This window comes from Cannabis sativa, chromosome 2 (assembly GCF_029168945.1).
Source record: "Cannabis sativa cultivar Pink pepper isolate KNU-18-1 chromosome 2, ASM2916894v1, whole genome shotgun sequence".
Taxonomy (NCBI): Eukaryota; Viridiplantae; Streptophyta; class Magnoliopsida; order Rosales; family Cannabaceae; genus Cannabis; species Cannabis sativa.
Window position 1 is genome coordinate 88,255,449 of NC_083602.1, and position 72,089 is coordinate 88,327,537.

Genomic DNA, 72,089 nt, shown 5'->3' on the forward strand with positions numbered 1-72,089 from the left:
GATCCCCACCAGAATTTAGAGATTAGGGATTCAATTTTCTTACAAATCTTAGTGGGAATACGAAAACAGGCCATGGCATATGAGGGGATAGCTTAAAGGACAACCTTAATAAGTATTTCCTTACTCGCCCTAGAAAACCATTTATGATTCCAGGAGTGAATGATAGTGGCAATTTTATATTTAAGGAAGTTGAAAGCAGGGTATTTCACACGAGAAAGACATTGAGGTAAACCCAGATACTTAGTGATAAAAGGCCAATTTTGAAGCTGAAAGGTATGAAAGAACAGATCCCTAACTTCAGTATGAGTGTTAGGAGAGAACAAAATAGAAGACTTAGCAAAATTAACCATTTGTCCCGAGGCTTTGAAATAAACAGTAAGCGCATGATGTAAGGCCTCACAAGACTGTTGATCAGCTAAGCAAAACAAAATGTTATCATAAGTAAAAAAAAAGGTGAGATATAGGTGGAGCATTTCGAGAAATGGCAATGCCCCGAAGGAGCCCCTACCCTAATGTCCTAAAAATAGTATAAAGGCCTTGAGAACAAAGAATGAAAAGATAAGGGGACAAGGGATCTCCTTGCCCAAGGCCACTGGTGGGCCTGATGGTCCCACGAACCTCACCATTTACAGAGAAAGAGATTGAAGCAGTGATCATGCATTTAAAGATAAGGGAGACAAAGTGGACATGGAAATTAAAATGGAACATACCATTTTGAAGAATATCCTATTCGACCTAATTAAAGCTTTAGCCATGTCAAGCTTGAGAGCAGCCCACCCCCACTTACATACTTTCCTATTAGTGATAGCATGCAAGCTCATTAGCTATAAGAATACTATTATGAATGACACGACCCGAAACAAAAGTACTTTGACAGGGGGAGATAATCTTATCTAAAACCAGCTTAAGCCTGTTGGCAAGAGTTTTGGATATGACTTTGTAAAGAGTAGTGCAAAGACTAGGCCTAAAGTCTTTCAACGTATTGACATGTTGTTTTTTAGAAATTAGGCCAATAAGGGTAGAATTAATATCAGTGAAATCCACACCCTTATTAAGGCAATCAAGGACAGCATTGGTGAAATCATCACCAAAACAGACCAATTAATCTAATAGAAAAACACATTGAGACCATCTAGACCTACAACCTTATCCCATGAAAGTTGGAAAATAACTTTTCTCACTTTATCAACAGTCAAATCTTGAGCAAAAAACTCAATTTATTGGTCCTCAAGGTGAGGCCCCAAAGAAGCAAAAATTGAAGCAACAACTTCAATATCACTTCCCTAAGAGGAGAAAAGGTCAGAAAAATAAGAGGTTATCAAAAGTGCAATACCATCCTGGGTGTTGATAACAGTTTCATCCTCAATTTTAAAATACTTAATATGATTGGACTTTGTACGAGAAGAGACATATTTATAAAAGAATTTAGTATTTTTATCACCGCATTTGTTTTGCTATATACATGGATTATTTTTTTGATGGTAATTTTTAAAAAATAACTATAATTAAATGTTAATTTTAAAAATATTAATTTATATATACATATAAGGTATTGATAACTTAAGACCTCATAAGACCTCCAATATTAAGTGCAATAATTTATTGGCCAGCAGAAGACCTCATAATTAATTTCATGGAATAATGTTTCCTCTGTATTCTGTAATATAGATTTATGTAAACCACTGACTCTTTGGACTTTTTCATAGACGCGGTGAAATTAAAACCATAACCATATTAATTACATTAATGAAATGAAATGTATATTTATAGTTTTGATCACCAACCTGACCTGTACTAATTAATTATGTTTCTGAATTTCTTAAGTACTAATTAAGTACTAATTAATTATTAATTGAAACGGCAAATACAAAGACATATATTTTCATGGTTATATATGTTTATATATTCTCATTTTTGCTTTTTTTATTAACAAAAAAACATTATTTCATGTTAAAAATAAAATTAATAGAGCAATTTGCGGCGAAACTCCTTTATGTTTTGATTTTTATACACTTAACCCCCTTATCTTTATTTTTGGTGGCAAAACCCCTTTATGTTTTAATTTTTATACACTTAACCCCCTTATCTTTTTTTTTGTGGCAAAACCCCCTTATGTTTTAATTTTTATACACTTAACCCCCTTATCTTTTTTTTGGTGGCAAAACCCCCTTATGTTTATTTTTCTTTGCAAATTTGACACGCCAGTTAAATATTACCGTTAAATATCAACTGGATGACCATTGTATACACCTTTGTATATGTAACGGTAAAACCTCGAAGTCAATACAGTAGTAATCCAGTTAGTATCTAACGGTAATATTTAACTAAAACTTTAAATTTGCAAAGAAAAGTAAACTGAAGGGTTTTGCCACCAAAACAAAAGATAGAGGGGTTAAGTGTATAAAAATTAAAACATAAGGGGGTTTTGCCACCAAAAAAAAAAGATAAGGGGGTTAAATGTATAAAAATTAAAACATAAGGGGGTTTTGCCACCAAAAATAAAGATAAGGGGGTTAAGTGTATAAAAATCAAAACATAAGGGGGTTTCGCCGCAAATTGCTCAAATTAATACTAAGATGACACCTCATATTTTGTTATTGGTTTTGTTTTCTTGGCTCGGAAGGATTGAAGTGCATACAAGTTGTTTTGTGTCAAAGCTCTTATATAAAAAGTCAACAAATTATACTTAAGAAAGTGTCAATATATATGTAATCTGACAAAAGGAAAAGTCTACATATATGTAGCTCATAATATACACAACCTTAACTATGGCAAAAGCAAAGACAAAATTTCAGAGGAAAAAGTCTTAACATGTTAATTTGTCATATATTTGTAATTGTGCACGTATTTGCCAATGTTAATTCAGATGTAAAAATAATTAATTTAATTTAATCTATATATTTATGTGTTTGAAAAAATTATAAATAAAATTCATATTTTAATATAAAAAATAATAATTAAAATCTAATACATATGTTAAAAATACATTTCAAATTTCAAAGTATAATAGATTAAATATATATTTTATTTTTATATGTAAAATAAAATTAAATATTTTTTTATACATATAATATTTTTTTCTTTTTGGTATAAATTTGTTATTTTTTGTTTTATTTATTTTTAATTTATTGTTGGATACATAAAACAACACTAATTTGTTTTATTTTTTGTTAGTTATGTAAAAAAAAATACTTTTTTTAATAAATATTAAATAATTATATTAAAAAGTAATTAATCCAAAATACCATTCCAATCAATATTTTTGCGAATTAAATTAAATTTGAGTTACTATGTAGATTTGATTGGATTCAAAATATGAAATCCACACTAAATATGAATTAGATGTACCATAAGTAAAATAGTGAAGATTAAATCGGGATCTCCTAAAAAATATTGATTCCTACATGGGTGAAGAACATATTACAAGATGCTAAAACTGATTAATTAACTAACCCTAACAACTACCTTTTTACGTAGTCATTGATTAATATATAGCTCCATGCATGCAATACATTTCATAATAGAATAATTTTGTCTCATTCTTCAGAAATTCATTACATTTCATGTTATAATAAATCATGTATAAATATTGGAGATATCTACTCTACGTCATTTAGTTTTGATTCCATAGTATAAGGTAGTAAAGTAAACCAATGAGAAGTTAAATATTGAAAGTCTTCTTTAGTTACAGTGGACTGTTCTATATTATAATTGAATTTATTTATTATTTTATATAACTAAAATTACTTTATATAAAGAATAGGCATACTTGAGTGTTTTATAAGAGCGTGGGAAAATGGAACCAGCCTAGATTTTAATTTTTCTTTATGCTTTTTTTAGTTTTTTTAGTTTATTATTACTAAAACTTAATATTTTTTTTATTTTATCTCAAATTTTTATATTCTACCATATTACCATACATCAACTTCTTTGAAATACAAAATTTATTTTATTTTTCAAATTTTAATATATTTTATTCATTTCAAACATATAATATTAATATTTACACATATCCTCATATGAAAAGTAAAATTAAAACCCCAAATAATTAATCAAATATATTTAGAGTAATAAATAATAATATTCTATAAATATAGAGCATGAATATTGAATTTCAAAAAAGCTTTAAAATAGAGAAGGGGTTTAGAGCATCTAATATAGCGTGTTTTCAGTTTAAATCTTTAAATATTTTAAAAATTCTCTATTTTAAAGCATCTAATCTGAGTGTTCTTAGGCCTCTTTTTAGCAATTTTTTTGGTTAATGTTCTATTTTTAGTAGTTCAATGTTATAAGAAAATTCTACTAATATTTATCACTCTTTTAATTAAAAAATAAATAAACTACTAATATTTGTTGCACAAACACATCCAAAGTTTTATTATTATCATTTTACAAAAGCTTTGAATCAAAATTAATTTATGGCTGCAAAAAAAAATTATTTTATCATAAAAAATTATAAAGAACATATACATACATATGTCCAATATCTCCACTACTGCAAGCACGTAAAATTAACAAATAAAAGAATAGATATAATGGGTAATTTTCCTGTAAGACCCTTAGTTTGTACCTCATAACATGGTATAGTTTTTTGGCCAATAAAATTAAAGTCGAATAAAGGTTACATGGTATGGTAGTGTGTATGTATACTTGATTTCTTTTTTGTTAAAAAAAGCGACTGACTGTATAAAAAAATTTGTTAAAAAAACAAAAAAAAAAAGACTGCTTTATATATGTCTTGTGTATGTATACATTAATGGACTTTTTTTCTCGGCTTTAAGTTAATAAACTTTGTTATTTTAATTTTTTTTCGTTATTGAGAAAAAATGTTTTAAAAAAAATACATATATAATTTAAAAAAAAAAAAAATTAGAATGTGTCATAAAAATTATATTATGTTCATAAGAATGTGTTAGCGGGTGCAATTTATGACATTTGGCTAAACTGAAATCTGTGTATAAATAAAAAAACAACATTGCTATTGGGGACTAGTGGTGCCAAGTACCTTCTATAGGTGGCGCCCCACGATTGATTATTGATATTCCCTAAAAGCTATTGTCTTAAATTATATTGGACTTGATACTTAATTACACCAATAGCGGTATGATACCGAGGAGAGTTCTAGACATCAGTGGTGCCTTTTAACAATTCTCATAAGAAAAAAAATATATGAATCTGAGTTGTATAGATAGTAGCATTAAAGAGAGCCTCAAAAATAGATTTAATCCTGTACAGGGAAGGAAATTGTCTAGTATAGATAAAAATTTTCTTAAAAATGTAAAAGAACTGTAAGTTTCTCTTTTGAAGGAGAATTTCTTTGTGGATGTAATGGACTCGGTTTTGATTAATAGAAATTATCTTTCTTGATAAAAAAAATTAATAAAGCAAATTAATTTATATGGTCAAACTATGTATGTAAATAAATTAGTGGCGAAAGTATTTAAGTAATCAATTTTGTTACATTCAACTATTAGTGTAAAAAAAAATTAATAGCAAAATTGGTAAGTAAAATTATTTTTTAAAAATAAATACCTGTTTAAAAATAATTCAAATTAACTTAAAAATAATAATAATTCAAATTAAAAATTAAAATTAAAAATTAATAAATTTTTAATTATTAATATTATTTTTTTTAAAAAATAAATTATAATTAAATATTATTATAATATGTATAAATTTTTAATTGTATACAAGCAGTCCTATAGTAAGAGTATGCACCTTACATCATAATAACCACAGAATCTAAAATCAATGGTTAAGAAAAGTTCTCTACCGGTAGGAAACTTTTACTAGGTCCTACCATAGTAATATAAATAAAATTAACGTTTCCTTTTCCAATTTTCCAAATATATATAAAAATAAAAAGAAAAATAGACTTCGTCTTTTGTAGCTAGAATGGTATATATATATATATATATATATATATAAACCAGTCATATAATTATAAGTATATATGACTATACTCCCAAACATTAATTGAGCACGACTACAGAACGGTTTCTTAAGAGAATTTGTCAAAAGGATATTTAAAACTCGACAGAATCAAATTGAAATTTATAATAATTTGACTGATCTATCTATATATAATAACAACGACTAAATGATAATAATATAAATGCTGGATTAATCGAATGTAAAATACACGTAATGATATATTATTCATTGGTATAGAACTGGTCATAAAAAAGCATCAATAATTATGCCTATATATAGCTATAATACATTATTATGTGCTTGACTCTTTTGCCTATATATAGCTAATATATATGAAGTCAAATTCAGCTTTTGCTGTTGTATTGTTTCTTAGTAAAATAATATAAAAACTAGCTTACTTGACGTATTAAGTTAAGTAATATATATTCCAATCAAACCAATAAAAGTAAAAGAAAATGAAAATGATGAATATGATTTATATATGTAATAATAATAATCAGTTATTATATAGCATCACATTATCACATGATGTAAGAGAATAATGAAAGGTTGTATTTGTTTTTAAACTATTACTTCACGCTATTTTTATAATATTTTGTTTCATAATTTATATATATTAAAAAACCATATATATAAGAGCACTTACATCATACACTTTTAAAATACAATAACTAAATTTAATTTAATTTTACTTTTTCTATTATTTTATTTTGCATTACCATAATATATATGTACTAGTTTGATTATATTTTTATTTCAATATAATTCAAATATTATATATATTATAAATTAATTATTATAATTTTTTACTTATTTTTTAAAAAAATTGAGAGAAAAATATAATATAAGAAAGAGATAAGAGATAAATTTAAAATATATATTTTAAAAAAACTAAACCTACAAGTATTTTTTTTATTAATATGCATTTTTGTACCCTCAGATTTTTCGTTCAATAAATAAGACACTTGATGAAGTGAAGAATATATATAAATACTTATAATATAATAGGATGAACATAGAATTTAACTTGTGGTTCCATAATTAAATCTACCTACTTTACAAGTTAATAAATTAAATTTAACACAACTTTTAGCATCTGACAAATTTAGTACACTTTTTAAAACATAATTAGAGTAATAATTTTTCTTAGTGTGCTAAAATATAATAATGTACCATCTTTTTAGTATTTCATTGGAGATGCTCTAATAATACAGATGTAGGGTAAGAGTATCTCCAACCATTCTCTCTAAACACACTACTTAACTAAAATAGAAAGTGAGACTTGAAAAAATAAACTTTAACCATACAAAAAATGTCTTTCTATAATATAGAATGGATAGGTAGCTCTTTAAATGTAAAAAGCTCCCTACTTTTTTTGCTATTTTTTTTTAAATAGTATATTAATTAAAAGCACTATTACTTTTCATTATTTTATAAAATTAATTTATATAAAAAAAAAATAAATTATAAAATATTATTAAAATAATCAAATATTAACTATAGTAGAAAGTATGATTAGATCAACAACAATAAAAAATAGCTTCATATTCTAACTTTAAGTAATTTACAGCATAAATATCTGAATTTAACTTTTAGTTGTAAATAAATACTTAAGTTTAATTTTTAGCAGTATCTGAGTTTAACTCTCAGTTGTAAATAAATACTTAAATTTAATTTTTAGCAGTAATAATACTTACGTTATAATTTAAAGCTTCTATAAGTATCTGGATATTAAGTGTTAAGTAAATTGTCACGTGGTAATTCCTGATTAGTTCAATTATTAAATTTTTATATTTTTTAAGAAAATAGTTTAAATACTAATAAGAAAATAACATGTAGATAATGACTTAACATTTAATGATCAGATACTTACAAAATTCTCGAAATATAACTTGGGTATTATTACCACTAACATTTAAATTAAGTATTTATTTACAACCGTAAACTTTGACATATACAAAATCATGCCCCTAAACTTTAAAAATCGTTAAAAATTTCCCTTGAACTATTAAGATTATTGTATTTAACTTTTATATAAATGAAAGTTGAAAATGTATGATTTGACACATGTCAAAGTTCTAGAACATAATTTGGTAGATATTAAAGTTTGGAGAATATTATTTAGTAAATGGACAATCACCGAATTATGAATAAAATTGGACAAAAATCCTTAAATCTAAGAATCTCAATAGTTCAGAAAGAATTTTTAATGGTTAAAAAAATTCAGAGGTATAATTTTGTATATATCAAAAAGTTGAGGGAATAAAAATCTAAATTAAACCTATTTTTTTTTTTTTTGAATGGCATTAAACCTATTTTAAATTTTCATCATTTATTCATATCTCCATTCGAGATGTTCTGTCCATTTTTGTTAATAGAATCAGCAATGAAATTTCACAAAGGTAGCCGTTTTATTTTTATTTTTATTTTGATGTTTTTGGATTTTATCTTTTTTATTTTGCATGTGAATTAATTCCTGTGTTCTAATTGAGTGGTCACTGTTCACTCGGATAAAACGACAGGCCATTTAAGCGTGGACGTTAACTCCGTCTCTAAAAAAAAATAACGCGTAAAAAAATCTTCAGAGGTCAAATAGTTACCGGTCAAATTTCTGCCACGGCCCTATTCACTCTATAAATACCCCTTACCCCCTTTCCTCCTCTCATAACTCAAAACTCAAATTCAAAACAAACTCCTCACTTAACTAAATAACCTCATTTCTCTCTCACTCTAAACACAAATCTCTTTATTACATACCAAAAGCTCAAACTTAGGGTTTAACATGTTTTTCAGATCTAGATCACCATCTCCGGCCAATTCTCCGTTAAGGACTAGGCCTGGTACTACTCCAACTTCTTCTCCTCACCGGACTTTTAACGACTCGTTGATGGACGAGAACATTGAGATAGCTCAGTCCCTAATCGACAGTTGGGAATCAAACGAGACCGTTTCTCTTTTTAACGGCGACCGTCAAGAAGCCAGGCAGTACCTTCACGCCGTTAAGGATTTACAGTCGGCCATGCACCATTTTATCTCTCAGAGTTCTGCTTCTGATAAGCTCATCAAGGCTCAGAATCTGATGGAAACTGCTATGAAGAGATTGCAGAAAGAGTTTTATCAGATTCTTTCTTCGAATCGACAGTACTTGGATCCGGAATCGGTTTCGAGCCACTCGTCTCGGGCTTCTACAATTTCGAGCTACTCGGATTTCGAGGATGAGTTGGAAGACGAGTTGAGAGCCACGACTGAGTCGATTTCTGAAGTTGAGCGAGTTTCCATGGCGGCTATGACGGATTTGAAATCTATTGCGGATTGTATGATCTCCGCTGGCTACGCGAAGGAGTGTGTGAAGGTTTACATTACGGTACGGAAATCTATTGTGGATGAGGGATTGTACCATCTCGGAGTTGAGAGGATGACATTTTCTCAGATCCAGAAAATGGATTGGGATGTTATGGAGATCAAAATCAAAAGCTGGCTTAACGCCGTGAAAGTCGCCGTTAAGACATTATTCTACGGCGAGAGAATACTCTCCGACCACGTCTTCTCCCCTTCCGAAACAATCAGAGAATCCTGCTTTTCCGAAATTTGCGGAGAAGGAGCCACAATGCTTTTCGGCTTCCCAGAAATGGTAGCCAAATGCAAAAAATCATTGGAAAAAATGTTTCGAACTCTCGATATGTACCAATCCATCTCCGATTTATGGCCAGAAATCGATTCAATCTTCTCCTACCATTCAACCTCAACCGTCCGATCTCTCGCGATGAACTCACTCCTCAGATTAGGCGAAGCCGTACGAACGATGCTTACAGATTTCGAATCAGCAATACAAAAAGACTCATCAAAGACTCCAGTCCCCTCAGGCGGAATCCATCCTCTAACTCGTTACGTCATGAACTACATCTCATTCCTCGGCGATTACAGCGAGATCTTATCAGACATCGTCGCCGATTGGCCCTTATCAGTACACACACCATTACCTGAATCTTACTTCGGAAGCTTAGATACCGATCCAGAAGGAACATCATCAATCTCCGTGAGATTCGCTTGGCTCATTCTAGTCCTTCTCTGCAAACTCGACGGTAAAGCCGAGCTCTACAAAGACGTTTCTCTCTCCTACATTTTTCTAGCGAACAATCTCCAATACGTCGTCGTAAAGGTCCGAAGCTCAAACCTAAAGTTTCTACTCGGCGAAGATTGGGTAGCCAATCACGAAGCAAAGGTGAAACAATACGTGTCGAATTACGAGCGCGTGGGTTGGAGCAAGGTTTTCACCGCTTTACCCGAAGATCCAACGGCTGATCTTACGCCAGAACAAGCTAATGTAATCTTCCACAAATTAATCTTCAGTTTCGAAGAAGCTTACCGTAAACAAACATCGTGGGTCGTACCCGACCCGAAACTCAGAGACGAAATCAAAGTTGCGTTGGCTAAGAAGTTAGTTACGCCTTACCGGAAGTATTACGAGAAACATCGGGGCGGGTTAATGAGTCTTTGCGGGTCGGATTCTTTGGTCAGATATGCCCCTGAGAATATTGATAATTTCTTGTCTGATTTGTTTTTTGGAGTTGGAAATGTAGGGAGTTTACCGTCATCTTCCACTACTTCATCGCCGGCTTCTTCGACCCACTCACGTGTTAGGCGATAGAGCACGTGTGAGAATTGAGATGAAGAAGATGAGTCGTTTTTGGGGATTGTGATTTTTTTTTTGTCGTTTGTGAAAAATATCGTATATAAGAGCACGCCTGCGCCTGTTGTATAGAATATATATTATCACACGTGTGGATTGAAATTTCATACGTGTAAAGTGATTAGAGAGGATAAGAAGAATATTAGTTGAAAGAAAAAAAAATGAAGAAAGAGAAAAATTCTTTGATTTGTTTATATATAAGATTTTTTTTAAATAATATTTGAATGGTACTTTATTATCTCAATAATTGGTGAAGCTGTTGAGCACTTTCTATATGTGGTTGAAAATTTACGAATAAGATAAGAGGAATAATTTATAACAACTATATTATATATATTCTGGTGAGAAGAATAATTAACAACCACATAAGAAGATAATATTTAAAGAAGAAAACAACAAAAGTTTAGCTGATACTTTGTTTTCGATAACGAACAATGAAAAAATATGGCTGGAGTAGCTATATACTGTTGAGAGTAGCAACCAGGCCCTTAATAATTCTCTTGGAAATATCAATCATATAGTATAAGACTATCTCAAATGTAAAAATAAGTTATAATTGTGCTTCAATAAAGTAAATAAATTTTAAAATTAATGATGGTCATATTAAGAGCGAGCTTAGATTAAGGCGAATTAGACTTATGCCTAAAGCCAATAATTTTTATTTTCTGAAGGTATATGTAAGCCAGCTTTGTTGAGAATATACAAAAAAAAAATTATAGTTCATTATTTTTATATTTTAAGTAATGATAATATAATAAATAAAGAATGTAAAGTTTTGTAAAATTGAATTAATTATAATAATTAGTGGTATTATAATAAATAAAAGTAATATTTATTATGAGTAAAATTTAACACAATAATATATTTAGTACAATTTTTAATTTATGTCAAATTTGACACACTTTTATAAATACTATTAGTTAGAGTGTATTTTTTCCTTTAAACGTGCTAAAATATTACAATACAACATTTTTTTAGCACTTAATTGTGGGGATGCTATTCTTTGGATGTTACTATGTAGTCGTATCATAAATTATATTAAGGCTAAATAATTAACATGTCTTTTTCGTGAGCTGGATTTGGGTGTGTAGGTAGTATATCATAGTTGGAAAATCATTATTAACAAAGCTAATAATATGTCATTTTCATCATGAACTGGATTTTGGATTTTACGTAGTGTAAAGTATAGAAATTGCCTAATGAAGTAAAATCAGCATATACCACTATGTTTGTAAAACTAATGACATTATTTTTTTAATATATGCATACTAGTTTGGAGATATTAGAACTAATTGTGTATATAAAATTAATTTAATTAAATACTTTTATAGTTTTGTTTGGAAAATTTCAATTGAAAATATTTATTTATTTTAATTTATGTTATTTTCAGATTTGAGTTGGTAAACTAATGGCATTTTATTGGCCCAAGTTTATCTACTTCGTTCCATGCCATTTTCTACAAGAGTAAGTTGAAAAATACCCCTTTTATTAATCAATTAATCAAATTTACCTCTAATTTTATATTTATTTGAAACATACCTCTTTTTATATGTATTGTACCCAAAATACCCTAACATAAGAGAGTCACATGGAGAGTATCTTGAAGTAACAGGGGTAAAATTGGTACAATGTTTAAAAAAAGAAGTAAAAATGATAGACTTTAAAAAAGAAGGTAAAAATAAAAGAGGACAATATAAAAAAGGTATAAAGTGTAATTTCTTCTTTCTAAAATGAATCATAATGGGAAGTTGGTGAATCACGTCCAAAGCTATCAAGGGCCCTTTCGAAACTTTACTCTTCAATGGGCCAAGTCAAGACTCTTTTCATAGCCCAACACATTTGTCTAAGTAATTGGACTCAAATGTCACAAACTATGAACTTATGAATGTCTTCATCAAATGAGTTTTTTTTTTTACTGATAAACCCACTCAAATATTGTTTTATTTGTATTTAATCTTTCTAAGTTTAAATTTTGGTATTAAAACTCTCCAAACGAATGAACTAATAGCAAATTTAAAATGACATTCAGTTAACTGTCATTGTGGGTTGCTTATATGTACACTCTTGTACGCATGATTTATTTATATTAGTATACTTAATATTATTATTTAAAAATTATTTTTAAAATTATATAAAATGATAAAAATAAAATAACATATTTAAAAAAATAAAAAATATTATAAAATTTGAAATAATTTTTATATTTTTAAAATAATAATATTAAGTGTACCAATATAAATTTGACACATGCATAAAAGTGTACACATAAACAGTTTATATTGGAAATTAACTGTAAAAATTGGATGACACCATAATTTGCAAGCAAGAGGAGTGCTAGGGAAACTCTCTTTTGCACTCTCTTTTACACTCTCTTCCTATTTGAGTGACATGTGTAACTTTCTAAAATATGTTTAAGTATAGTTACAATTATACCCTTTTTACTTTCATTAATAATTAAAATGTGTTATCTCATTTACTTGTTTATTTTTTGGACTATTTTATTAATTTCTCATATTTTTTTTACTAAATAATATATACTACTATGCATCTTTTTTTTATAATAAATATGTAATATTTTATTTTATTAAAAATAAAAAACACTAACTCTTTTTTTTTCAATAAATTTTACATCAGTTTTTTTTTTTTTTCATATTGTATCATTCTTTAAATTATTTTATTTCATATTTGTTATATATATATATATAAAGAAATAATAAAAGAAAAGATTTCAAAAAAAAACAAAATAATAAAAGAAAAAAAATAAACTAATATAATTATGCCTAGTCAATAGTATATGTTAGATCAATTTACTTTTGTTTTATTTTTTTAAGTATAAAAAATTATTTTCATGAATAGGCAAAAAAAAAAACTAATTGATTTAACATATATATACATATTTGATTAGAGAGAAATTTGATAACTATTTAAGGAAATGTAAAAAAAACAAAAAACAAGAATTTTTTTGTGTAAAAGAATGATACGAAGCAAAAAAAAATTGGTGTAAAATTTATGAAAAGAAATATTTTTCCATTTCTTATGAAGTAAATATCCAATATTTATTATAAAAGAAATTAAAAGAATAATTTATTGTGGTACATATTATCTATTAAAAAAATGAAATTTTAATAAAAAAAATTGTATAATTTAATTAAGTTTTTTTATTGTCTAAAAAACAAACAAACAAGTAAATAGAATCACACATTTTAATTATCAGTAAAAATAAAGGGTAAATACCATTTTGGACCCTGTGTTTTGCAAAAGTTACCAATTGGACCCTATATTTTGTTAAATGATAAAATGGACCCTGTATTTTCTAAAATAGTACAAATAGGACCCTGAATTGATTTTTTAAGTTTAATTATAATTCAATCTAAAAGTGCTACGACAAAACTGTTTACATTTTTTGTATCTGTTCGTATTAGGAATTATCTTCAAGTTGGTTGTATTAAAAAAAAAAGTTGTCTAAAATTAAGCTCAGGGTCCTATTTTTACCATTTTAGAAAATATAGGGTCCGTTTTGTCATTTAACAAAACACGGGGTCCAATCTGTAACTTTTGCAAAACACGGGGTCCAAAATAGTATTTACCCAAAAATAAATAGATTAATTATTAATTTTAAAAAAAATAAAAAATAAATAAATGAGATGACTCATTTTAATTATCATTAATAAAAACTAAATAAGGACATAATTGTAACTATTTTTAAACATAATTTAGATTGTTACACATGTCACTCAATTAGGAAGAGAGTGTAAAAGAGAGTTTGCTTAGCACTGCAATTCAATAGTTTGGAGGGTTTTACCTTCAAAATTTGAGCATAGAGGGTTACGTGCAAGTTGAGTAATAGTTGAGAGAGTTTAGCCGTTATTTTCCATCATCAAGAATAATTAAGTTTAGTTGTGGTCCCACGATAGTATTTGTCCACGGCTTCAACAACCGGAAGTAATATTGGCAGTTAAACCACATAAATTTTAAATTTTTTAACACTTAACCATAAAAATTAAAATTTTGACGGTAAAAACCTACTGAACCCAGGTTTCGTTTTGCTTTTCATACTTTCATCTAAAAATCTCAGTTAAGTACTACATTAGATTGTCTACGTATAAACAAGTGTACACATGACATATTTTTACTTAGTGATCCATATAACATTAATTACTTAAATATTATAAAAAATAAATTATAAATTATAAAAAATTAAACAATGAAAAAAATATTTTTAAATTTATTTTACTCTTTCTTTTTATTTTCTTTTTCCTTTTTGTTTTTTTTTTTCTTCTTTTCTTTGAAACCCTAACACCCTAACATATCTTCTTAATTTATCCTTCTTCTTCTTCTTAATTCAAATACCACATGCTATGAAAACCCAAATCTTATAAAATCAAATACCCAATCAAAAGATAGTCGTTGGTGACCTAATCGCATTGGCTGATGATGAACACAATGTCGCGTATCTTCTAAAACTAATTGTAGATCCATCAGTGACCTAATCGCACATCTTCGATTCATGACTAGCCAAAGCAAAACAAAAAAAAGTAGGATTTTTAGTTTCGAGACCTAAGGAACACGATCCCATGGTCCTGTTAGACCACCCATGACACTACAAGAAAAATGAGCATTACTGAGGACAAATTTCGTTGGTAAAAACCCATGTTTTCGTCAGTATTGCGCATTAATGAGGACATTTCGTTGGTAAAAAGTCGTTGGAATACTTCGTTGGGAAAAACGATTATTAACAACGACTTTTTAAGTCGTTGGGAATAAAAATTAATCCCAACGACAATGTCCTTGGGAATAATATTTGTTTTTTTTTTTTTTTAATTCTGAGTGCATCAACAACGACATTGTCGTTATTGATAATAATATCAATAACGACAATGTCGTTATTGAAGATCTTCTACGAAAAAAAATAAAAATTTATATTAAATTATTTGTAATTAATTATTTTTATATATTATTATATTAAAATTATTAATTTTAATTTTAATTATTTTTTAATTATTTAATTAATTAATATATAAAATTATTGAATTAATTAAGATATAAAATCATTTAACAAAAAGAAAATATTTAAAGTCACTAATATTACAATAAGAGTAAGTCATAAACATTATAGTACTGCCGACCTAAATATAAATTAGTGTTCATAAAATATTAACAAACATATTAGACCGATAGTTCGTAAAATTAAAATAGATATTCTAAAAGAAGTTTGTAGTAGCATCGTCCTCATCACTAGCATCTCGAGGAACATCCGACCCAGGAACATCCGGCATCTGTGGGTAGTATGGCGGCATTTGCGAGCTGGTCATCATGTGAGATGTCTGCTGCCCATGTAGTGTCGGCATCATTTGAGGAAAATATTTTAATTATTTTTTTTTTTGAAAAAAAAAATTGAAAAGCTTTCCCAACGACATTCAAATGTCGTTATTGATACCTTCATTTTTAATGAGGACTTTTAGGCGTTGGTAATAGTGGCGTTGGTATTGACCATAATTCTTGTAGTGTGACCGTGGACGGCTGTAGGGTTGTCATTGTAGCGGGGAAATGGAAGAGAGGGAGAGAGGGAAAGATTCTGAGGAGGAAAGAGGGGTCAAGTTCTTGGATTTTTGGAATCAAAGAGCGGTTTATTATATAGACCATTAAAAATGTGATACGTGTACGTTTTTATACATAGGGCAGCACTAAATTAAATTTTTTGGATGAAAGTGTGAACGGCAAAACCTAACCGTGGTCAATCTTTCAATCATTCTTTAACAAATACTGCCAAACCATTTAGCATAATTTCGGTCAATCTTTGAATTTGAGGATCTTCATATTACGATGACCATTTCTGAAGTAAAATAAAATGAAATAGGAGTCATTTCATTCATGGAAAGCTCTATCATAATATATGTAAAATATACGAAGAAAAATAATTTTATAATTTACAATGATATCCCTAAATATAATTATATTAAATTATATGATATCTAATATTTAATTGGATAATGCTTGAGGTATTAAAAAAGACTTTATGGTAGAGTCATTTTTTTTATAGTTTTTTTTTTTTTTTTAAGAAAATAATAGTATTTTAACAAATAATTATATATGTAAAAAAATTAAATAAAGAAATAATATTTAATAAAAATAAAATAAAATAATGACTCCACATAAATTCGTTTTTATACAATTAATAATAATATAACAACAAAAAAAAAATATATTAATAGTAGCAATAATAGCTTTCAGCATTTCTCTATCATAATATATTATTAAGTACTGCTTTATATAAGCATATTAATCCTCAAACACGCCAAACTAATAGCAAGCCATTGTTTTACTCAGACATAAATCTTATTAAGTGATCACCATGAAACTATATATATAAAGATTTCTATATATAATAATTTCCTATTATATATTTCTACTTTTCCAGGTAGTACTTCTAGTATGTTTATTATCTGAATTCACGTACATATTTGGCATAAAAAACAATCAATTATTCAACAATATATCTTCTTAATTTGGAAAAATATGGAAATTTTGACAGGAACAACAGTATAAAAAGACTTGTAGAGTTGTTAATTTTCTATATATATAAAATAATTGAATAGTGTTAATTATGAAATCAAAGTAATAATAACCATATTCTCACTTTGTTTTTAGTAAGTACAAATATTTATTTCTAGTAAAGACATGTTTTTATTCCTTTTCTTAACTTTATTCAACAATCATGAAATAATAAAAATTAATATCTTCGTTGTCAAAGAAATTAAACAATTAATTATGATCTGTATATCAAAAATAAATAATGAAAAATAAAATAAAATAATGGAATAGTAAAATTCAGATGAGATTAACACTATGGTCAAAGGCCATCTCATACTACGTTGACCACTTTTTACAAGAGGTTTAGCGCATAATTCGCTCTACTCTTTTTACGTATATAAATATTTATTCATATGAATTCCTCTGCATGAAACTACGTTAAGCTTAAGCTTATTTTGATTTTGTTTTTTCATTACAATCTTGGCTGAGGGAATAAAACTTTCTCCCTCAGCCTTTTTAAATCTGAATTTTGATTTTAGCTTTTCTTCTATTTTTTCATAAATTAATTTTTTACTTTATTGAGTTTCTGAATATCTATTTTTTTTAATTAATTATTAATGGACGACAACAAGAGCGTAGAATTGGCTCAGTCACAAATCAACAAATGGGAAGCAAACGACACCGTTTCAATATTTAACGGCGACCGTGAAAATGCAAAACAGTACCTTAACGCCGTTAAGGGGTTACAGTCAGCCATGCAGAATTTCATTTCTCAGAAATCTGCAACGGAGAAACTAATCAGAGCACAATTTCTTATGGAAACCGCCATGAGAAGACTTCAGAGAGAGTTTTACCATATCTTGTCCTCTAATCGAGAGTGTTTGGATCCTGAATCGGTTTCGAGTCACTCTTCGTCAAGAACTTCCACGATTTCGAGTTTCTCTGATTTCGAAGATGAGTTGGAAGACGAGTTGAGAGTCACAACCGAATCGATTTCGGAAGTTGAGCGGGTATCGATTGCGGCCATGGCGGATTTGAAGTCGATTGCGGATTGTATGATTTCGGCTGGTTACGCCAAAGAGTGTGTGAAGATTTATACGAATGTACGGAAATATATTATCGATCAGGGTTTGTACCGTTTGGGAGTGGAGAAGATGAGTTTCTCTCAGATCCAGAAACTTGAATGGAATATTATGGAGATTAAAATCAAGAGCTGGCTTAAAGCTGTAAAAGTCGCCGTGAAAACATTGTTTTACGGTGAGAGAATTCTCTGCGATCAAGTTTTTGCTTCTTCTGAATCGATCAGAGAATTGTGGTTCAACGAGATCTGCGGTGAAGGTGCCACGTTGCTCTTCAGTTTCCCTGAATTAGTAGCGAAATCGAAGAAATCTCCAGAGAAAATGTTTCGAACACTCGATTTGTACGAAGCGATTACAGATTTATGGCCAGAGATCAACTCAATCTTCTCCTATAAATCAACCTCCGCCGTTAGATCTCAAGCTTCTAACTCACTCATCAAATTAAACGAATCCGTACGAACAATGATGACAGATTTCGAATCGGCAATACTTAAAGACTCATCGAAGAAGAAACCCGTTCCCGGCGGCGGAATCCATCCTTTGACTCGTTACGTAATGAACTACATCTCATTCTTAGCCGATTACAGCGAGGTTCTTTCAATCATCGTCGCCGATTGGCCGTTACCAGTCCACGCGCCGTTGCCGGAATCTTACTTCGGAAGCTCGAACAACAACAAGAACGATCACGAAACCTCGTCGTCATCGTCGCCGGGATTGTCCGTACGGATCGCTTGGCTTATTTTAGTTCTTCTCTGCAAATTAGACGGTAAAGCAACATTGTTCAAAGACGTTTCTCTCCCTTATATATTTTTAGCTAACAATCTTCAATACGTCGTCGTAAAGGTCCGAAACTCAAACCTAAAATTCATACTTGGTGACGTTTGGATTTCCAAGCACGAAGCCAAGTTGAAACAATACGTGTCGAGTTTCGAGGCCGTTGGATGGAGCACGGTGTTCTCATCAATACCAGATGATCCAACGGCTGATATTACTCCTGAACAAGCTAAGAAGATATTCAAGAAATTCATATCGAGTTTCGAAGAGGCTTATTGTAAACAGATTAGTTGGGTCGCACCCGACCCGAAACTCCGATACTTGATTAAAGCCTCTGTTGCGGATAAAATTGTGGGTCCGTACAAGGTTTTTTATGAGAGGAATCGAATCGGGTTGGTAACAGCTTGCGGGTCGGATTCTGTGGTGAGATATACGCCCGAGAATTTAGATAGTTTTTTGTGTGATCATTTTTCTTTGGGACTGGAAATGTAGAGAATTTTCCTTCCTCTAATTAATTAGGTTTGGTTTTATGTTTTATTTGGGAGGAGAATTTTCGTTTGTTGAGAGCTCTCTTTGTATTTGTTTTTTTAATTTTCTTTTTGTGAGGAAATGGAATATTGTAAAGCTAAAAGCTTAGATCATATAGTGTAAAGATATACATATTATTCACTATACTTGATTTCATTAAGCCATTTTCAGAAAGCCATGAAGAAAATTTGAATTGGGTGAGCATGTTGTTGCTTTAACCATTCATTCCTTTGAACATGAAAAGTATATATATATCTCAATGACAATAATACACATAAAAGAAATATATATATACAAATACAAATAGTAGAAACCTAAAGTCGATATCCATTTTGCCCATCTTTGGCTGCATACGTTCTCGTTGCTTTTGCTTCAACTTCTTACTATCCTCTTTTTCTATGTAAGCTGTTGAAAATAGTTGGTGCAAAAAATAGAAATGAACTAATTTATCGAATTAAAACTTGGGTTGAATCGCGGACTAGATCACTCCTTTTAAGACATTTGTGGTACTGTTCATAATTGTGCAAGTAGACTGTTAGTCTCGTCATCTCAGGATAAAACAACACAGTCAAATACACGGTCGGTCGGATAGAAGGCGGTGGCGGCGTGTGCGTGTGGTGTTCCAATGTATGAGTCCTCACCCATACGCATTATCTACACTTTCAATAAACTATTTTTATTTCATATGAGAATCCATTCACTTACACACTTTACTTCTTATTTTTATAAAATTTTACAAAGTTCAAACATAAGCTTATAAGCGACAATCATAAACAATGCAGCAGGCTATTAGTGGCTTTTAATTGTTTGTTATACCGTAAATTGTTTTTTTTCAAAAAGACTAAAAAAATTGCTGCAGAAAATAATTTTTTTCGAAAATGATTAGACCCAAACTCAAGCCCAATTACAAAACTTTTATTCTCTAGCCCGTCAAGGTCAAAATAACAGGCCAACTAATGAACAAACCCTGGGCTACAGCCCATTAGATACAGGCATCGTTTTCTATTTTGGTCCTTTGTTTATAGTCATTATTATAATTTTTTTTTGGGGGTTTTACAAAAATATTAGGTTTTGGGCAAAAATTTATAATTTTACTGTCAGACATTTTTTTTTACAAAAATACTGTATTTTATAAAACAACCGCAAAACAATAAAACAGAACAATTAAAAATAAAAGTGGAACAACTAAAAAACAACCGTGAAACAACAATGAAAACTTAACACAGTAAATAGTATTTTTGAAAAAAATTCTGCCCCACAATAATAAAGAAAAAAGTTAAAAATTTCAGTATATGGTGTAAAAAACCCTAATTTTTTTGAGTTATTTACTATATATATACCTTATGTTTTTTATTTCATACACTTAAATATTACATCTTTTTTTTTTCCGATAGATTAAATACTAAATGTTAATTTCTATCAAATCCCATAACTACTATTCTGTTAAAATATTGATTGTATTTATTAAAATGTTACATGTCATATTTTCATTAATCCATTTTATATTAATTTTGAAAAACAATTAAATTAGTATTTAAATAAATAGTAATTATTAAAAAATTATATTTTAAAATTAAAAAACTGAAAAATATATTTAATTAGTTTTTTAATTATACTGAGACACTTAATCAAAATTAAACCAAAGAATGATTTATTTTTCCTTTCAAGTTTTCTTATAAAAGAAATCATTTTTTTCCCTAAACTAGATTGCAAGAATAAATATTATAGAAAATTATTCATACTGCCAATTCATAATTGAACTATCTACAAAATTAAATTACTTAAACTTTCAAACTCAAATTTAAGCTACAAAAATAATTAGAATCAAACCAATATTACACAATAACAACTAATTAGTTAAATCACATTCATAAAATCATTTAGCAAAATATATATATTTTCACAAAATGATTTGACAATATACAAAGACTTCCGTAGGAGGCATACTTGATTGGGATTGCTGCTTTTGAACCCCTATCGTTCAATAATAAAGATTTTCTCCTTAAGCCTTCAATGCAAGATTTTCTATTATCACTCGAATGGATGTTTGTTTCATAACTGGTGAGAAAATGCCTGTAAAATTGTACCTTCTCTTTGGTTCAAACTCTTGAAAACTGATCTTGCCTTGTATCTGATTTGTTCACCTCATAAATCTTTTTTGTGCCTGAAAATCTATTTGCAACTTATCAATTTTTATGGTGGCTTTCTTGGATAAAGGTTCTACTCTAACAACTATTTTAGTCACAGTATATATGATAAAATCACTTTTGATGAAGTTTCACTTCTATTAATTCTTGTAGTTTTGGGACTTATATATAAACCTCACGATAGGTTAACATCAATAATATAAATACATATACATTATATTATACATATATCCCATATAATATATATATATATTATATGATATATAAATGTACACATTCTCTATATTAACTTGGAGTGTTTGGAGTTTTCTTCCATTTTTTTTGGTTTTTGGAAAGAGATCGATCGAGCTCTAATATTTATTGAGTTAATATATATAGATATATATATATATATATATATAATGATGATATATATGTCCACTACTACAAAAACACCCTTTAGAGGCGGTTTTTAAGCCCTTTAGGCGTCGGTTTTCGCGAAATTCGCTACCGACGCCTATCAGGGCGACGCTAAAGGGTTTATTTGAACCGACGCCATATATACCCCTATGGCGTCGGTTCTTAGCTAGGAACCGACGCCATAGGGGTCCCTATGGCGTCGGTTCTATCAAAACCGACGCCATAGGGGGCGTAGCAACCGACGGTAAAGGTTCTCGCGCATTTCAGTTTTTCGATTTTTTTTTTAATTTAATTATATTATTTTAATTTTATATTTATTAATTTATATACATATTTATTTAATTTAAATTACATATTTATTTAAATTTTAAATTACATATTTATTTAATTTAATTATAATAGTAATTAAATTTGGGTAAAAACATAATTTGATTTCATAAAAATAATTAAATATTACACAAACATGTAAAATTAGTTAAAAATATTAATAAGTTAATAAATCTAATTACAAGTTAATCTATAAAAATTACATAATGAAGAAAAATTCTTCGACCTTTGAACCTCAATCGTCACCGTGAATCACCGCCATCAATTGTTCGATCCACTTTCGCTGTAGTGGTAAAATTTCTGTTTTTGGATCGTATTGCTTCTTACCCCCAAACTGTTAAAAAAATTAAAAATTTATATTAGTTTATGTATATGTATATTATATATTTGTTATTATAAAATTTATATACTATGATCAATAATTAAAACTTACAGCTTTTTGATCTTCTATGTAACGGTTGGGGTTGGCACGTGCGACGATGTCAGTCATATATTTCAAAACATAAAAACCGCATTCTTGGCTTTTAGGTTGTCTTGGACGGTTGCTTGTGCAATTCCTTGCCACGGGCCAAGATACTGATGTGCGTCCCCTATATACATGAATGCCCTGTTTGGAAAAATTATATTAGCATTTCAATTCGTTAGTTAATTTAAATTCGTTACATAAGAAGTCATTAAATAATTACCTTCCGATCATTTGTTCTATTTCTTCGGGAATTGGGCGGCCTTTTAGAGGGTTTAAATGGATAATTTTCTTTGGCGCAACCACCACTAGCGTCCAATGCATCCTAGAAAATTATATTGGAATATAAGTAAGATAGTATAAAAATAATTTGAAGACATAATATAGAAATGAACAATTAGCACTAAAGAATTTAATAAAGTTTACCCGATATTCCAAGGAATAAAGAACATTTGGTGGTTGCTGTTCATTAATGATAACCAATTAGCCAATCGTCTTGCCGCATCGTCAAAAGACTGACTCTGTTCTTCATCGCTGATCCCATGCACTGTGAGAAGCTCTGGGTCGTAAAACTTGAAAATTTTTCTCAGACCGTTGATGCTCTCCCATATGTGCCTGCCAAAAAAAAGTGTTAGTGCCTTATAATAATTTAACTATAATTTGATATAAGGTTAATTAGATTAAAGAAGAGTATACATCATTCCAAACAGCATTCCCTGGTTGCCGATGTAGTTACACGTAGCAACCTGCTGCAAATCCTCTCCAGATAAAATGATCTGGGTACGCGGTGCAATGAATCCTCGGGGGACAGAAATTGTGATTATATCACGTTTATCTTTGAGCCTTAGGAATTCATGAATCATCCATTTCAGCGAATTAGGGATCAACGCCATCTTCTCTTCCGTGAACAACTCATCTTCCCGTGCACCACGGCTTTCTGGAGAAAGCATCGGAGCTTTCCCCTTTGACGCATCACGTCTTGAGGGCGGTTGAGCGAGTGGACCCTAAACAAAACAGAACATAATATATATATATCAAATTTTATCTAATTTCTACCGAAATTTCGGCAGCATAACGGTTGTAATTGAATGATCCCAAAAATTTAGAACATGGCTGTATAACGACAAATAACACATATACAACAGTAGTTTGTTCATCCATCCCACCGCAGCACATATATTCGCAGAACCTACTTCACTACGGATGAATATTTAAGATATTCAAACTCCACTAATCATTAATAATTAATTTCAGTTGAGAAGTTACCTCGGTTGTTAAAATTAAGTGTTTAGGCCAAGGAAGGAACATCTGGTACACGTCCCTAACATATCTGAACTCTTCAAGTGGGACTGGGATTTCAGCGTCCTCTTGCAGGATTTCCGTAACCATGATCCGAGCATGTGAATCATCGTAATCCTGGCAGTGAACTTTGATCACACCCACATGCTCGTACAAATACCCTCGGGCCACAATATTGTCGATGTTGTCAGAGCAGAGATGTACTTGCTGAGTAAGGGCCGCTTGGTCATCAAAATTGTATAGGATACCTTGGTCGTTGAGGGAAATGAACTCCTCAGCATAAATTTGTGGTTGTACCTCATCCTGAGGAGCGTATGGTTGTGGAACATACGCCTCACCAGCCACCTCTCCTTCTTCCTCTTGTTCGGCAGCGTTCCTCTCGTCGCTTAAGGGATTGGACTTCGGCTTTTAATTGTTCAATCTCCTTCGCTTGCCGAGCCACAACATCAGACACTTCCCTTTTCTTCCTGCCGAACAGTTGAGATGCCCTGGTCAGGAACCTACAAATCATAAAATGCAAATTAGCAACGATTTCATTTGTGTAACTAAATAAATAACATTTGAAGTAATAGCATACCCGGCGGCCACGACACGTCCGGGATGCTGCGGTGTCCCGAGCGCCCGCGTGAGGATATCGTTTTGGCCCTGGACCTGAATTTGTCCCTGACTAAGCTTCTCCTCTAATTGAGCCTAATGCACGCATATATTCAAGCAATTAGTATATGAATTATATACACTAACTCTAATTGAATTATATATTCAAGCAATTAGTATATGAATTAATATATACTTACTATCTTCTCGGCAATTTCCTTGTCGTAATCAGTGACAAGTTTTCTACTCTTGGTGCGAGATTTAATCCAAACACGGTGGCGGGGAGGATCTGCAACTTCGAGGTCCTTTTTCTACATAACGTTATAACAATGAAATGAGTACCAATTAAATTGTATAGCACATTATAGCACATTAAATTTTTAGTATTACTTACCACAGCTTCCCGTACGTTCACCATCCCACTCCGACCACTTCGATGTCTGGATTGAATTTTTGAGGAACGTTCACGTTGCACCTTACTCAATTCCTACAATGCCAAAAAAATACATTAGATACATGTACTTGTATTTAAGAGTTTATCTTAGTGTTAATATAATTAGCGTACCAGAAATTCAGGAGTTAGTCTACTTTCAACAAATTTGCACCAATCAGCAGCGTCGATCTCCGGGTGCTTTTCAGGGACTTGTGCCAGTCGTCCCAGATCATTCTCTTTCAACGCGGGCATTATGATGTCTTTTGTCATCCTATTCTTGAAGTCTTTCATTAACTTCCCAGCTAGGATGAGACAATCATGTTTGAAGGTGTCCGGCACAATGAACCCCGTCTATTTTGAAGGAAAACAAACACCTGCTAGAGTCAACATTTGGAGTAATAGAAAAACAAATCAAAATTCTAACAAATAATAGCTTACCTGAATGTCTTTCCAAACTTGATTTTTCAGAGTCTGGTTGACTTCTTTCCAATTTTTATAAGCCAACCCTATTGTCTGCCGACATCTGACTCCCAGAGTGGATACGAGCTTCGCGTAGCTTTTTCCACAGTATTGACCTTTATCATTAACTTCGAGGGCCACTCTTTTGCCCTGATCCATTAGTTTGGATATTTCATTCATTTGCGTCGGCCCTCGTGTAGGTATTGTGGTTGGACACTCATTTTCTGCTCCCGAATCAGATCCTGATTCCGAGTTCGCCATGTCTACACCATTAACAAACAAACTTCAAAGTTAGCTATATATATAACAAGTAGTGTATATGAAATATTAAAAGCATAAACAATATGTTAATGATTTAGGAGCATTCACAACCACAATATAAAGTAAGCTATATGTCAATGATTTAAGCATAAGAAATGTGTTTTTTGCTTTAATTTACTTTTATTATTTTTATCTGTTATTGCATTTGTATTCTTCTTCCATAATTAAGTAACTTTTTTTTTTATTACTATTATTATGTGTAATGATGAATGACTTTTAGCTTAAGGATTGTGATTTTAGTAAAGTGTTAAACATGTTGTGGACCATGTAGCTAATCATTACAATGGTCATCAATTATACCCAAAAAGAAGATGATTGAAATGATATTGGGATTTATTTTTATTTTTTTTATTAGTTATGGCAAAGATGAATTTTTGGGCATGTTTGATTCCAATTTTGAAAGAAATTTTAAAATTAAGGTCACCATTTTCACTAGATTAGTAAGCTAACATAACAAATGGTTAGATTATTTTTTAGTGACCTAACATCTTATTACTATGTTATAGCTAATTAGTTCTTTGGGTGATGTAAATATTAATATTTTTTTAGTAAGATTTATCCTAATTCTACCGAAATTTCTAAGAAGACAACTATGTAATTGGACGTTCCCAAAAATTTTAAAAGTGCCTAAAATAACAAACAAAACAGATAACCAATACAAAATTTATCCACCCACCCGACCGCAGTACATGTATTCGCAGAACCTACTTCACTACGGATGAATATTTAAGATATTCAAACTCAACTAACATGCATTGATAATTAATTATATAATAAGAAAAAGTTAGTTAAAGTATATACCTATCAATGCAAGCTCAAATACACTACACACAAAATTATACCGAACCTACAATATAAACAAATATAACGAAATTGCAAAAATAATTATTTCATTACTTATAACTAGTTATTAAAAATAGTAACAAGTTACTTAGTTACTAAATTATACATACATATATATATAATCAATTATATCTCACACTATTATCTCAAAAAAAAATTATTTCCCACACTAATTTAATTTTAAAATTTTTATTTCTAAACTATACACACACTAATATACACACATTATATACACACATATTCAATAAAATATAAAATTACATATATATACTATATGTTGAGCTTTAAATTTTTACCTAATAACCGCAATCCGACGAGCAATTCCGTAAAAAATCCGTGCACTATACACATACAACACAACAATATTACCATTAAAATTAAAAAACCCAAAAAATAATTTACAAAAACTAAAAATAAAACAATGTACATTATAAAAATGAATAGAAACTATATTTATACCTTAAAAGAGGTTGAGATTCAATGTTTTCTCAACAAAAAATGGTGGCCGGAGTTATACCCACTATTTTTGTATAGGTTCGGATGACAGAGAAATAGGGAAAAAAATTAAAACTTTTTGGGTGTATAGGATTAAGTATCGAAAATAGAAGATTTTGCAACAAAAATGGGCTCAAATGGTTGAGAAATGGGGGAGAAATGGGTGGTGGAGGCGGTGGTCGGCGAGAGTTTTTCGTCTCTGCTGGGTGCTGGTTCTTTGGTGCTTTGGCTGGGTTTGGTCGAGTGAGGAAGAAAGCTGAGGGAGGGGTTTGTTTTATAACCCTATGCCGTCGGTTCCTTTATAGGAACCGACGGCATAGGGTACACGTGTCAGCAAACACGTGTACTATGCCGTTCTGGCTCCTATAGAGGAACCGACGCATGTGGCTTAACATAAAAAAAAAAAAAAAAATTATTTCCCAACCGCCTCTAAATGGTATAATGCAATTTTATACCTACGGTTTTTATCAAAAAACCGCCTCTAAATGTCAATTTCGAAAAAAACGGGTATTTTCACACCCTTTAGCTTCCCTTTTTATAAGTGGGAGTGAAAAAACAGCCTCTAAAGGCCAAGATTGTAGTAGTGGTCAATTTGATCATTTCATGTGATACTTGTGAACATGTTTGTCGTAAACCTAATTTTAGGGCTTGATTTTGAGAGGTTTAAATGGTTGTAAAGTGATAATGTTGGTAACACAAAACTACTTTTTTTTTTTCTTTATGGAGTAAACTATATATATATATATAATCAAATTCTAATATTAATTAATCCATCGAATTGAACCACCACGACGGCTTTAATGAAACAACTATACATATTATTATATTATTATATGCATGTGTCATTAATTCTTAATTATATATTTTATATATACATCTATATATATATAGATATATACTAATTATATCATGAAATGAAACTGGGTTAGTTTGACGTAGACGTTCATGATTTTGATTAATTAATTAGTTGACTATAATATTTTTATATATATATAAATATTGGTCATGCATGAGGAAGTAAGAGACGATATTTTTTCTTCTTTTGAATAATATTTAAAAGTAAAAGACATTAATATTAATTAGGAACACTTTATATGCAAATTAATCTTGTCCAGCTGCCATGCATGCCCATAATAAATGAAGATCGTATGTTGTTTTCGGTATATTAATTAATGAATTATCTTAAACTTTTTTTTTATTATTGAAAAATTTAATAAATACGATTTTTTATCTTAAACAGTACATGTTAATTGAAAAATATTAAATTTTCAACTATTATATATAATATATATTTATAATAAGCTCCTGAATGAATATATATATATCTATCTATATATATATATATATTACAGCCAGCCCAAAATTTCTTAATTGTAATATATTTACATTAAAAAAATATATAAATAATTATAATCTTGGGGTTTTTTTTTAATTATTTTATTATATAATTATTTAATCAAAAGGATAGTATAAATTTTTTAATTGTAGTTTTTTATTGGAGCAGCCCCCACACCACAACAAGTGTGTCCATCTCTAATTACAGCTATATTTCCAATATTTACTAGTTGTTTGGTTATTTTTGTGGAGAATTTTCGAAAAATACTTAAGATAATAAAATTATAAAATATGAATATATATATATTGAAATTCCGTATTTTAATATTCCCAGATTGATTATTTAATTAAATGATTAATTAAATGCGGAATAATAAAACCGAGTATCGAAAATGTTTTACGTAGTTACAGAATGCAACTTCCGTAACCTGCAGAAACCTTAAAAACAAACAGTGCATAAAAGTAAAAACACACAAGATTTTTGTACGTGGTTTCAACAATCCTTTCAGATTGTTACTAGTCCACGGGGCCACGCCCAGAGATAAGATTCATTAAATCGGTATCAAAAATACAAAGTAATTGACTTATGCATAAATAGACTCCCTCTTATTGTATGCCGCAAGCTTGATGTATTCCACCTACCAACCGAATCTTGATAAAACTCCAAGAGCTCGAACTCCCTTCGATCACCTTGAAGAGTGCTTGAATCCTCCCGATTCAAGGCTTAAAAGCTATCTCCCGAAAGCCTATACAACCATCTCCCGAAGGTTGTGTGCTTGTATCATCCCGATGCAAGACTTCAAAAGCAATCTCCCGAAAGCTTGTAAATACCCTTCTCCCGAAGGTGCACTGATGTTCTTCTTCGTTGTAGACTTGAATACAGACTCAAGACAATACAAACAACAAATAAACAGAGTAAGAGTAGAACAACTCTTCTCTACAAAACAAAGACTCTCTTTTCTAAAGATATGAATGGAATTCAAAGATACAAGAGAGGTACCAAGAGAGGTACTAAACAAAGACACTCTTTCCTTAAGATATGAAAGCAATTCTAAGTGTATGAAAGAGATGCAAAACCTAGCAGCTATAAGATGTATTTATAATGAATATACATCTCATAGACAGCTTACATTCGGTCTGAACAAGACCTCAACCCACTAGAAACTTCCCTAAAATAATTCTTCAATCAGTCCAGGAATTTCCGTTTCTGTACCTACAGAATCGTGGGCAGTAACAACAACTTTCTTTTTATAGAAAAGGAAAGTTTAGCTCCGGTTTTCTCTTCAAGAAACCTGATCTTAGAAAATGGGAAACTCAACACAAGATCAGAATAACAGCTGGTTAGCAAAGAATCAATGTGTAATCAAAACTTACCATTTTTACCTCAATTTCCATAAATAGGAAAGCTAGTCAACTTTCCTTCCAAGTTTAGATTTACACAAATATGGAAACCATATCAATAAATGCCAGCCGAAATATACATTAAATAATAAAATATTTTTGTCAATTAAATATGCCAAAAATGGAATTAACATATATAAATAAATATAAATGCAAAGGAGCATAATCATATATAAATATAAAATTTAATTTTATGTAAATAAAATTTACAAATTAATAAAAGGAAATTGTAACTAAAGTTGTTAAGTTCGTAACCATATGTTACAATTTTGTAAATAATATTTAGAAACTAAATAAAATTTGTTGTAAATTGTTATTATTTTTATAATTTTTATAAAATTCCATGTTTTTCAATTTTTTTTTTTTAATTTACAATGCAATGTTATGTAATTTTTGCTATTTATAAGTATATATTTAAAATATAAAGTTTAACAAATACCTTAACCAATCTTAATTACAATAGTATATAATATTATATGTCATGATCAATAAATACATGAATTCTAAATTATTATGTCTAACGGAAATGATCTTGAAATTCTATTTTCTCATTAATTTTTGTAGGTTTTTAAAGTATTTTTATTATTTATGTTACTTACGATGTCAATAAGATATCAAATTAACTAATGTTTCATTAAAAACAAAAAAAAAAATCATGCTTTTATTATAGTATTTACCATATTTATTAGTACTTACCTCTAACACTTGTTTGTCAATATCTTAATATGCTAAGAAGTAACTATATTACCAGTCCAGTCCAAGCACCTCTCTCTCTCTCTCTCTCTCTCTCTCTCTCTCTCTCTCTCTCTCTCTCTCTCTCTCTCTCTCTCTCTCTCTCGTTGAAGCCTAGTCGTAAAGGATCTCTTCTTTGATCTCTCAGTCCGGCCTGGCCCGCGCGCCAGCCCCTCCTAGGCTTAGGTGTAGCTTTGGTCAGGCATTTCGATTGGTACCTTGGGGCAGCCTTCATGAATTGATTTTCCTCTTGCTATCTTCCTTCACTCATAGTCTTCCTCTGGTTTCTTGGTGGTTTGGGTATGATCTCTGATCCTGTATGGATTCGTTCGGCAGAAGGTGGCTTCGCTCCAGTTTGGTGTGGTGGAGGTGGCGCGGTGGTTGTGGGCTAGGGTGGTTCTGGATTCCGGTAGGGGTTTGGCTAGTATTGGGTCCTGAGAGTTATCCATATTTTTTTAAGGGGGATACGTGACATTCCCCAATTCAAAATTAATCATCTAAAGTCTGGTCAGAAGGCTTTAACAAGATAACAGGCTCAATTTGTACGAAAGGATGGGCCTAAAACCTATATGAGACCCAAGATATTTACATCCAAGACCATATCTCTCCAGATTTAGAAGGGTGTCCCGCCTTAATAAGAAGGAGTAGCTACGAGACCCTTCGAATAAGCATTTGGGATATACATCCGGAAGGGCATTCCAAGAGGTGTCCCGCAAACCTAGTCTAGGATGATGTGGCGGCCTTTAACACCAAATCCCACCGAATGGGGCTTCTCTGCAAAATTAAAACAAAATAAAGTTAGGGACATACACAAAGTGGTTGACGCAAAGTTAGTAAAAATACAAAGAAGACTGATTTGGGAACAACTATTGACTCTGCTATACTTTGGTTTTCTCTGAGTAAATAAAGCTACATTCTCTCGGCTTAAGAATCTACCATATTGCAATGATTGAAGCCAAGATATGCATAAGAGTAAAAGGATCTACCCTAATGGACTCAGGTGGTGGAAGAAAATGTCCTAGACTCCTTACAATTTTGTCTACCCTATCGTAATAATCTATCATAGCTAGGTACCTATGGAGATCTATTTCTAAAAAGTAAGGGTTGAAGCCCCCTTGATTGATTTGAGCCATAGTTGGTCATTTGATTATTTCCCTTATTTCGTGTGTAAATAATGAGGTTGATATGTCCTAATTTTTATTGGATGATTATTGGCTGATAGCCATTGATAGGTGAACTTTGTCAGATGTTCATTTGGGTTAAAAACCTAGTTTGCTTTACACTTTTTTATGCTTGATCATTGGTGGCTTATTGCATCGGATCTATCGTTGAGGATGTTGATATTAGGGTTTTCTTCATTTTTATTGTAAACGGCTTGTTATGCTTATTATTATTGTTGATTTTGCTTTATAAGCTATATCTTCATGTAATGGACTTTGTCTGATTTTCTTAATTAATGAAAAAATTTGATTTTCTCTCCAAAAAAAAATGCTAAGAAGTTATTTTTTTAAGTTAGGTTAAACTATTTTGAACCTTATATTTTGTAATAGTTACTTAGTAGAATATTTATTTATTAAATAATAACTTAGACCTTGAATATTAATTATAGAATGACATATATAAAATAATATACAATGTATGGGATGTAAGGAATACTTTTTTTAGATGCAAAAATTGTATAGTGTTCATATAATTATAAATAGAATTAAAAAAGATATTTGTGAAAAGTTTTCTCATTTTATAGAGAAAACTTATAAAGAGAAGATATTTGTGATCTCAGCTAAATTGTAATTGTAAAGGTTTTTTGGGCAATAAATTTTCTCATTTACCAAAAAAAAAAAATAGTACTACCTTAATTTTCATCAATTTTTTTAATATAATAACAAACTTAAAGAAAATTTTTAGTATGAACATATGTAAAAAGGAAATATAACTAGTCTAGTCCTAATATTTTCTTATCGAATTATTATTAAGTTTTATTTTGATAAAAAATTTGTTAAAGTTTGGAATAAGATGAATGGGGTTCCATCTCAAAACCAATTGGCAATGGGAAGAGTAGCCCATTCATCTTATATCTCACACAATTTATTTCCACATATTAGCAATGTGGGACTAACTCTTAATACACCCTCCTCACGTTTGTGCCTGAAAAAGTGTTGGTATAACGAACGACCTTTAAGAGACCACAGGACTGAACGTGATATTTGAAATAATTCCACAAGGCCAAATATTAAGAAATTTGAAGGTGTGTACACGTCTGGAAATTAGTGGATTTTGAAATAAGTCAAAGACCCAACCACTATAAGAAATGTCACTTTTACCAGCACATTTTTGTGCTGGCAAAAGTTAGAATTACGCTGGTAAAATAGAATTTACTTGTCCTGCGTTGGCAAAAAGGGGTTGGCAAATCAGTGTTGGTATTAGAACTTTTGCCAGCATAAAATGAAAAGCACTGGCAAAGATGACTTTTCCCAGCACGTAAATGCGTTGGTAAAAGTTAGATTTTAGCCACTGCAAATGTATGCTGGTAAAACTTTGACCTCTTTGCCAGCTCAGTTTGCGAAATGCGCTGGTAAAAGTTACTTTTACCAGATCAGTAGCGAACTGTGCTGGTAAAAGTGATATTTCTTGTAGTGAACACTGAAAACTGGCACATTGGCCGAAATGTCCCAAATGGAGGTTAACGGGGAGACAGCGGAAGTATCTGTTTGGACCGGCAACACTTTGGTGGTTTTGATACCATGTTAGAAGTTGAGAATAAGATGAATGAGGATCCATCTCAAAACCAATTGGCAATGGGAGGAGTAGCCTATTCATCTTATATATCACAATTTATTTCCACACATTAATAATGTGCGATACTCATATATTTTGACAAAAAATTAACTCAGAAATGTGCATCTTTATAGTTTTAGAGAAAAATTTGCAACAAATAAAAATTTAGATAAAAAACTCTATAAATGTCATAATTAAGGAGAAATGATCTTGTTTATTTTTAAAACTATATATATTTATTAATTTCGTTTATGAAACTATCACTTTTAACACTTTTTTTTAACTAATTTCTTAGAAAATATTATGCATAAAAAATTATTTTTAAGTAAATTTAAGAATGCAATAATTTAAAAAGATTTAAAAAAAAAAAAAAGAGTAAAGAAAATAGTAGTGCCATGCAGCGATTCTAAGTCACCATGTCACCATTCAATTAAGTTTTATATATCTTAGAATGTAATATAAAATTAATTTTAAGTAAATAAGTAGTAAATAAAAAAGAGCAAAAAAAAGTGAGAAAATTGATTAGTGATTAATTTACAGTGATTCTAGACCTTTACTACTTCATTTCTTAATTATCATATATAAATTAATGATAATATTCTTACAATATATACATATTGTATATATAAATTATTAAATTTGCCAACATATATATTTGAAGTGGGGGTGGTGAATTATATATATATTTGTCCCAACCAATCTAGAATATAGTTTGACAAATAGCTTTTATTAATTATTATGACATTACGTATAGTGTAGGGGCTATGAAAATGAGATGTAACTTCCACCTTTCTTCCTCCTTCTTACATAAATATATATTATATATACATATATATATTTCTTCATATTAATTCTTTATTATTCATGGTCAATTTATGTATGAGAGTTTTGTTATCATATATCTTATTAACATATAAATAATTTTAGGGAGAAATATTATATATTAAGAGGATAATCTAATTAATTAAAAAAAATTATGCATGCATGGTTAGTTTGGCGCTACAAAACAAATCATGCATGTATACGTACAATAATGCAAATTAAAATTCAATAGTATTTTGTAGTTAGATAATAAGGGTACCCATATAATTAATATTCATATATATATATATATTATCTTATAATAATTAAGGATATAGTTAAAGCATTATAATATACAAGAAGTCAAAATTAGAACGAGACAAAGAAAGAGTATACAATATGGAGAACTATATATAGATGGGGCAATATATATAAATATATATATATATATATATATATATATATATATATATAAGACTTGACATTTCACTTCAATTTAATTATGAACTGATCAATTTCATGTATTTGGCAACCCTATAACCTCCATATTATTATATAAGTTCTTCATGATCATGATATGATGATAGTGACGTATATAGAAAGACCATTGCATATGGATCATGATCATTTAAAAATATTGTTAATATCAATAATGTGAAATTTTGACTTTTAGACAAATACTAGATGATATACTTTTTTTCCTTTTTATTTCAATACGAAATTGTTAATTAATTATAAAATGTCAATATATATAGTGTGTACTATAGGCACCTTAATTAATATGCCAAATAAAAATGATCTTCTATAAATTATATGGAATAATCAATCTCATTGAAATTTGAAATAAATAATTAAGATAAAGAATTATATATGAGAACTAATTTAGAATTAATTTAACACTTATAATCAAAGTTAAACCAAACATGGTCTAATATAACTCAAGTTATAGAAATTTTTTTATTACTTGCTAAAAAAAATATAATTTTTAAATTTTAGAAGATAAGATTTCGAGTTTCTAAGATAAACCTTTGTTATGATCCAAATTGTGGAATCTCAAATTATAAGTGAAGCACTAATAGCTTCACTTTAATAAGTTAGTGTATATTAAGAACTACAAGGCCAATAGTTTGTATATATTATTATAGAGCTACTAATAGCTCTAGGTGAGTTATTAGGCATAGGTGGGTGAAGCCTCCAAATGAGATTATTAACATAAATTTATGTGATACTATAGTTTGGATATTTTAATTATGCTAAAGTTAGTTTTGAGGGTGTTGTGGGATTCTTTCGGTAGTGTTTTAGCTATGCTCATGTTAAGTTGGAATCAAATTGTTTCAATGTCATTAATGCTCTCAAAAATTATTTGGTGGATCATTCAAATTTAGGTTGTATTATTAGAAAAATTTTGGCTTATTGAATACCACTCTAGTGATTTCTCATGATTGCTAATAATATTGCTCACTTATTGGACCTTTGTTGTATTAGTGTCTCTTTACAAGCCTGTTCTTATTGATTAATGATATTGTCTTGGTATTCTTTTTCAAAAGTTTTTTTTTTTTTTTTTGTATTTTTATTGGAATTCGTATTCGACATAGAAATTTCTATTGCAACTAGCAGAGCAACTTAAATCTCAACTAAAAATCGTATAGCAACCCACATAGAAATTACGTGCACTTTAGAAACTCAAACCATAATTTTTTTTAAAAAAAAAATAGTAAATGGAGCAATTCTCCAAGAAAAAATGAGATTTCAAAACTTAAATCTTTTATCTTAATATTATTTATGTGTGCCGATATCATTACTCATTATATATAATACCATTTTTAATTATTTTATAAATTAAAATGGACAAGGACCAACAATAATTTTCTTTAAAGTATTATATATACATACTAGATAATGTTTTGTGCAAGGCACGAATGTTTAATTTTATATTAAGTTATATATATATATGTTTTCAAATATTACAATAATTAAATAATGTTGTAAATACATAAGTTAAAATAAAAGGTTGCATCACAATTTACATGTCGAAGTATATTAAGGCTACTATATATGATAAAATACTAACATCACTTCGTAATTATTATTATTTGGGTCACAAACTAATCCACCTTTTAATGGTAGAAAATCTCAAACTTTTGACTAAATTTGTTTTGATAATATCAATTCAAAAAAAATTATTTTAACTAAATTTTAAAAAGAATAATATTATTTAAATTAATTAAAATTAAATAATAAATTTATTAAAGAGCAAAGTAAGAACTCCAAACTATATCTATTTGGTTATGTATAATGAAATCGAATTAAAATATTGATTTTATATAATTCATACTAACAATTCGTTAAATTTAACGGAATATTCTTTTATTTTTAAAGTATATTTTGTTAAATTAACAAAAATGATTAAATAGTCACTTTTTATATTTAAAGATTTCGTATTATATAGATAACTAAATCACATAGTCAATGTTAAATGACAACTTGCCAACAAAGAAAATCTTAATTTAATAATAGCAATAAATATATTGTTCAAGGGGCGCTATTTTTTTAAGGGTTCTCAATTACTAAAATATTTGAATAGGGGTGTTTATAAAATCACCGATTCAATTCAATTTGTACGATTCAATCTAATATATCAGCACTTTGCAGACTGGATTGGATTGAAAAATTCAAAATTCTCATTTGTGCATATTAGATGTTGATTAACATGTAAAAGTAACTTATCCAATCTAACACAATTATTTAATATTTTAATGTAAAAAAAATAGTAATTTAAAAGTCTAATACATATAGTACAATTATATTTCAAAACTTAATACATCAAATATATATTCCATTCTTATATATAATTTTTCTTTTCTACATACTATTTAAAATAAAATTAAACATTTATTTATACATATATATTTTTTCTTACTTTGAATTTGTTATTTGTTATTTTATTTATTTTAATTTGTTGTTAGAGAAATAAAATAACAACAATTTATTTTATTTTATTGCTACATATGTGAAAAAATATATTTTTTCATAAATATTAAATAATTTAATATTAAAAAGTAATCAATCTAAAATAACTGATCTAATCCTCACTTTTACGGATTGGATTGGATTTGAGTTATTGTGCGAATTTGATTGGATCTAAAATATGAAATCCATACTTAGTGTGGATCGGATGCACTATGAGTAAAATAGTACAGATTGGATTAGATGAACAACCCTGCATTTGAAATTAAACCTTGACTAATTAATTATTTTAATGAGATGTTTTTATTATTTTTTTAAGGGTAAATACCATTTTGGACCCTGTGTTTTGCAAAAGTTACCAATTGGACCCTCTGTTTTGTTAAATGACAAAATGGACCTTATATTTTCCAAAATGGTAAAAATGGGACCCTGAGCTCAATTTTTAACAAATTTATTTTTAATATAACTAACTTTAAACAATTTCTAACGCGAATGTAACCAGTTTTGTCATAACATCTCTAGATCAAATTATTATTAAGTTTTATTTTGACAAAAAATCAATTCAGAGTCTTAATTGTATTATTTTAGAAAATACATGGTCCATTTTATAATTTAACAAAATAAAGGGTCTAATTAGTAACTTTTACAAAATACATGATCCAAAATGATATTACCCCTTTTTAAATGTAGTTTTATTAGATGTTTACTTTGTATAAAATATTCTATAATATTTTTCTTTGCAAAAAGTCAAGCATATATTATTTAATTATTTTATTTATTTATTAACAAGAAAAAGTCCAGCTTCATTAAATTTAGTCATCAATTTAGAGTGCTTCCTTCCTTCCCATAAATAAATAAATATAATAAATGTAACGTGTTGACTTTAATAGTTTCCAAAATGTCATTTCTATTGGGTAGAGTTTTCAAATAATTGGATAAATACTATGTTTAGGATCAGTTTGGGATAGTTGTGCTGTGGAAAAAAACCGTTATAGTTATACTGTGAGAAAAAGCAGCTGCAGCAGAACTGTGGAAAAAAACTGAAATGGGTGTTTGTAAATTATAAATTTTAAAGTATTGTGAGTTGTTGAGATCTATTATAATGATAATGATAATGTTATAATCTAGTTTAGTATAATCACAAATATGTAAAAACTTATTTTATATAATATTTTATTTTCTATATATTTAAAAAAAAATTCAAATATAAATGTACATCCATTTGATAAATATAATTTATAGTATTTTTATATTATGTTTTATTAAATGTAAAAAAAAATAGAAACTCAAGTATACAAAAAAAATTTTAGGTTGATGTTGTTTGTTAATATTAAAATAAAATATAATTTTTTTTTAAAAAAAATAAGTGATTTAATAATTATTTATTTTATTATAATTAATTTATTTGAAATATGTTTTATTTTTTTTAATATTTAATAAATAAGCAAATATAGTTTTAGTACAAAAGTTTTTATTATAGTCTTTTAATCAAAACAACTTTTTTAAAAAGTTGGGTTGGAGCAGTTTTAGCTTTTAGCTGTAACTTTTCCAAAAATTCTTAAAATTTTTTTTTTTTATTGCTTACCAAACACATTTTTATCACAGTATTTTCAAAAAGCAGTTTTTAGCTTTTCTAAAAATTCTGCAAAACGGACTCTTAGTGTGATTTTATATTAAGAAAAATGAAAATTGTGTGTTTGTCCCACATTGGTCTAGTGTAATGTGCATATGATATTTATATTACACCTAGGAACTACCAAACTATAATTCCATAATAGGGTTTTAATAATTGGATATTAAATAATATGTTTAGTGTAATTTTATATATATAAAAAAATGTTGTCTCAAATGCATTTAAAAAAGAAAGTTTACAATAATATATATTATTTGTATCTAATTTATAATAATAACGTTACTATTTTTATTGACGTGTCACGTCAGTTAAATTTGATATTTTCTGATATTTTATGATATTTTTGACGTTTTCTGTTTTTACTTTTTTGCATTTTTAAAAGTAACTTTTTAGTTATTAATAGTGTTGATATGAAACCAATTAGCTACCTTTATATAAAAAGATTTATTTTTATATCATCCGTCTTTCACCGTCGAACCTAGAAATGTCAGGCTGAAATTGACTACTGACGATTTTAATCCATTTGGGAACATAAGCAACTCTTATAGTCTGTGGCAAGTTATTTGTGTCCCATATAATTTGCCACCCTGAAAGTGCATAAGTTCTGAAAACTAATTCAATAAAAAAAGAAATAAAATGTGAAATTCTTGAGTAGTCTACTTCCTTTCGAATGATGAATCCCCTGCTTAACTTTTTTTTAAACTTAATTAAAGTAAAGAAATGCCTTAGAATTCAATTCAATTCATAAAAGATTTACTTGTCTATGTATCTTTCTATTCAATCTTTTAGGTCCCTACTTTGCCTCGACGGTTATGTCACAACGTCCTTAAAGCCTATATGCGATGAATAAACTCCGACAACCATAACATATTTGCTTATTTGGACAGAAACATAATTTTATTTTTTTCTAAACGAAAAGGAATGGTTAATTACACATAACATAAAGAAATAAGTCTTTTTCTTTTCACGAGGTATAACTATAAAATTGATTCCAGGTTCATCATCTCCTGGAATAGACATGGATGTGTTTATGAGACCGTTAATTGATGAACTGAAACAGTTATAGGAGACAGGTTTTCAAGCCCTAGATGCCTACAACGATACTGTATTTTCAATGCATGCGACAATATTATGAATAATAAATGATTTTCCTACTTATGCTCTAATGTCTTGTTGGAGCACGAATGGGTACATGACATGTCCCACTTGCAATGAATACATTCCTTCCACTGGCCTAAATAGTAAGATCGGATATGTTTGCCACAGATATTTTCTCAAATGAATTATCCAAGAAGGAAAAGCAAAAAATACAACGGGAAACCTGAGAAGAGAGCACCACCTTCTGTATTGATGGGGTGATATTTTAAATCAATTGGACCGAACAAATATAATAGAATAAAACTATGCTCAAAAATTTAATTTCGTTTGCCTGGAAAACACAAACAGTTTAGGGGTGTGAAACAGAAACGTTCTGTTGAAGAGCTAAATTGGTAAAAAAAAAAAAGTATAATTTTTGAGCTAATGTACTGGAAGAATTTGTCCTTATGACATAATCTCGATGTAATGCACATTGAGAAAAATATGTGTGATAGCTTACTAGGTACTCTTCTAAGTATCGATGGGAAGTCAAATGATACCGAGAAGGCGATAATGGATTTGTAAGACTTCTAAATCGACGTGAGTTGTTGTTGTATGAAGACCAAAATGGGAAGTGGAAAAAGCATTCAGCTAGTTACACACTTAATTTTCAAGAACGAATTAAATTTATGAATTTTATAAAGTCTATACGATTTCTAGACAATTTTGTTGCAAACTTACACAAAAATATAAACTTGGATACCGGTAAGATTTTCGGGCTCAAATCTCATGATTGTCATGTATTGTTACAATATTTAATGCCGGCAGGTATCCGTAAGTACTTGAAAAAAGAAATCTGGGACACAATCCTTGAGTTGTATGTGTATTTCAAACAATTATGTTCAAAAATAGTTAATGTTTTTAATTTGGAAAATATGCAAATAAATATTCTAACTATTTTGTGCAAGTTAAAAACTATTTTCCCACGAGCTTTCTTTGACATAATGGTTCATGTAGTTATGCATCTCCTTAAAGAAGTCATACTAGGTGGACCAGTGCAGTACAGGTGGATGTATCTCATCAAGCGGTCAATGTCTGTGTACAAGCAATATGTCAGGAATCGTTCTCGTCTTGAAGGCTCTATTGCTGAATCTTTTGTGGTTAATGAGGCATTAACGTTTTGTTCTATGTAATTTTAAGAAGTAGAACCTCAATTCAACCGTCCTGAACGGAACAATGAAATCATCCCAAACATGCCAAATCGACAATTTTTTGTATTCGAGCATGTTGGCCGACCACTGGGTATGAGGACAGTTGACACATTACCATGATAAACTAGCATAAGGTAGAGTGGTACATATTGAACAACTGCACAGAGATTGAGTCATATATCAATTAGTGAGTATACATTCTATTAAAGTCAATAATAATGTTTGACTTCACCTCAAAAATCCTTAACTTACCACGTGCGTTATGATGTAGTGAGCGCACAAGGAGCTTCTTCAAGCGAAGGGTGTGTAAGTAATATTGAAAATGTGCAAGAGAATGAGTTTCTTGGATGGTTTAAAACTCAAGTAAACATTGTTGCCTCTAAATATTCATGATCTTGTTCACCTTAACTCTTAAATTTTCCTTAATATCTGTTATCTTTTCTGAATTGTAGATTAATAAAATACGGTTGAACAACTATGTTGTAGTATCAGATGAGTTGTATACTATTGCGAACCCAGCAAATCCAACAATTTATTTTTATTCTGGGTGCATAGTGAACGATATTAAATTTTTAGTTAAGGACAGGGATGATAACTGCAAAATACAAAGTAGCGATGTTATAGTGTTTAGTGAAGATGGACAAAAATTTTATGGTACACTTAAAAAAATTATAGTGTTGACTTATTTAAAGGACAACAATGTTTTCTTATTTATGTGTTGACTTATTTAAAGGACTGCAATGTTTTCTTATTTATGTGTAAGTGATTTGATGATAATATGAGTAGAATAAATAGTGATGGTATTTTCAAATTGAATCTCTACTAAAGATCAATTTTCAAAAATATGGGCTCATCTCAATGAAAACATTTGTCATATTTATTCGATTGACTTGGAGACCACTTATCATGTCCTTTGGGATTGTCGCAATCTCGATCTAGTGAGGAAACTTTGCAAGTTTAAGCTTGAAAACTTAAGTGGTATGGTTAGTGATATTTTTGGTTTCATTTGTAATATAATTCAACCTCTTCCTAGCTATGATATTGAGTTAATCCTAATCACTTGGTAGTGTATCTAGTTCTATCAAAATAAGTAAATTCATGAAAATACCATTATCCCTACAGAGTTTCACTCCACCTCTAATTGATTTGTTTGATCAAAGAGCGTCGATGGTAGTGTCTCCGTGAGGGATTTGTTAAAGTGAACACTAATGCTTCTATTGATCTCTCGAATGGCATTTGTGGTTTGGGCATGGTGGCTCGAGACTTTCATGGGGTATTTTTGGATAGTGCAATTTAAAAATTACAAGAAAATTTCAATTAGATATGGAAGAAGCTGTTGCGATACGTCATGATGTCAATCAATGCAATTTTTTTGGCTTCACAACATTCAGCGTGAATTTGATTGCAAAGGTTTGGCTGATAATTAAGAATTCTTTCAATTTAGATTCATTTTTGGGGTTGATCCTTTCACATATCAAAGCATCATGTAAAAAAAATTATATTGTGAGCTTAATTTTTTGTCCCAGAACTATTAATATTGTTGTTGATACTCTTACTAAGTTTACTTTATTAACACTGTAAGCACAGTCTAGTGGGCTAAATATCTTCATTGTATTAGAAATATTATTTTGGTTGATGCCATTTATCAATGTATCTCCTAATCATCGGGCTCATATTGACTTCTTTGTTCTTTAGTAGTGATTTTTAATTAAAATTAATTATAAATAAAAAAATTATTAATTATGTTATAGTTTTCAAAATTTAATTTAAACCATTTAATTAGATTTATGGATATAAATTATGGGATATGATTTTGTCCCGTGATTGTACTTTCACGGAATGCATTCCGTGATATACGACAACCGTTAGATGAGGGACTTATTTGATCTGACGGTTGAGATTGACCTAGGGGTAATTAGGGTTAAAAAGTAGAAACGTACTCTGACACTCATTTAATGTACCCCGAGACCCAACTAATGTACCACGGAATACATTCCGTGAAAGTACATCACGGGACAAAATCGTATCCCTATAAATTATTATTCCTAGATAAAAAAATACTCCCTATTGTCTAAGTCAAAATAAAAATATAAATATAAAAATATATAATTATACAATATATAAATACATCAAATAATGCAGGCAAGCTATTAAATGCAAAAGATGGATATATTAAATCGAAATTAAATGGTCGGAATGCAAGCCCTGACAGTTGTAAAGTACTATACTTCTATGGTATATATATAGTATAAAGTTCAATTGTCATTTTTATTATTATTATTATTATTATTTTGAACAAAAAATTGAATGCTTTTATTAAAATATATGTAATTATATTGTGATATAGGATTATGAACTAATTAAGTTCATTTACTTATAATTAGCGTTAATTAAGCTAAACTTGTCTGTTAATTACGTTATGTAACACAACATTTGGTGGGTATATAATTCTTACTAATGTGATTATTAATTAGTTTGGTGTATTCTATATACAACAACTCTTATAGTAATAATATTAATATATATTAAGATATGAATAATAATAATATTTTATATACGTATATATATAATATTTATATATCTATTATTTATCTACCACCCTTCACTAACTTAAATGTTGGTAACTATATTGGGTAACCTACTAACTGTGAACTATAAAATACATCCACTACTCCCCAAATAACGAAAATTATAAACTTTAAAAAATAATTAAGAAAGGGAGCATTGCTATTATTAACAATAATAATAATATTATTATGAGAAGGTACTGTTTTACACGTGCTTAATTAATTATCATACTTTATATAATGATGTATATAATTTAAATTAAATATAAAAAGTTTCTAATTTGAATTGTACTAATAAATTGTGATTTTAGCTACATTTCTTTAGAGAGAAGTCAGTATTATTCAAGTAAAATTATATATGAGTATGATAAAGAATCGGAAACATAATATATATATTATATATTTATTTAAGGTATACACACTACTCTTCTTATTAAGAGATATTTTACCAAATGTTTCTCGAGCTAAATCTATGATCAATTTTAGTTTTAACACCATGTACATGCACTTAAGATATTTATTTTCTTTACCACACTTCGAAATTCTAACTGCTGATTAATTATTTTTCATAATACTTATGAAGTTGAGTCTTGCTATGAGTTACTTAGATCCAGGTCGAAGACGGATTAGGCCCGTACTTAGGACCTATCCAGTTTATTATGAACCTAAAAAATATTTTTTTCTTTTAAAAATATACATATTTTTCAAAAAATTTCATAAAATACTATACATTTAAAATAAATTATCTAATAATTTTTATTTTCTTAAAACCCACTCAATCTCAAGATTGCCCTTGCTTAGATGTGGCTGTGTAAATGGTGAGTGATATTTCATTGTAGTTATAAAATTAAAGCATTTCTATTAGGCGCGTGCTTAGGTGGTGGTGCATAACACCACTTATAAGTGGCGCTTTACGATTAGTTAGCGATACTCTATAAAAGTTATTATGTTAATTCACTTTGGAAAGTATTAAGTACCCACTAGTATCTTTTAGCATTTCTCTAAATTAAATTATATAGGATACGATACTTAATTCTACCAATAACTATATTAGAGCATCTCCAGTAGTTAAATTTTGAAAAAATACTTGTTGAGGTGGGCAATTTAGTTGAAATATGAGGGTGCTATAATATTGGAGAGAAATAGATGTCCTTATAGTATGTTTTCAGAAGTAAAAGTGTCAAGAAATAATGTGGAAGAGAAATAAAATAAATATTTTTTGATAATTTGTAAGATTTTATACATTTTAAAAATTAACATTGTTATTAATCATCAGTGGTATCCATCTTTTTTTTTATAGGTGACACTTCATAATTAGTTAGCATTATTCTTTAAAAATTATTTTTTAAAATTATATTTAATCAGATACTTAATAATATTATAAGAGAAAGATATTAGGCATTAATAATATTTTTTAACTTTAAATGCTACCATAAGATATCATCTTACATCATAGATGATGCAAGCACACTTACCTTTCACCATTTCTCTATTAAATTTACACCAAATTTGTGATAATTTTCCACGTAGGGGCAAGCCAAAGGTATAAAATTATTTATTTTTCTTTCTTTTAACATTGTCATTGAGTATTAGTGGTGCTCCATAACTTTCATAAGTGTCACCCTACGATTGGTTCGTTAGCGATATCCCTTAAAAGTAATTTTCTTAAGTTATATACAAGATTTGTTACTTAATTACACCAATAGCAACATCAGATGTGTCTTATTCTCTTTTTTTATTTTATTTTTAGTTTGACAATCACGTGCTAAGTACGTGATGAAAATATAGCAATTAAGAATGACACAAAGAAAGTTGCAAAGAAATCAGTTGGGAGTTGAAAGGTCATCTCTCTCTTAAGCGTTTTCACATGTAGTCTATAGTGTTTCTTCCAATGCCCAAAAAAACTTCCCTATAAGTCTCTCCATTCCAACTCATCATATCCTTCACTTCCCCCAACCCCCACTCATTTTCTCTCTCTCTTTCTCTCACTATCAATTGTCGTTTTACCAAATGGAGATTGTCGTTTTACTCTATTCCCTTCCACTTCTCTACTTCATCTTCATCATCTGGAAACGTTACCAAACCAGAAGAGACCAACATTGCTACATTCTCGATTACCAGTGCTACAAACCAACCGACGATCGAAAGCTCAACACCGAGTTTTGTGGCGAACTCATTAGGCGGACCAAGAATCTAGGCCTCATCGAGTACAAGTTTCTCCTCAAGGCTATTGTCAGTGCTGGAATCGGTGAACAGACTTACGCTCCGAGAATCATCTTCGACGGTCGTGAAGATTCTCCTACTATTGCTGATGGAATCTCTGAGATGGAGGAGTTTTTCTTTGACAGCGTTGGAAGACTTCTCAGACGTAACGGAATATCTCCGTCTCAGATCGATGTTCTCGTTGTTAACGTTTCGATGCTTTCGACTGTTCCTTCTTTGTCTTCTCGGATTATAAATCATTACAAGATGAGAGAGGATATTAAGGTTTATAATCTTACTGGAATGGGTTGCAGTGCGAGCTTGATCTCGGTTGATATAGTGAGAAACGTTTTCAAATCGTGTCAGAATAAACTCGCTGTAGTTGTAACCTCCGAATCGCTTAGTCCGAATTGGTATTCCGGTAACGATAGATCTATGATTCTTTCGAATTGTTTGTTCAGGTCCGGTGGTTGTGCGATTCTCCTCACTAATAAGAGATCGTTACAGCATAAATCGATGTTCAGACTCAAATGCTTGGTCCGTACACATCACGGAGCGAGAGACGAATCGTACGGATGTTGTTTACAGACTGAGGATGATCAAGGACGGCTCGGCTTCCACTTAGCCAAGAATCTCCCCAAAGCCGCAACTCGAGCCTTTGTGGATAACCTCAGAATCATCGCCCCTAAAATCTTACCCATTAGAGAACTTCTCCGATTCATGGCTGTTTGGATATACTGGAAAACGACAACATCGCCTAAATCATCAAAAAAGGGAAGTAATCGCAGTGTTTCCCCAAATTCGGCGGTGACATCGTCTTCTCAGGCGCAGGTGAAGCCACCAGTGATTGATTTCAGAACCGGCGTTGATCATTTTTGTATCCACACAGGTGGTAAAGCGGTGATTGATGGAATAGGAGTAAACTTAGATCTGAGTCCGTACGACCTTGAACCGGCGAGAATGACTCTTCACCGGTTCGGAAACACATCGGCGAGTAGTCTGTGGTACGTTCTAGGGTACATGGAAGCGAAGAAGAGGTTGAAGAAAGGGGACCGAGTATTCATGATTAGCTTTGGTGCGGGCTTTAAATGCAACAGCTGTTTATGGGAGGTAGTGAGGGACTTGAATGGAGGTGAAGAAAATGTGTGGAACGATGACATTGATGAGTACCCACCAGAGTCTTTAACAAACCCATTCATGGAAAAGTTTGGTTGGATTCAAGATGAAGATCCAAGCACCTTCAAGATGCCCTTGTGAGATAAAAAAGAAAAAAAAAATAATACAGGTGATATATTTCATGATAATGATGATGATGATGATGGTGAAGAAAGATACATATTTAGTGTCATTATAATTATTACTTATTATTATTGTTAATCTCAATGGTTCATGATCAGTATTATTATTTTTCACCAATCTAGTTAGGGTTTACAAAATTCGTTTAAGAAAAAAAAAGGAAAAAGAGAAAGAGAAAGAAGTGTCTAGTTTTTTGTTTTTTACAGTGTTATTGTTATTATTATTATTTTTAATTGGAGAGGGAGGTGGGTTGGTTGGTTGGTGGGGTTGTGGCTGATCATATTTATTTTCATTTGTGTACACTATAAAGAAAAGAAAAAAGGTTATTATTGTTGAATCCCATTGTGGATTTCATAACCCAAATAAGGTGTTTTTGAAAGAGATAAATATATATATAGAGCTTTTTATATTCTCTTTTTTCTATTTTGTAATAAATTGAAAAAAGAAAATATATTGTATTGCTCTTGCTTTTATTTGATTATCAATTATTCAAGATGAAAACGGTTGTTTATGGCTCTTGTACGCGTTTTATTAAATGTCACAAATCCATGCATATTATTGGTTCAGTTTGTATATTAATATATATAGAGAGAGAGAATTCTAGGTTGGACATTATACATGTATTAATTCTAGGAAGATATAATATATATTGATTTGAAAGACAGAATATATGAAGTTGTTATAATATGGTTTTTAAGGAGAAATGCTAGGTTTTAATAAATTATTATTATTATTATTATATATAAAGTTGTTTATAGCTAGGGCTCTAAATGTTTGGTGCTGGAACATTAATAAGAGCCTACTCACTCAATGCTACCAGTTGTATGGTGCTTGGGCCCAACTCCAGGACAGGTATGCTTCTCTGTAGCTCTGATAAATTTTCTCTATTCCTCTCTCTATTATCATTAATTTATTTGTTTTAATGTTCTAACTCACTTTTTGCTATCAATATTTAAGTAGCTTTACATATTTACATATATGAACTCTGGAAACGTACGTACAATACAGTATATAGATGAAAACCAGTTATTATTATTTATTTATTATTAGCATGATTATTAGGTAAAGTGGTATTCTTTTCTACTTAACGTACGGTCATCTATATTAATTATTACTTGATAATATTAGGGTTTAGTATATGGCACCAGATATTAAATTAGACCAATAGCGATATTGACACGTAGGAAGATGTTTGGCACTATTGGTGCCTTTTTAACATTTCTCGTAATATTAATTTTTAATAGTAGGATTATATTTTGTGTTGCTATTTAGTATCATCACTATTGATTTTCTTATTACCTTTTAGCATTTTTCTATTTTGTGTGGTGGTGCCGAGACAAGTGTATTGTGACAATTCTCATTTATGGAAATCCAAATCTATTTATCTGGTTTAGGTTATAAGAAATGTTAAGTGTTAAAAGATATATACTAATAATAATGATGTTGAATATTATTATTATTATTAATATAATTAAATATTAAATGTGACATAATTTAATTTTATTAGTATAAAATATTATTAATCATTTATAAACATAGAGTGGTAATAAGGATAGTGAGCAGTTAGGAATGGTCATTTGTGTCAATAATGGTTTTAGAATTTAAATAGGTAGAGGCTAGAGTACTTGATGTAATTAAGATGGACCTTACTTTCTCTATTAAGTTGCCAGATTTAATTGACTTTATGAATCAACTAGAATAGATTAGCTCTGTACTCTTTCGTCACTTTCTATTTATTAGCTACATCTGTCACGTATTATCTATATTTTTCAAATAAATCTTTTTCTTTTTATTTACTTATTTATTTTTGGGAATATTGTCTCTAAATGGATAATAGGGACTTGAACAATTGGACAAATGAAAATGTTTAGATTTTGCCAATTGCATTTTCAGACATATCAACTTATATAAAAAGCAAATTGAGTTTTTGATCAAGATCAAGAAAAGGTTTTAATTACGAAAATATATATATATAGGCAACCGATTTTGTGCCCATCTTGTAAAATTACGGATTGTATTCCGTTGTACTGTATGGTGGGTCTTACGTACTTTATTATTTTTTAATATTTTTTGTAACCGGTTGTTCTAAGTTTATAAGACCGACTAATAAATAAATTTCTTTTTGATTTATTTTATTATATTTTTGTAATAGTAATTTATTTATTTAAGGTACAATTCTTTGTTCAAGTTGACAGGAGCAAGGACAGAAGTACAACAGTTGATGGTCCTTTTTTGTCAGTTCAAAGGGTAAAATTGTCTTCTCAAACGTGGTTTTTGGCGGACTTTGTGAAATAATTTCATAGTACAAAATTTGGCATATGTAGAACGTAGTTTAGTGTATTCTAGTGTATCAGATAGATGTTTTAGTACATTAAAAAATTTATTGACCTATCAAAAATGCTTAGGACATGCAAATGTAAAAATTTTTGCTGTATTTATTTTAAGTTGTATTCTTATGATATAAAAATCTATTTTTGGATATTTAATATTATTTTTTCTTTGTTAATTTATTTATGTTACTTATTAATTTATTTTTCATCAATATATTAGTACTTGTTATTAAAATTAATCCAACGTTCTCTGAAGTCACCCTAATATTTTAAATTAGTAATAAGTAAAGTTGTATAGAAACTAAAGTATAACTATATATAACATAAAATTAAAATATAGAATTTAAAATTAAGTAAAATCAATAGGTATTAAAAATATTTGAGATGGATACTTTATTTACAATACTTTAATTAATCATTATGAAAATACATAATTAAAAAAGTATAGTTTGAACTATTATTTATTTTTTTACATAACAAATAATTTTATGCTATAAGGTTTTCTTTTATTATAGCACTAATATTTTTTTTATTATTAACTTTAGTATTTTAACATTTATAAAAAAAAATATATATTGAAGAATTTAATGAATAAGTGTTGAAATTAAGATTTATAGTATTTTTTTAAAAAAATATACAATATAATCAATATAATTTGAAAAGTTATTAAAAAGTACAATGTATTATCAGACATCAATCATGTCATGTCATGTCACTTTTCATTTTTTTTTTAAAAAAAAAAACAAACAATTAATATTTAAAAATAGTATCTGTCAGTACATCAATCAATATCAACTTTTTAAAAATAATAATTATTAAATACAATATCAACCGGTTACCAATTTATAAAGCCTAACTACCCCTACTTTAACCCCAGCCTTCAGATCATGCAACAACACAATCCTATGGCTACTATACAATCACGGATTGTATTCCCTTATTTACTATCACGGGACAAAATCGGGTCCCTATATATATATATATATAATATATTGTCAATAATATTTTAGTCAAAGTACCAATTTATTGCAATTAAAGGCCACTTTTAGTCAAAACACAAAATCATCTTCATTTGTCACTAAACTAATCTCACAACTTGTTATGCAAATTTATTGTCACTAAACTAATCTCACAACTATTTATTTTTATTACAAAAATTAAAAATACATCCTAATTAATTTGTGTATGGTATGACTAATATACTTTTTAATAAGAATTGTTTTTAGTCATATGCACCTTTTTTTTTTTTTTATATTGATACCGATCGATATAATGATCACAACTCTATGGCCACTCTCATCAGATGCATCAAAATCCCTTTTTCTCTATAATATATTAGAGAGGTATGCTAGTATTATATGTATCAAAGACATATGTAAAATAAAGATCCTACAAAAAGTTATTATTATTATTTTTTTATTTTTTATTACATTTCTTTTGTACTTTAATTAATAATATTCTATTTAAAAATATAATATTTAAATGATATGTAATAAGAAATTGTAAAAAAAGTTTATGTATGGTATACGTACTGTAAATATTTAATATGTAAAATAGAAAAAGTATAATTTTGATGATAGAGAAGAAAAGTTAACAGAAGTGGTGGTGTAAATATATATATATTATATATGGGACTATGTATGTTTATCACCATATATGATATGGTAATAAACATATATATATAGGGCCATATGGTACAAACCTATTATTCATGGCTTGTGTATCTCACGTTAAAAGAGATGCAAACCAAGCTGCTCATGGCTTGGCTAAACAAGCATTGGTGTTGGATAATGATTGTATGTGGTTCGAGGAAATCCCCTCTGCCATTTTCTCTGTTGTTGTAAATGACTCCTTCTAATTTATAATAACAATCTTTTTCTCAAAAAATAAAAAAAAACCTATTATTCATGAGGTGACTACGTTGCATGTAGATTTATATATGAACTGGATCACTATGAATTTTGTAATTAACTGAACAATTCGTTGAAACCCTTTTTTGATTATGATTACAATATATATATAAATATATCCGAAGAGACGTACACAAATAAGATTTATCTCACTCAATGGAACTGTCTCTCTCATTGAATTAATATTTATAATTTGACGACCCATCCATTAAAATGTGATAAAGATTGTATGTTTATCAAAAAATCAGGATATATATTGAAAAGTTCTAGAGAGCACGCCTTACACTACTGTTATATTTTATATTACAAACTATATTGGTACAAATTAATATGGAGTTTCATTTATTAGAATCAAAATTAATTTTAAACCCTATGTATATATGTCCTATATATATATATACGAAAACATGGCTTAATTCTTGTGTTTACTTGTCACTAAAGTATTAGAGATTCTCTTTTTTTCGCTGGTAATAATAATTAAATAAACACCAGAAGTTTCTTAAGATTCATATCAATACCATTTTTCATTCTCCAATACCTAATTACTTATAAAGTTAATTACTTTTCATATTATTATTTACTCATAACCTAATACCTAATTAATTAGTACAATACCAAATTCTGTTAGAGCCCAAAACTAATTCTATTTCTCCTACAGTTTCCTTTTGCTTGGCTCTTTCTCTAAGGGGGTTGTTGTGTAATAAGTGCATAATATCATCAATTGATGAATTAATTTCAAGATTTAGGATCGGATACTCAGCTTCAAATGTTCAATGAATTGGCTGCTTGCTTGCCTAGATAATTATTATGATCAATTTTTAAAAGAGGAAATTATACTCTATAACTCCTTTATTGTACCTGTTTTAATTTTTACCTTCCTTTTAATATTCTTTGATTTATACCCACTTTTTTAAATTTTGTTCCCGTTATAGCCATAGGTTAGTAAAAAGAAATAAAATTCAATTACATCTCTAAATAACCTCTGTCACCTCCTTCCTTTTTCAAACAATCAGCGATTCTGGCCCAGTCTTCCATCTTTTGTGGACGCACATTTTCACGTTCATCCCTCAGTTGGCGGCTCAACCCAATCCTCCATGTATGGTCGATAAGGCGCCCGAAGAAGAGATTCGCCATATTAGTTATAAAAGTAAAGCAAGGTACTTATTTGAAGGATGTGGTAATAGATAAGCATAAATGTAATGTGATGATGATTGGAATGACGAAGATAAGAAAATTCATTCTGATAGTAGGAATTATATTTTTCTTAATGCTTGAATTTGCTTGCTTTATTTCTTATTATAGTTATGATTATAGCAATTGTGGTTGTAATCGGTGGTAGAGTAATTGGAGGAACGCTGGCAATGGTAGACTCGTGGTGGAGCTTGCGTGAGTTTAATTTTTATGGAGGAGTCGGAGTCGCCTGCAATTCCATTAATCAAAGTCGTGGAGTATATTAGTACAATTCAATTATAAAAAAAGGGTATATTTTAATTAAATTTATTTTACAGCTATTTTTGGTGAATGTAAAATAAAAAGTGGTAATTATCAACATATCCCTTTTTAAAATAGTATTGCTATTGGACATTAGAGGTGTCTAGAGCATGTTTGGTATTATTTTCTGTTTTTTGTTTTCAAAAAATTGTTTTTAAAAGTGAGAACAAAAAAGAATTTTTATAGCTTTTAAAACACAAGTCATGTTTGGTTAGTGTTTTTTAAAAGGGTTAATTTTACAAATACACAAAAACAACAAAAAACAACAAAAATACGGTTTCACGAAATTTTAAATATTTTTACGATTTTTTTGATTTTATTTACATAAAATACGGTCTTTTTATGTTGAAATTTTGTTCATTTGTTATTAATTTTTTGTTATATGTATGTTATTTTTTTGTTGTTATTTGGATGTTATTTTCATGTTACTTTTATGTTGTTTTCTTGTTGATTTTATGTTGTTTTCGTGTTATTTTTTGGAAAACCGTAAAAATGTATAAAAAACATTCTTTGAACGTAAAAATAAAAATATTTTACAAAAAATGGTGCCTTATGTAATTATTCCTTTTTAAAAACAATATTGACCAAAAGTGATTTGGTTTTTAAAACAGAAAACAACAAATTCAAAATTCTTGGTTTTTTGTAACTTTGTTTTATGAAAAATGTTTTCAAAAAACAAGGCCAAACAAGCTAAATTGTTTTCAAAAAATAATTTTCTGTTTTTAAAAACAAAAAACAGTTTTTTAGTTATGATGTGCACCTAATAACTCTAGACATGTCGCTTACAATTTGTTAACAATACTCTTTAAAAATTATTACATATTAAATATGAGACTTAATACTTAAACTAAAAATGATATTAACTGAAAGTATTGTGCATACTGGTGTCTCACATTTTTTACTTTAAAATTATATATAATAGTAATAGTATATATTTATAGTATTGTATGTAATTAGTGAAATCCGAGTATATGAAATGAATAAATTGTTATTGGGATACGATGCCCACGATGTCAAATGCAATATTTACATGTATTTTTTTTTTTTGTTGCGATGAATATTTACATGTATTTTAATATAAAATAAAATATATAAAACTTAAAATTAAATTATACCAATGAATATTTTGTTAAATGGTGTTGGAAATGCTTCATATCGTTAATGTCGGATATTGCATAAATTCTTAAAAAAAAAAAACCTATTTCCACCAATTAAATCAATTTCTTTTTAAGATGTCATTACTACGTACATTTAATTTACTATGATTTGTTAGTTATTAAAATGTACATGTGGATGGGGACACTATAAAAAAGAACATTGTTATTAGGCACCAGTAGTGCCTAGTACTTTCTCAACATATCACGTTGCGATTGACTAGCGATACTTCCTAAAAATTATTATATTAAACTATGTGGGACCCGATACTTAGTTGGACCGATAACGATACTAACACATAAGAGGGTGTTAGGTACCACTGATACCCTTTAGTATTTCTCTATAAAAAATTACTACTTTTAATAATAATTTTTTAATCATTTTTTAGTCACAATATAAATTTTTTGTGACTAAATGTGACTTTTAGTCACAACTAAAAGTTACTTGTGACTAAAACATAGTAATGTTACAAGTTGTCACTAATTTAGTTTTAGTCACAACAAATATTGTGACTAAAAATACATTTAGTTACAACAAAGTGTAATTTTTGTAACTACAATACTTTTAGTCACGGACCTTTTAGTCACAATGCACTCTCTAAAAAGGATTCACTGATGCATCCCTATCTGTTTCGGCTTTTAAAAAAAAAAAAATCTATTTTCTTTTCATAAGCATGTGCATTATATATAGTTATTTATAATATCTTGCAAAATTTTAAAAAACTCGAAATAATTTACAATATAGAAAGTAATGTATATTATTTTAGTTATTTAAAATAAAAGAGTCATGTGTGCAACAAACTATTTGAACCCTATTTTCGCCGTGTTAAATATTTTTGAGTTTCTCAAAATTTTACAGAATGTCCTAAATAACTGCAACGTACATGACCATGAAAAAAATTGAACTAAAAAATTCTCTCAAATGTCGAAATAGATAAATGTGGATCTGTAATGACCACATATTTAAACATGGAAATCAGTCACTCATTAGTGATTTAATTATTATTTATGTTATATATGTGCATTAGTATAAAATAAGAATTATTATCAAAAAGTAGACATTTGCCATATACTTTCTTATGAAGATTTTATTATATTCTAAGTGTGTCATGCATGTTAATTATGAATTTTAACATTCATGTTTTATGTCCGATAATATTAGAATTTAAAGATTTGGTCATAGAGTCACTTAGATACGGTTTAGTATCTTGGGATTAGTGGGACAAGACTTTTGAAAATTTAATATGTCAGGATTGTGCGGGATAATGGAGTTTGACTATTTTATCCTTAATATTTAAAGATTGTTGAACAAGAAAGTAAGCGCATTTGGGTATTTAGCCTTAAGTTGAGTTTGTCTTTTTCCTTTTAGTGGGATTTTTAGAGGGGTGAATTAATGTAATTTTGAGCTGATCTTTATTAATTAAAGAAAGGAATTAAATTAGATAAACATTAGAAACCAAAAGCACTTTCTCTCTCCATAATCTCTCTCTATTCAACCTAACCTAGAACCCAAAGAACCAAACTTAATTTTCACCAATGTCTTGAAGATTTACAGCAAGGAGTGAAGAGTATTTTGTCTAGGAAGATCAAGGTAAGTTCTAGCTCTTGTTCTTCTTTAAGGTTGTAGCTTGGATTTAGTTTGAGTTCTCTTTAAGGGTTTGAATTGTTTAGAAGTTATTTTGGGAGTTTGACTTAGGTTTTTTGTTGTTGTATTTGTTGGATTTTGACTGCTGTGGCGTGAGTTGAGTGAGCTTGAGTTTTGAAGTTCAAATCTTGCTCAATAATGGCACTTTTGATTCCAGAGCTTTGATGTTATGTTGATTGGATGAATTATACTTATATTGGTGTAAATATGTATTTTGAAAGGTCTGGTAAGTTTTAGGGTAGAATTGAAGTAGTAAAGTCGAGTTATGGGTATGATTATCAACTATGAACATTATGAAAAATTAAATGCGCAACAAAATGGGAGATCAATGGTTAAATGATAGTTTGACAGTATATTTCAAAAATGATGTATTCAATGCTATTGACAACGCGCTTATCATTCATCATTTTCAAAACATGAAAACTCGTCGAGGACAACTTTTAAGATATGAGTTTAAAAATTGATATATTTTGTTAAGATTTTAAGATATTGAGTGTGTTATATATTTTGAACATCGTTTTAGATTATTTTTTTTTTCTATTGAAAAATTTTTAGTGTTTGATATTTAATATCTTTTTTAGTTGAGAATTGATATATTGAATTGTGTTTTTCTTTATATTTACTTATTTTTTTTGGAATATTTTTACATATGAAAAAAATTTACGCCTACACACTACGATTAAATCATGGGTCCGCTACTGGTGGTGGTGTATCAATCTCTGAAGATTTCAGCTTCTTCCGCTCGCTGTTCTAGGATATGTGCAAGCTTCGAAGTCTGACTACGCAAACTATCCTGAGTAGGTTGTCCATCACTACCAACAACCAATTCCTCCATATCTACAAATAGAGGCACCTCACCTCCAATGACGTTGCTCAAAAACTCTGCTTTAGACCGCAAACATAAAACAGATCACACTGTCAACTGCAAATAAGAACAAAAAGATTATTAAACTTATATTAAAATGAAACAAATAAATAAACGTGAACAAGTACAATGTGAAATTTCGTATTTTAATATTCCCAGTTTGATTATTTAATTAAATGATTAATTAAATGCGGAATAATAAAACTGGTACTGAAAACAGTTTTCTGTAGTTACAGAATGCAACTCTGTAACTCCAGAGAAACCCAGAAAAACAAACAGTGCATAAAAGTAAAAACACACAAGATTTTTGTACGTGGTTTCAACAATCCTTTCAGAATTGTTACTAGTCCACGGGGTCATGCCCAGAGATAAGATTCATTAGATCGGTATCAAAAATACAAAGTAATTGACTTATGCATAAATAGACTCCCTCTTATTGTATGCCGCAAGCTTGATGTATTCCACCTACTAACCGAATCTTGATAAAACTCCAAGATCTTGAAGTCCCTTCGATCACCTTGAATAGTGCTTGAATCCTCCCGATTCAAGGCTTAAAGGCTATCTCCCGAAAGCCTATACAACCATCTCCCGAAGGTTGTGTGCTTGTATCCTCTCGATGCAAGACTTCAAAAGCAATCTCCCGAAAGCTTGTAAATACCCTTCTCCCGAAGGTGCACTGATGTTCTTCTTCGTTGTAGACTTGAATACAGACTCAAGACAATACAAACAACAAATAAACAGAGTAAGAGTAGAACAACTCTTCTCTACAAAACAAAGACACTCTTTTCTTATGATATGAAAGTGAATAAAAGAGTTAACATAACAAAGACACTCTTTCCTTAAGATATGAATATAATTCTAAGTGTATGAAAGAGATACCAAACCTAGCTACTATAAGATGTATTTATAATGAATATACATCTCATAGACAGCTTACATTCGGTCTGAACAAGACCTCAACCCACTAGAAACTTCCCTAAAATAATTCTTCAATCAGTCCAGGAATTTCCGTTTCTGTACCTACAGAATCGTGGGCAGTAACTACAACTTTCCTTTTATAGAAAAGGAAAGTTTAGCTCCGGTTTTCTCTTCAAGAAACCTGATCTTAGAAAATGGGAAACTCAACACAAGATCAGAATAACAGCTGGTTAGCAAAGAATCAATGTGTAATCAAAACTTACCATATTTACCTCAATTTCCATAAATAGGAAAGCTAGTCAACTTTCCTTCCAAGTTTAGATATACACAAATAGGGAAACCATATCAATATATGCCAGCCGAAATATACAAAGAATAATAAAATATTTTTGTCAATTAAATATGCCAAAAATGGAATTAACACAATGAATTAAAAAACTTACGTTATTTGCAAACAATCTAATGACTTCATCCTTGCTGAGTGACACCTCCTTACTCTCCCAGTACACCATTCTAGGAAAACAATGTAATTTTCTGATTGCAAATTTCTTAGCAAGCTCTAGGATGGACTCATAAGTCCAATACTGCAATGCTATATCATATTCATAGGCCGAGTACTTCGAATCCTTTTGAGTCGTTCCCTTTTTAATCTTCTTATCCATATGCTTCTTCTTTTCGACGAAGCCCTTACTCCAAGTTTCTTTCAATCATTCAACAAGTTGAAAGAAATCTTCCCCCATGGGTACTCGTAGAAAAAAGGAAGGTCGTCAGCCATTCTCATGATAAATGGCAAAACTAAAGTCTTCTCCTCTTTCCTAGTCAGAACACCCATCACAAACAACACCATACACAACTTGTAAACATCATCATTCTCAATGCAACTCTCAAAGACGTTGCGCAGTCGACCAATGCTGATGGATGGATCCCCATTGAAGTATTCTACTATCATGATGGTCTATCATTGCCTTCTCTTCAACCTAAAACTCAGTAGGTCCACATAACATGTTAAGCCCAGTCACCAGGGAAAAGACAACTCGGGCGAATCGGCATCTCTTCCTTGCAATGTAAAAATGTACTTCGTCATCCTTATCTGATTTGATCGTATGCATGAATAATTGATGGATAAGTGCACCCGAAAATGCTAATGGCTCTCTCTCAAAAAAATGCTGAAATTGGATTCCTCCTTCACCCTTTTCAACAACTGCATTTCCATAAATTTTGTTTTCACTTTTGGATAATACCAACTACCGCCCTGCCAAGTCACACGACCAGTATAATGTTCTGACACTGAAAGTAAAAGGCGTGGAACTTTGGAAGACTGCAAAAAAATACAAAAAAATTGTGCATAAACATCAGACTACAATCAGTCCATGTATCGAATGTTGGAATTATTTTACCAGGATCTAGATTTACTACCAAGTATGTTTGATTAACATCCTAATATGAATTCTAAAACAATAAAAATAAACACATATAAAGTTTAGAAAACCTTACAGTGGGTGCAGCGGAATAATATGACTCCTTCCATTCAGATCTCTAGCCCTTGATTCCTTTCTGTAGCAGAGCATAATCAAGATCTGAATCTGGATCTTCTTTTCTCCTTCTTTGATGCAGATTTTCCATAGTCTTACATACTATGATTGAGGTACCACTTGATGTGTGTGGGCACTACTCATCACTCAAGGAATTTCGAAAATACAGAGAAAAGAGAGAGAGAGAGTGGCAGCTTCAGAGTGTTTGAGAAAATAATCAGTAAAGTGTCTATTAAACCTGAAGCCTTCACCTTCTATTTATAGAATACTACATAGGGTTAAAGTTGAATTGTTTGGCATTTAAAAATGAAAAATAAAATGAGAAATAGAGGCAAAGGTGGTCGGCCATACATTGAGGAAACAAGCCTTCCACTTTTCCAACTTTCCTATTTCATCATTTCTAGTTTCCCATTTTCTCAAAGATTGCCAATTCTCTCTTTCAACTACATAAATGTCAAATCTAATTATTTAATAACTATAATTAATTATTAAATAATATATTGTCATTTATTTTATTTATTAATAAAAACTAATCAAAGTTTTCCAATTAATAAATGTACCCTTTAAACTCTCTATTTACTGTTTTACTCTTGCTTAGTGAAAATTCATAAAGTAGACATAGTCTAACTTTTAGAATTATAATTGATTAATTAAAATCAATTAACTGAGTCTTACAAGCAGTATGGTCTCAACTAGTATGGGGACCATGGGTCTATATAACCGAGCTTCCAATAAGTCGAACCGAATTTACCAAGTAAATTCCCTAACTTATTAATTTCTTATTGAATCCACACTTAGAACTTGGAATTGCACTCTCAGTCATATAGAATGCTCTATATGTTCCACGATATAGACACGTCATTAGTTATCCATTGTTATAACCCTAATGTGATCAATGATCCTCTATATAGATGATTTACACTGTAAATGGATTAAATTACCGTAACACCCTACAATGTATTTTATCCTTAAAACACTTAACCCTGTATAAATGATATTTCAGCTAAGTGAAATGAGATCTCCACCATTTATTTTCGTTTGGTTAAGCTCGAAGGAAATCATCCTTTACTTTCTATTTGCCAGATAGAAGCTATAGATTCCATATTTATGTTAGCACTCCCACTCAATTGCACTACCGTGCTCCCAAAATGTACGTATCACCCTGACCCAAAAGTAGGCTTAACTAACAAATTAAAGAACACGAATAACACTCTTGAGATTGAACCTAACCATATCAGGATTAAGATCATTTGATCTAGGATCAACATGTGATATTGAATTGAATAGATATTACTGTAAATTCTAATATATCTAATCAAAGTTCAATATCGATCCCTTCCGATGTATACTCCATACATCCGATACTGGTAAACTTTGCCAATGTGCTGGAAAGGACATAACACTTTTTCAAGGTGTAAGAATACCTATCACTGATTATACCATGTCAGTCTAAATCCAGTGTTCTAACAAATCAGGGAATAAACTTTCGAACATATAATTAAGATTATATTCCACTGTGCTGACAACACTATAATCTTAACAAATTCATATGTTCTGGACTTAAATAGAATTCATACATTACATATATAATCATGAAATAAATCATGTGAACCATGCAACATAAAATGTTATTTCTGATTATATTGAAATGAGTTTTATTTAGGGCACAAAACCCATCATCGAACCTATCGAGCCCTAACAAAAGAAATATATTCAATATGGCAATCGGGCCCCCTATGTCAAGCCTATCAGACCCTCACCAAAAATTATGAAAGAGAATAAATATCGAGCCAAACATTGTACCCTACATTGGGCCAATATCAGGCCACACCAATATATAAAAATTCAAAATTACTATCGGACCAACAATTGGGTCCTATGTCGGGCCTATCGTACCCAAACCTAAAATTATGAAAGAGAAAACACACAGGGTCTAAATATCATACCCTATCGAGCCCACATCGGGCCATAACAAAAAAACAAAATTCTAAATAAACATCGGGCACCATCGTACCCTATATTGAGCCTATCGGGTTAAGTCAAAACTTTTGGGAGTTGGTCAGACAATCGGACCGATCATCGGGCCTTTATCTTCAACCCCAAAACCAACTTAGCATCACGATACATCGTGCCTGCCTAAAAATACATTTTCTCTCCCAAAAATCACAGATACAATATCTAACCCTAAATCTAATTCAAAATGCACATATCAGACCCTAAATCTATCAATAAATAATATTTTAACCATAACCAATAAGAAAAACATTCAAAAATACCATAGGGGAAATCTTACCTTGGTCGTCATTGTGCTCCTCTTACTGGTGGGTCGAGTGGGTGGTGGGTTTGGTCCAGTGTCTCACACTGGGTTCGGTTGTCGGTCGAGAAGCCTAGTGGTGGTGGTGGGTTCGAGACAGTTCGAGAGAAAGAGAGAAAGGGGAGGAAGACAGAGAGTGAGTTTTTGGAATGAGAGGGGTAAAATGGACTTTTAGTAAAAGATTATTTTACAAATTTTGAATAGTTTTAAATTAGTGAACCAATTTTACTCCAATTAATGCATACAAAATTAATATTGAGTAATTGGCGGCAAAACCCCCTCAACTCTTAATTCACTTGCAAATAACCATCCAACCTTATATTTTGGTGGGAAAACCCTCCAAAGTGCTAAACCGTTAGCAAATTTAAGGTGCCATCCATTTATCTCCGTTAACTGCTGACATGGACTGCCTACATGTACATCATGTACACATGACATATTTATATTGGTCCACTTAATACAATTATTTAAAAATTATAAAAAATAATTTCCAATTAATGAAAAATAAAAAAAAAATAAGTTTTTTTTTTTTTTGTTCATTCATAATTTTTTTTTTCAATTTTTATGTTACTTCATTCTTCATCTTCTTCATACTACCCCATCACCAATCACCATTAAAATCACCATCTACCACCCATCTGAATCATATACACCAAAAAAAAATCTAAACTTTTCACGAAGATCAAACTCAAATATCACAAATCTGAAACACAAACATCAACATCGAGAAATTTGAGCTTCCTTTTTCTAGATTTAAGTTTCTCATGCACCACCATATTTATATAAAATCCAAAAACCTAGAACAAAATCCAATAATGCATAACAGAATCAAAACAATCCAAATCAAAAATTTTGAATCTAATTCTAACCATATATAATATTTAACCCAAAACAAAACATTCAATCTCAAGAAGACAAAAATCAAATCAAAGAAAAAGAGACATCCAAAGAAATCCACACTCAATCTCCATAGCTGCCCCAATCGACTTCAATTTTGCCCAGATTCCAGCCACCTTTTGTTCCTTTTTTTCCACCCAAACTTCCATCCTTACCATTCCATCTCGCTTGACCCACTTTCCGACGAGCTTCACCTCCACCACCCCATCTCGCCTGAGTCACGGTTTCCCTTCAACTCTGTTTAGCTCTCCAGATCTCCACCACTTTCTCTCGCCTGAACGCCATCATGCCCAGCCATTCGCATAGCACTCCCCTCATCTCTCTTGCTCTCTTTCATTCCTCTCACCCACCTATGGATGGACACAACAATAGCCACCATTTCATTTTTCCCATCTCGCCTGAACTACCACCATCTAAGTAATAAATGTGTTGAATGTTGGGATCTTCTCAAATCTGGAAAGGAAGAAAGAAACTTGAGGAGAGAGGGTATGAAACAATCGTTGAGAGGGAGAGAGAAAGTAAGGGAAAATAAAAAATCAAAGAAAAAAAATATTTTTTATTTATTAATAATTTTATAAATTGAGATTATTCTTTTAAATTTTTGAATTAGTTTTTTATAATTTTTAAATAGTTATATTAAGTGGACCAATATAAATATGCCATGTGTACATGATGTATACGTAGGCAATCCATGTCAGCAGTTAACTGAGATAAATGGATGAGTTTACCACTTTAGAGGGTTTTTCCACTAAAATATAAGATTAGATGGTTATTTACAAGTGAATTGAGAGTTAAGGGGTTTTTGCAGCCAATTACTCATTAATTTTCCCTTTAATAATTTGGCCTTATGCAAAATGACATGTCTCCAACATTAAACGACATCAAACCACAATTGTATGGTATTTTTCATTTTTCATCTTTTTATAATTTGGCCATGTGCAAAAACGACACGGTCTCAAACATTAAACGACATCGTTGGCTCGCGCCTTCCGATTAACATTTTTCTTGGAAGCTTTTCATCGAACACCTGTTCTGCGGTGGCCGTATCAATGGAGAAGGCAGACACTGAAGCCCCCATCACTTCTCACCCTTACAACCTTCTTCTCTCTTCTCCTGCCGGTCTTTCACCGTCTCAGGTAATATCACCTCTCATTTTTCTCCCGATCCTTATGGTTTCTCTCTATTCACTATTCAATTTGCAATGATTGTCATCTCATCTCATGCACTTGTGGCTTTTATTGGATGCAAAAGCTTACGGTAGTCTTTGATGAAGCGTACGACAGAGTTCCTCATCCAGATTCCAATTTGGAGAATTCCATTTCTGAGGTAAGTTGCTAATTTTGTTCACCGTGTAATTATTGATGATCACTGTCATTCCTGTTGATTGTGTTAGTAATTAGATTGTTGAGTTAAGCTTGATTTCAATTTCAAAATTTTAGATCCGATTTATATGCAATGCTGTCTTATAATTATTATTTAGAACAAATTTGTTTTGTTGAGTTATTAATTCTTACAATGTGACAATGTCATAGACGTAATCAGTTCCTAAATTGTATAGATAAGCTTTTCATGTTTCAATTTTGATTATAGACCCAATTTACACGCAGTGTAACGTTTATTGTTGGTTTTTGATCTGTTTTAGATATGGAATGAAAAAACTCAGAGAAACGCATCATTGTTCAATGGAAGCAAATTTCGGGTATGCAAATTTCTTATGGATATCAAGTACAAAATACTATATTATGTAACTATTAAATCCTATGGAAATGAGGTTATTCGTCAGGCAAACAAAGATTTTTGGTTGTGCATTTTAATTTCTTTTCCTTATCTGATTTTTCAGTAATTTATGAAATGAAACGTTATTTGATGCCACTGATAGAAAGTCTGACATTGTGGAAACTTAACACCTTTTATAAGATCATGAGCTATTCACCTCCATCTATTCTATTTATTTTCTAAACCACACTTCCAAATTCTAACAACAATTCTTCGTTTACATACATTGTGACAATTGTCAAGTTCGAAACTTCTCGTACCAATATTTGGTCGAGTAAAAACGAATTCCACCTTTGTGGTTAGATTTAGGTACAAGATGCATTACTTTTACTAGTGTTATTAAGCAACAGAATTATTAGGGCCTCAATTATGATATTTTTTACCCATTGGTTGCAGTTCTTATACTTATAATGTACCTAAAACATAGGCATCATTTGGATGTATAGTGGTGTGCTTAACATGTTTTTGAAATCTTTGTAATTCTATGTTTGTTCAGTTTTGTAATAATTGTCTCAATATCCACCTTGCAAACTTACAGTATGGAGGCCATACACTGTGCAATGCAGATGGATCCATTCAAGAGTCTCATGTACGCCTCCACCTGGGTTTGACAGATTATCGGTTGGTCTTGCTCTCACTCTCGAAAATGAAAATGAAAATGCTCACATTTAGTAGTGTTGTATTATATCTGTTTAAACCTTTTTTCTTTCATAACCAAAAAATATATATAATTTTTATGAATATTTTCCTTTTGAGAACAAAAATCTTGGCTTGTCAAGGTTGAATTTTCACTAAAAAGATTTGGTAGCATTTTTTCCCTTTCCTTGATGCAGTTCTCTCAAGTTAACAAGCATCTATTCTCCAATTGCTAGACAGGACGTTTGTTGGGACAAACTTGAATTCCTTGTGGGAAAGGTTCTTGGTTACATCAGAAGGTATCCCATTATGCTAAATGATCAAAAACATTAAAAAAATACTGGAGTTTCTTTCCCCAATTCTTTCTCTATACTAACTTTTACTTTCATATTTCATGAAACCCACAAAGGGGCAGTAACTATTGATTGAGTTTGTGACCTTCAAACTTTAAGTTATATCTGAGGTCGTCATGTGATCTGTATAAATCATAAATTGGAGCTATATATCATTAGCTGAAATGAATAATCCCAAACCGAAAAAAATTAATATAAAATAGATCAGCTGAGCTCAGCTGTAGGAACACCAGTTTTATCAATATAAAATTCAAGTTTGTTTCAGATTTATACTGTATATATGAAAGCTACCAGTTATTTGAATGGTCTACTGATTTACTTTGCTTACTTGGATTATATTGATGGGAAATGTCCCATCTGCTCATCTATACTTGCCTTTCAGATGACTCTGTACGTTGTCGGCACACCTCAAGTCCACTAGGTAATGGTGCCATTATTGAGACCTCTGACAAGAAGATACTTGTGTTGAAACGAAGTAACAACGTTGGAGAATTTCCTGGACACTTTGCTTTTCCCGGTGGCCATCCAGAGGTATTAAATCTGATATACATGTATTAGTATAGATATTTTTTTCATATCTTTGTAGTTTGATGTTTAGTTTCTATCTTCGATATATGTGGGTGTGGTTTGATAGATTGCATTCGTCTGTATGTTTTGGCTGCATGTCTATGCCTGGAATATCCCATCCCCAGACAGTCTCAACACTAATTTTCATATCTGTAACTTTGTTAATAGCATCTATAAGCTTTCTTTCATCCTTTTTCCAACATATTACTAATTGTGTTTTTCGGAAATAACACTTGACAGCCTGAAGAAGTTGGAATAGAATGTCATCAGCGTGAAAAGAAGTTAATGGATTCTGACATTATCAACAAGAAGGTTTCTCAGGAAATGTTTGACAGCATTATTCGTGAAGTTGTTGAAGAAACTGGTGTACCTACGACATCCCTGGTAAGTTTTAGCCTTTTTGTCTAAAATGAAACATGCCTTTATTTTAATTTTCCTTTCTTTCTAGTTTTTTGTCTACAACCTACATTAATTGTACTTTATTGCTAATAGATGATTATTTCTGTTGTTGATTTTATTTTTATCCTTGAGATGGTAAGAGTTTCTTCCAGTGAAAATTTTCACCATAATAATACTGTATATGTCCCGACCCATCCAAAGGGAAATTTGATTTTCTATGCTTAGAAAATCAAAAAATTTGATTTCTAAACCAATAATTAAAACCCTAAAAAAACTATACCTTTTTTTTCAAAACCCCAAAAATACCCCCAAACTAAAACTATCTCTCTTTCTCTCTATCTAGCCGGTCCCAATAATCCCACACCCCAGGTCCGATGGTCGGACCATGGGGTCCGATGGAGTCCGACCAATCGGACCCATCGGACCCCATGGTCCGACCATCGGACCTCTCTCTTCCCCTCTCTCTCAAATCGCGAAAAAAAAAAAAAAAAAAAAAAAAAAAAAAAAAAAAAAATTAAAGCCGGTCGGACCTTCTGGTCCGATGGGTCCGACCATCGGACCCATCGGACCCGAAGGTCCGACCATCGGACCCTTGCTTCCTCTCTCGCCAAAATCGCAAAAAAAAAAAAAAAAAAAAAAAAAAAAAAAATTCAAAGGTCCGATGGTCGGACCTTGGGGTCCGATGGGTCCGACCATCGGACCCCCAAGGTCCGACCATCGGACCTTTGTCTTCTTCCCTCTCTCAAATCGCAGGAAAAAAAAAAAAAACACATACCTTTGACATTTTCGGAGTGGGTCGGGGTTGGGAGTTCGTCGGAGTGGGTCGGGGTTGCGAGTTGGTCCGACTGTGTGCTCGGGTTGCGAGTTGGTCCGACTGTGTGCTCGTCGGAGTGCTCGGCCGACTGTGTGCGTTTTGGGTTTGGGGTGGGTTTCGGCAGAGAGACTAAGAGAGAGGATGAGAGAGGCTGATTTCAAATGAGAGAAATGAGAGGGGTAGTTTAGGAAAATTGTTTAAATGGGCATATATTACCAATTTTAATAACTTTGCATTTAGGGGAAAATTTTTTGGGTAATATAAGCATATTAATTCAAATTTCCCCATCCAAACCCTTTTTTTCCCCATTGTATTGCTTGTGTCATCAACATATCTCATATCAATCTTAATGTAAAACTTTTATTTTCAACAAATGATTTTGATAGATAAAACCTTTATTTCATGAAATAGCTTAGTGGCAATAAAAAATAAATCTTGCTAATGTACACATCAAAAACATTATTTTATAATCACACCTACACGATTCGGGACAGTAGATTCCTTTTATCAGATGTACTTTTTAGGGCAATGCTTAATTCAAGTCTAATCAGGATGAGCCCTATTGACAAACATTTCAAATGATGATATTCAACAAAAGAAGTGATAATTATTTTAAATATGATGAAATTTATGACGGTCTTTCTCCTAGCCAATGTAAACAAGCAGCATGACCTAGCCACTAGGAGGAATTTCGCAGCCGTGTATTACATTAGTTCAGTAATCTGTACTCATAGATAAATTACTTCGAGTTTGTATTGATATCTGCAGATATGAAAAAAATGGGAGTCAAATGACTTTTGATACCAGTAACTAATAATTTACAAAGTATTGTAATCATGTCTTATAGTAGACTCTTAGGTATATTTTGCTTTCAATAATAAGCCTGTAATTCCAAAACAACAACAAACAAACCATAGTGCCTATTTTGTCACACCAGCTGAATGGTTATATGGTCTGTCCCATACAGCATGATTCGAGTCACATTCTTCTTGTTTAATTTACTTGTTGAAATGAATTTCAGAAATTGATTCTCGAAACAAACACTTGTCCAAGTCTGATCTTTGCATCCTAATGCAGTGCAAGCCAGTTTTCATTGGGATATCCCGCAGGGAGTTGAATGTTAGACCAGCTGCATTTTTCTTCATCAAATGCACTCTCGACTCGAATGAAGTCAAAGAATTGTATTCTAGTGCTCAAGATGGCTTTGAGTCAACTCAGCTCTATACAGTCTCAATGGTTAGTTTAAGTTGCAGGAAGACACTATTAACTGATGGATTTCGAAATTTTTTATATCTAGATTATGAATTCATAAATTTGTTCTAAAATCAGGTGGAATTGGAGGATATGACATCGAAAATGCCCGGCTGCCATCACGGTGGATATGCTCTTTATAAGTTAATGGTAGAAGCACAGAAGGGTTTCTGAAGAGCTGTAAGCAACACTTAGGCTGGCCCTATGTTAATTTGGGCCTTAGTCAAAAATAAAAATTGAGGCCCAGTGAAAAAGTAAGGTTATTGAGAGTTGAACTCTCAACTTTTTAGTTGTTTAACTAATTAAATTACCACTAAGCTACAACACGTATTTAATATTAAAAGTACTATTATTTATTTTATTACTAACTATAATTTTAATTTTTTTTTCAAAATGAGACCCTGAGCGGTGGGGGGTGGCCGCCTCTTTCATCTTAGCTCAGGGCTGGCCCTGTACTGAGTTTCTGGATATGCCTTTATTTTTATGAATATGAACTTTGTATGCACTAATAAATTACCCCTGTTTACACTGTATGCTTACAAATCTGGTTACAAATAAATATCATAAACTAATTTTCAAATTGTTAAAAATTATTCCTCTTCTTTATAATTATCATTGTAGATCATCATTGTGTTGCATTTGACCAACTATAACTCACCCTTATTAATATATATGTTCCAAAGCATGTTATATTATCATGCTGAGATTTTTATGATTATCTGTGTACTTATTGTGAATATTATATTTAATGTCACAATAATGACACTTAGTATATTCTAATTATTATTATTTTGTAAGGATATTTTAATTATTTTTATCTGAATAAAATAATTACTTGTCTTAAAATGAGTATAGCTCAAAAGTTATTTTGTTGAAACGATGACCCTTTTTTATGCCGTGAGATTTATCACTTTCTTTCTTCTGTAAAGTCATCTTTATTTGCTAATTTATTATAATTAAGGACAATTGGGTTATAAGTATTTAAAGTTTTGAGTTTGTGAGCGGAGTTAATTTAATAATTTTTTTTATCGTATTTAGTAAAATTGTACTGTAATTCTCGTTCAGTTTCGTTAGTACAGGTTTTGTTAGGTGGCGTTTGGTTGAGATGAATGAAAATATAGGAATGAGAATTGGAACAGGAATAGCATGGAATAAAATTTAAAATGCATAAAAAATTAATAAAAAATTTATTAAATTTTTTCAAATGAAATAGTCATTCTACTAAAATAGTGGGATGATATTCCAATATTTTAAAATGTAACTAAACAAAAGAATAGAATAAAAATTGTTTCCATTCCACATTAGTGTTTTAAACATGACACATTTAAGACCAAAATTCTAAATCATTGGGTCTGTGAGGAAACATGTAGTATGAGTTACGTCTATATTTTTTAATAAATTTAAAAGAGAATCTGTATTGACAAAACATGACGAAAATTACAGTTTTTACTAATATTTAGTACTTATGTCGTTTATAAATTCAAATTTTTAAATACTTATGCCCGCAATTATTGCTATGATAATCAATTATGTTTAGTTAGAAAAAAAGTTATTTCATCCTGTAATGATAGATTAAGCAAAGATTTGAAATCAAAGTAATTATTTGAAACAGAGTTGGTGGAATCATATAGTATATAGAAAGGGAGAGATAAATTTAAAGTAAACAATGGATTATTTTCTTTCTTCCCTAATTGTTAATTAATGGTAATTAATTGTTAGGTGTATTTTGTTATTGACTTTTGGGCTTGTTAAGTGACTATTATATCAACTGCTTGAAAGGTTGTTGCGCTACTAGTACTGACATGATTTTCATATTTTCTTTTTCTTTTGTGTATATGTGTATAAATCAATCTAATTCAATAGCAATCAATCGATCTAATTATAATTGACCATCAAACATTGAATATTCAATTGTGATTGGATCGGATTGAATATTATTTTTTAATATCCAATTAGATCGAATTTAATAATAGATGAGGTGTTCAAAAATCTAATAATCTAATCAAACTAATTAGTAGTTTCATTTAGTTTGGATAAGCAATTAGAAGTTATATTGTTATACATAAAATATATATGTATATATAAAAATTAACATTAAATTTTGGAATAATTACATAAGGCACAATTTTTTGTAAAATATTTACATTTTTACGTTTAAATAATGTTTTTTTTTTACATTTTTACGGTTTTCCAAAAAATAACACGAAAACAACATAAAATCAACAAGAAAACTACATAAAAGTAACATCAAAATAACATCAAAATAACATACAGATAACAAAAAATCAACAATAAATAACAAGATTACAACATAAAAAAACCGTATTTTCTGTAAATAAAATCAAAAAAATCGTAAAAATGTTTAAAATTCCGTGAAACCGTATTTTTGTAAATTTTTTGTTGTTTTTATGTTTTTGTGAAATAATCCCTTAAATTTTTACTTTTTTTTTCTTGGATTGGATACATACTGGACCTACAATATTAGATGGATACAATCCAATCTAAAAAATAAAAAAAAATACTAAATCTAAAATATTGAATAAACTTAAATTAAACCAATAATATATATGAAATACATCCAACGGATAGAAACTTATTCAATCAAACATCTAATGGGTGTTGGATCGATTGGATGACTAAAATTAATTGGATCAGATCGGATAGTAAAATCTAACATCTAATATATAATTAGATTGAACTTGGATATGCCTAAAAACATTGAGTGTAATCCAATAAACACTCCTACTTACTAGAAATATCCCTTTCAAATGAAAATAAAATTAAAATTAAAAAAACTATAAAGAAATATATGACAATTGTGGCTGACGACATAAACGACTGTTTAATATTTCAGTTCATATTGTTAGTTGTAACCATTCTTAGAAAAGTAGTTTCAATATTGATCCAAAATAAGTACATCATTTTGCGTTTTATTTTGTTTACTTTGCCTTAATATTTTTCTGTTTTCCATTTGTCGATTCATTAGTGCCTTTAATTATCTTGAAAAAATATATTTTCTTCAAATAAGTAAAATATGTTTGGACACTAAATTATAGAACAACAATCTTAAAATGTTTATAAATATATTCTTGTTAGTTATTTATTTCTAATAATTTAAGCTCTCCTACAAAAAGAAGTATGATCATTAATTAATTAAATTATTTTTGATTGAATCATTAATTAATTAATTAATTCTTCAACCATTAATTTTTTTTAAGAAAAAATAGATAATCGTAGCACTACTCAAGTCCAATAAGTGGATAAGTCGAGCAAAATTACATAAAATATTATTTTTTGTAAATTTTTTTATATTTTTAGAGTATTTTATAAAAATACAATAAAAAAATCACATGAAAGTAACAAGAAAAAAAAATATCAAAATAACTTAAAAATTAATATACAAATAACAAAAAATCAACAACAAATAACAAATATACAGCATAAAAATACATTAAAAAAAACGTATTTCATGTAAATAAAATTTAAAAACCGTAAAAAAAAATAAAAAATTATGTACATACTGTATTTTTTTGTAATTTTTTTATTATTTTTATATATATTTTTTAAATTATCCCAAAAAAAATATTACCTAACCCATCTATACTTAGTTCGGCCTGGAAGGTTATCTTTATTATCAATATTTTAGATTATTAGTGCCACCAAATCATGCCTAATATACTACTGTATTTACTATTTAGATTAGTAAAATTTAATAACGGAACACACATATTTTATTTTAAATTAAAATAAATAAAATTGTAAAGAACAAAAATAAGAATATTTTTCCTTAAAAAAAAATAAGAATATTTTATATATACAAAATTATGTTGCACTTGAACCCTCTAAAATCCTTGACAAATTAATAGCAATTCTCATTGGAGTCAGTCAACACAGTCATCATCTGCCCAAGGGACAAGCCCCACA

General features: G+C 29.8%; 5 protein-coding genes and 1 long non-coding RNA gene across 6 annotated transcripts; 5 read left to right on the top strand and 1 right to left on the bottom strand.

The window, feature by feature from the left end:
* Positions 1-8,465: 8,465 nt before the first annotated feature.
* LOC115718881 (exocyst complex component EXO70H1) lies at positions 8,466-10,868 on the top strand. The gene has a single exon (XM_030647687.2). The coding sequence runs from the start codon at positions 8,717-8,719 to the stop codon at positions 10,580-10,582; it is 1,866 nt and encodes a 621-aa protein (XP_030503547.2). The 5' UTR covers positions 8,466-8,716; the 3' UTR covers positions 10,583-10,868.
* Positions 10,869-17,584: 6,716 nt separating this feature from the next.
* Positions 17,585-19,677, top strand: LOC115718650 (exocyst complex component EXO70H1). Its single transcript, XM_030647472.2, has one exon. The coding sequence runs from the start codon at positions 17,773-17,775 to the stop codon at positions 19,498-19,500; it is 1,728 nt and encodes a 575-aa protein (XP_030503332.2). The 5' UTR covers positions 17,585-17,772; the 3' UTR covers positions 19,501-19,677.
* A 2,825-nt stretch (positions 19,678-22,502) lies between these two features.
* Positions 22,503-26,548, bottom strand: LOC133034577 (uncharacterized). The gene is made up of 11 exons (XM_061109685.1): positions 25,637-26,548; positions 25,331-25,549; positions 25,160-25,252; positions 24,966-25,076; positions 24,749-24,861; positions 24,139-24,556; positions 23,569-23,876; positions 23,299-23,487; positions 23,096-23,197; positions 22,843-23,016; positions 22,503-22,743 (listed from the first exon to the last, which is right to left on the bottom strand). Exons 1-10 carry the CDS (start codon positions 25,916-25,918, stop codon positions 22,905-22,907), a joined length of 1,947 nt encoding a protein of 648 aa, XP_060965668.1. The 5' UTR covers positions 25,919-26,548; the 3' UTR covers positions 22,503-22,743; positions 22,843-22,904.
* Positions 26,549-45,538: 18,990 nt separating this feature from the next.
* On the top strand, positions 45,539-47,650 carry LOC115718963 (3-ketoacyl-CoA synthase 12). Its single transcript, XM_030647793.2, has one exon. It carries the CDS (start codon positions 45,826-45,828, stop codon positions 47,272-47,274), a length of 1,449 nt encoding a protein of 482 aa, XP_030503653.1. The 5' UTR covers positions 45,539-45,825; the 3' UTR covers positions 47,275-47,650.
* Positions 47,651-55,098: 7,448 nt separating this feature from the next.
* Positions 55,099-56,840, top strand: LOC133035156 (uncharacterized). Its single transcript, XR_009686429.1, has 2 exons — positions 55,099-55,789; positions 56,569-56,840. It is a non-coding gene; the product is annotated as an uncharacterized LOC133035156 (long non-coding RNA).
* A 6,204-nt stretch (positions 56,841-63,044) lies between these two features.
* On the top strand, positions 63,045-68,755 carry LOC115721101 (nudix hydrolase 9). Its single transcript, XM_030650348.2, has 9 exons — positions 63,045-63,505; positions 63,621-63,695; positions 64,012-64,068; positions 64,684-64,766; positions 65,022-65,080; positions 65,517-65,665; positions 65,942-66,085; positions 67,992-68,150; positions 68,244-68,755. The coding sequence occupies exons 1-9, from the start codon at positions 63,266-63,268 to the stop codon at positions 68,337-68,339; spliced, it is 1,062 nt and encodes a 353-aa protein (XP_030506208.2). The 5' UTR covers positions 63,045-63,265; the 3' UTR covers positions 68,340-68,755.
* The last annotated feature ends 3,334 nt before the right edge of the window (positions 68,756-72,089 follow it).

Coding starts and splice junctions, on each gene's coding strand:
- LOC133034577 (XM_061109685.1), bottom strand. CDS start 25,918: ATGGCGAACTCGGAATCAGGATCTGATTCGGGAGCAGAAAATGAGTGT. Junction 25,077..25,159: donor TGAACGTACGGGAAGCTGTG/GTAAGTAATACT, acceptor AACGTTATGTAG/AAAAAGGACCTCGAAGTTGC. Junction 24,557..24,748: donor GGACGTGTCGTGGCCGCCGG/GTATGCTATTAC, acceptor CAATCCCTTAAG/CGACGAGAGGAACGCTGCCG.
- LOC115718881 (XM_030647687.2), top strand. CDS start 8,717: ATGTTTTTCAGATCTAGATCACCATCTCCGGCCAATTCTCCGTTAAGG.
- LOC115721101 (XM_030650348.2), top strand. CDS start 63,266: ATGGTATTTTTCATTTTTCATCTTTTTATAATTTGGCCATGTGCAAAA. Junction 65,666..65,941: donor TTCCCGGTGGCCATCCAGAG/GTATTAAATCTG, acceptor AACACTTGACAG/CCTGAAGAAGTTGGAATAGA. Junction 68,151..68,243: donor AGCTCTATACAGTCTCAATG/GTTAGTTTAAGT, acceptor TTCTAAAATCAG/GTGGAATTGGAGGATATGAC.
- LOC115718650 (XM_030647472.2), top strand. CDS start 17,773: ATGGACGACAACAAGAGCGTAGAATTGGCTCAGTCACAAATCAACAAA.
- LOC115718963 (XM_030647793.2), top strand. CDS start 45,826: ATGGAGATTGTCGTTTTACTCTATTCCCTTCCACTTCTCTACTTCATC.